The 72,089-nt window shown below is 41.7% G+C and overlaps 3 protein-coding genes across 3 annotated transcripts; 1 reads left to right on the forward strand and 2 right to left on the reverse strand.

Moving 5' to 3' along the window:
- Positions 1–10,197: 10,197 nt before the first annotated feature.
- nog1 (noggin 1) lies at positions 10,198–10,928 on the forward strand. The gene has a single exon (XM_063470873.1). The coding sequence runs from the start codon at positions 10,254–10,256 to the stop codon at positions 10,926–10,928; it is 675 nt and encodes a 224-aa protein (XP_063326943.1). The 5' UTR covers positions 10,198–10,253.
- Positions 10,929–30,497: 19,569 nt separating this feature from the next.
- Positions 30,498–36,217, reverse strand: cbx2 (chromobox homolog 2 (Drosophila Pc class)). The gene is made up of 5 exons (XM_063470874.1): positions 36,122–36,217; positions 35,983–36,026; positions 34,186–34,251; positions 33,935–34,004; positions 30,498–33,845 (listed from the first exon to the last, which is right to left on the reverse strand). Exons 1-5 carry the CDS (start codon positions 36,191–36,193, stop codon positions 32,517–32,519), a joined length of 1,581 nt encoding a protein of 526 aa, XP_063326944.1. The 5' UTR covers positions 36,194–36,217; the 3' UTR covers positions 30,498–32,516.
- A 1,296-nt stretch (positions 36,218–37,513) lies between these two features.
- LOC134626796 (ectonucleotide pyrophosphatase/phosphodiesterase family member 7-like) lies at positions 37,514–44,423 on the reverse strand. The gene is made up of 6 exons (XM_063472719.1): positions 44,189–44,423; positions 43,612–43,757; positions 42,609–43,238; positions 40,014–40,256; positions 37,739–37,854; positions 37,514–37,571 (listed from the first exon to the last, which is right to left on the reverse strand). Exons 1-6 carry the CDS (start codon positions 44,421–44,423, stop codon positions 37,514–37,516), a joined length of 1,428 nt encoding a protein of 475 aa, XP_063328789.1.
- Between the last annotated feature and the right edge of the window lie 27,666 nt (positions 44,424–72,089).

A 72,089-nucleotide genomic window follows, 5' to 3' on the forward strand; every position in this document is an offset into this window, starting at 1 on the left:
TTCTGCAGCACAGCCTCAACGCTCGTAAGCTTTGAGTAATGTTTCGTTAAAATCAAAGAGGTTGTTGGTTCATATTTCATCAATTTTGAGAACATCTCCAACACTGAAATCCAGCCCCAAACCGTGACCGAGCCTCCACCGTGTTTTACAGGTGGCTGCAGTCACTTGCTGCCTCTCCCGACCCTTTCATACATATATAAAAGAAAAATTCAAATCCATCACTCCATCAGACCTGGTCACTGATTTTCAGTCCAGTTCTTGTGTAATTGTGCATAACTTTGGCTTCTTTACACCCATCCATCCACTGAGACCAGTTTTGATGACGCTTCGGTGAACAGATGTTAGTAAATGAAGCTCCAGGTGTGTCTTTCAGGTTCTGTATTAGATCTTTGCTGGATTTTTCCCTGTGGCTCTTAGATATGTGAGATAACTGAGAGTTTTTTGGTTTGTTTGCAGCTCTTTCAGCATCACACTGTTTGTGCAGAAATAGTATTTCATGCTGTCAAACTGTGATATATTTAGCAGTTTTTGTATATTTAACTAATGAAGGGGATTAAATTATGTGTTTTTGCAACAGGCTGCTAGCACCGTGCTTAAAAATACAGTTTAAAATATGTTCTTCAAGCCTTCTGCTATATGTGAATACAACACTGGCTCAGTCTTTGGGTTGGCTGTTTTTTACAGCTCAGTGTTAAATGACAAAAATTCCTCTGAAAATGATCAGGTACAAGGACCGGACTGAGAATGACTGAAAAAGCAGCTGATGTCCGTGGAAAACTGAAAGACCTTCAGGAAACCTAGAGTAGTACTTACACAGTACTGGGAAAACTCTTGAAATTCAGTTAATAACAACAATTTCACGCCTAGGTTTAGTTTTTTTGATGCTAGAATGAAATCATTACAGCCTTCATGACTGACACAAAGTGACACAGAGCAGCTACTGAGATGAAATTGAGCTATGAAGTCATGTGTTTGACGCCCATCGCTCTGCGGCGCTGGACCGCCGGCCAGCGAATGTGACTGCCTGTCTACTCGCCTGCTTTGCCTCTCGGTTGTTTGACACGTTGAAGCCACATGGAGGAACGCTGACGCTCTGGCCCGGATCTGCTGCCGCTGCTGTGCGAGCTGTGGAGGTGAGTTGGGAAGCTCCTGGGTGGCAGGGCAACGCGCGGGGCCTCCCTGGCTGGCGCCTGTAATTTTACCTTCCCATTCATCAGCCAGAGATATTAATAATAACAGCACATCTGGATTCACTTTACTGTCTCATGTTAACCCTTTCTACAGCGCTGCTTCTGGGCTCAGCCCCAAACCCCCCTCTCCAACTAAAGACCCATTGCTCTTGCTGTCAGTCTTCGTTTCTCTGTCTCATCTACAGCTGCAGTTTCCTTTTTCAGCTTCACAGAAAGCCGTCTCCCTCACCTGAAACGCTGTGTGCTCACACCATTTTTTCCCCAGTTTTTCAGAAGAATTTGCATTCGATTTTTACAAAATCTTAGGTACATGCTTTTAGATATAAATGTATAGATACGCATTTTATACTGCACAAAAAAAACACTATAGCTGTGATGATGCTCTGCAGTACTAAGGTACTACAGTATCTTTCTGGCACCGTTGTATTTTTCACTCTGTTGTATATAGCATTTGTATTCTATTTTTATCCTATTGTATATTTATTCTATTTTATTCTACTGTATATAGTATTCTATTTTTATTCTATTCTGTACAGTTGTGTACTGTATTTATTCTTATTTTATTTTATTCTAAGTGTCCTTCATAACTTTTGCACTGTCCACTTCCTGCTGTGACAAAACAAATTTCCCACGTGTGGGACTAATAAAGGTTATCTTATCTTATCTTATCTTATCTTACTAACAATGAACTCTGCTGCAGCCTATTTCCATTAAAACTGGACTCTGCAAGACTTTCCTGTCAAAGAAACCCTCACAAGTCAAAGCATTTGTTTACACAGTTACCATCTTACCCATTTTGCATCGTGTGTTACTTAAGTGACCAACTGTGGTTGGAACCTGAAGTTCCCATAGCTGCAGTTTCTCCGATGGCCTCTAGGGGCTGGTTTCAGAAACGACTCCATTCCCACAGCCTCATCGGTTACAATGTCTAACCTTAGAGCCAAAATAAATATGTTTAGGGCCTGGTGCAAAAGCATTTATTGTTTCATAAAAACTGCAAGGGTGTAAAGAGTTTCATGTTACACACCATTTTTAACTGCACTGTGGCTGAAAGTTTTTAAGGTGTGTGGCATGGCTAGTTTGTCTGACAGGTGTAGATCTGTGGATCATGTTTGTGGTGTTTGGAGCATTTTTAATCCTGCTGCACAGTTAATTATTAGAACAGATTACCCATGAAGAAAATTTAAATTATAATTAGTTTTATGTTTTGTATGTTACTTAGCACTAAGCAGCAGATATCTGTGTTGTGACCGATACGGTCTCTGGATGCCACTTGCTATTGTTACAGTAGCTGATGTCTTGGTATTCCAGCCCTTTTGTCAGAATTTGCTCATTTCTGGCCAAAGAGAAACAAAGATTGCGATGGCCGTCGGACATTTCACAGTCATTGTTACTTGTTCAATGCACTGAACTGAGATTAAGACCCAACTTAGAGTTTTGTAGAGTGAACGATGTCGCCTACATAAGCGGCTCGTGTCGTTGCTGGCATTTTTGCTTGTGCTGGTGATTATGTGTTAATAACCGTGTGGTCTTTTTTTAAAAAAAAAATATGTGGTTACAACAAAAAGGAGCAACAAAAAATACCAGGAATGTTTTCTTTCTTGGCTTCCGGCTTTTTGCTGTGATCAGTTTCATTTTCAGGGATCAACATATTTGTCCCACAAGCTTTTCCTTCACATCCATTCCGGTTCAGCAATGTCCCTCCTGGAATTTGCTGATGTTTGTGAGGATTGTATGTGATACTGTGTTAAGAGGACAATTGTTATATTTTCTCACTGATAAATCCCCCAAAACTGTTGTGGAAAAATGCACAGGAGGGATAAAGGGTACCGACCAGGTCGGTCACCAAAGTTGCGAGCTGTATCAACACATTTCCCGGGGAATCCACGACATAGATTCCCCACTGAAGCGTGAATCCCCAGTAAACTCCAATATAGGATTTTTGTTAAGGGTCAGTTTGATTGTTACAATGTCCAATCATTAAAAAAAGCACAGTAGTTTGTTTCATTTGCACATGAGATAATTTATTTAAAGGTTGCCCGAGCCGTTAGCCGTTGCCCGAGTACTGCTCCTGCTATAACTCTGTATGCACAAGTGTCTATAGACACCTCTGCACGGAGGCCGAGTAAATCACCATGCTGAGCTGTCTATAGGTGGAGCCAGGGTCCTGCGACTGGCCGCCAGGCTTGGCTCCACGCCCGTCGCCTGAGCCTCCCGCTGGTGGCAACAGGTGACAGAGGTCTGCTGTGTGTAGAGCTGACAGCCCCCTCACAACGCATAGAAACACTTGCTTCATTACCAGACCCTCCCCCCTCTCCTAAGTGTAGAGGGAGCGCGACTGGGAGACGGACGAGGGCAGAGTGAGGCTTTACTGCTGTTTCTGTGGCACTAAATACGAGTTTGAGAGGAGGCAAAAAGCTCAGTGTGCATCACTCATCTGCTCATGAGTCAACACTCATGATGTCACACGCTGCCGTGCCAGTCTCACACACAACTATACTGTATTACCAATTTTCGTATAAAAGGCCTTATTTATTAAAAAAAGGGGAGAGTCGGCTCTTTTTCCATGCAGTGGACTGAGCCGTACCTCCCAGAGAGTCCCGACTGTTAAACCATCGTGCCACAAACAACCTGCTAAAAACACTTATTTCTCCCATACAGAAATAAACACTGGCCAATTAGTGTTCTTATTTTTGGACCTGTATTAGCTGCCAGAGGAGTTGAAAATATAACCAACCAGACGTGGCCTGACACGGACGACTGCAGCGCCGCTCGTCCTCCGTCTCCACGCGGACGTCCAGGAGCTGCTTTAGCTATCGGGCCTGTGCGTCGGCCTCGAGGATAGTTTACGTCTCTGAAATGAATCCTCGCGGTGGGAACAATAGCGCCACTATTATCCAGCACAGAGAGGGATGAATTCACTGGAGGACAGGTCATCTTGATTTATGAAGTGTGAATTAGGAGCTGAGAGTTTGAGACCGAGGTGGGGTTGTTGGGGGGCGCAGGGGGGCTGCATGGTACAAACAGCCGTCTGTGTTGTAGAGGCTGGAGACACCACAACCCCTCTTCTCCCCCACCACCACCACCACTACTATTACTACTACTGCTACTGCTACTACAGTCTGACTCTTGGCCTGTTTGCTCTTTCAAAGAAGAAATGGCCTCAGCCTTGGCTTCAAATGATCTGCAGAAATGTGTCCAGATCACCACGTGGAGATCAGCGCACCGACTCCGCCTGGGTGCTGAAATAAACTAAATGTCCTTCTAGCTGCAGAGGACGCCTGCTGTGTCTCTGCGCCTGTCGTCAGGCTTCATTTATATCACACGGCAGGTTGATGGAGTACTGTATCATCCATCAAGAGCGCGAGTATTTACTTTGATTCCAGAAAAATAAAGGCTGATCTAAAACTGCTGGCAGTGGTGCTCCCTTAAAGGGACAGTTCACTCTAAAATCTGCATGGTCTGCATGCTTTTTATCCATCTTGATTCGCTTTGGTGTGACTTCCCCAGTTTTGGCGACACTGTAGTGGAAATGTGTCTCCCTTCTGGTGATGTTTAAAGTGGCTGAAAGAAAAAGCATTCAAAAATGCCAAATGTATGTGCAGAAGGAAGTCTACATGCTCATGGCAAATATTATGGAAGCCCGTTTCACCACTAAAAAAAAAGTATCCATAACTTGAAATTTCAAGTTATTTTCTTGAAATTTCGAGTTATTAACTCGAAATTTCAAGCTAGCTCTGCCAATCAGTAATCTATGTGAATGATGTCATTTTCTTGTTACCCGGAAGGATATAGTGCGGAGGAATGCGCACTCAAAACTGGATCACAACAAACTGGCACTTTCGAGAGTACGTTTGCTGATAGCAACGCCATGTGATTCAGCTAATAACACAAGGATTTCATCATTTGTGAAGCCAGCTGTAGCTTAGCTGTAGCATTTGTAGCTCAGGGCTTCAGCTTCCGGGTAACAAGGAAATGACATCATTCACGTAGATTACTGATTGGCAGCACTAACTCAAAAATTTTGAGTTAATAAGTCAAAATTTCGAGAAAATAACTCTAAATTTCGAGTTATGAATACATTTTTTTGTTTTTGTTATTTAGTGGCGGAAATGGGCTTCCATACATATCAGTGGTATCCTCTTCAACTTTAAAGTTAGCTAGCTGCACGCTTCCTTTGGGTGGCAGATGTAATTTAGTGGAAGGTTATAATAACAGTTCCAGTGAAGCTGTTCACAGTAATTTTTTGTTTTTGAGTGACTTGGTCATGACTGCTCAATGAGGACATCGCTGCTCAGTTTTTCAGATACGTGTTGTTTGGGTGCTTTGAGCATCATTTAATGAGGCAATCAAAGAGGTGCAAGGCTGCAGTTCTTCTCGCATTATTAAATAAACTTGATTTTATGGTCATCCGTCGTCTTCTGACCAGTCCAAGACTGAGGAGATCCGGCTTTTATTGTAAGAGCAGGAACCATTATTTAGGTCTGCATCTGCAGGAAAATGGTTTGACTGCAAGAAAGATTGTTCTCAGAGTTATAAAGTGGAGCAGATGCTTTCCTCCTAGTGCTGCTAAGATGTGGTGATTCCAAAGGAACAGATGCACATGTTTGGATGAAAGTTATCAGACGGCTGCACCAAAGTTTATAACACTCAGCTGTGGAAAATTGTCACAAGAGCCATTATTTTCTGTTTAGTTGCTACAAGCACCAGATAAACTGCACAAATACAGCATTCACATTTACACTAGAGAGGTATTTGTGCTCGCTCACGTGGGACCGACCAGTGCCGCACCACGCTGGACGGCAGCTTGTTGCTTTATGGCACAAGCCGAGCTAATCTTGGCCTGAGAAAACATTTCCTGTTTGTCCTGCGTGCTTATGCGTCATAATGTAGGTTTCTGATATGAAAAGACTATATTTAATATTTAAATTCAGACCCTCGACAAATGTTTCTTTTCCCAAAGGACAATTCAGAATACTGTAAAAATTATAAAAGCTGCAGGGCAAATGGATGTGCAAAGTAAGCCAAAGACTCTGGGGGGAAAAAGTTAAAATAAGCCATAGTTCAAGATTTACGAGCAAAAACGTAAAAATTCTTGTTACAGCGCCACTGGCCGACCCATCAGAGTAATACCTGTCAGCTGTCCCTTTGCTGCTGAGCTGGGTTTTTTTTTTTGTCTTAATGGCGCCGATTAACTCGGCTCTCGGTCCTCCATACGCCCGAATACACAATCAGTCGTCTGAGTAATTACTTAGCGCTTTGTTCAGAGTTTTGTTTTAACGACTTTGTTCGCACGCAGAGTTTTCTGTCTGTGAAAACTTTATTGAGGAATGGAGCGAACACACTCTCACCAGCCTTCAACCTGTGAGAAAAATTAGCTAAATACTAATTGGGTAATTATACCGCTTGTTTAAATCCACAGATGTTTCACAGCATGAGCGCATTCTCCACAACCTGAAGATGATTCATTTGAATAACGTATTGTTTGATTTGGATAATGATATTCTCAGTTGTAGAGTCAATAATTCCACCTCGTGTCAAAGTGTGATTGTCAATAAAATAAGAGAATATTAGTTAATGGGCTAAAATGAAATTTTCACTGTGGATTTTTTAAAGACACTCGGTTAAGCTGAACGTCGCGACAAAAATGTTATCAGTCCACTGAATGGCTGCTATCAGCCACTATCTCTTCCATCAGGCACAAGGCTGAACTGGTCTGAATGTGGGTTTTAACACTGCTGTGAATAGCCGGGTAACTCGAGCTGTAAAATTCTTTAATGGAACATTAATAGTGTGGCATGCAAAAATGCAGTGTGCCATCAGACTGATGATCAGTGGTCTGAAGGAGCAATTAATTTAAATTAAGCTCACAGCAGGAGTGATTATGGCAACTGGGTGCTGTTGGATTGCAGAGGAATGGAAAAAGTGTTAAACAAACAAGCAATTTGCACACCTCCCAAGTGCCAGAGCAAACAGAATAGCACCCACTCCGTGTCTGTGTGTATTCAGCTTGGCAATGCGGCCTCAATCAGCACAAGGTGTGAAACAACGTGCTGAGGGAGATAAAGTGTGTGAAAGGTGCTTTGTGTTGTCTGTGTGACGCTGTAAGCTTTACCTGAAGACAGGACGAGGAGCCTCGAACGCCCGCTTGCCTGGCTGATTTGTTTCCAAAGTAGACTTTTCCAAATATGTCAGATTTTTTTTGTGGTCTGCTTTTGCAGGGATGAAAGCTGAATCTTAATCTTCAAGTCCCTTCTGTTGAGTTTCTACCCGAGCGTGACTTTTCTTGGTAGCACTGCTGAATGTGGCTGCCAGAACACAGAAGTCTGCTTTTCCTCACTAAATGAGAAATCAGCAGGGAACGGTACAGTGACCTGTGATCAGCTCAAACGTGGAGATCCATTTTTAATGTAAATCCTTAAGCGCAGGTTTAAAAGTCAAGGACCAGACCCTGCATTTAAAAAAATACAGGTAATTAGATGGGCCAGTTTATTAGCCGAGGAGGAAAAAGTGTTTGGTTAACTTAGGAATGGAAAAAAAAAAGTCAGTTGAGCAGGCGTCTGTCTCATGTAGGCTGACTTTTTAAGGAGGAATAATTCACTATCAAAATGTCCCTGTGGTAAAACAGTAGGAAGGGATTAGAAGAAACCAAAACAACTCTGCGTTAAATGAGCCTGGCAATCCACATGACACTTAATGAGAACCATATTTGCACTTCACTCGAGCGGCCCCATTACAAACAGAATATTCCAGTGTGTGTCAAATATTATTCCTTAAAAGAATGAACGTGTCAATTCCAATTTAACATTTCCTTAAGTATGTAAAAAAAAGTATTGCGAGTGAGTTTGAATTCATCGTTTTAATTCTCCAAAAGAAAATGTGCAATTGAGCATTTTTATTTTCTATTTTTTATTAGACTGCACATTAAATTCTGCGATTTCTTGATATCTGATGCTTGGTGCTGTTTGCATGCGTGCAGAGTTTAGTCTGCACTGTCCCACATGTGAATGCGCTGGATTGAGCAGATCTGTCAAGTGTGTTTAGGAGCGATGGTTTATGATACGTGCTGGTCAGATGAAAAATATAAGGGGTGACATTTTCCAGACTTTTCACCATCATTTGACCATAAACTAAATGAGTCGTGTGCTCAAGTGCTTGTGTGAATTAGCTCATTCAAATTGAAACAGAGATGCATTTATCTTAAGCGGATGGTTTATGGCTGATGTAGCAGCTGGCTAAGTTCTTCCATTAAATTATTTTTCAAAGAATGATTCTCTGAGCATGAGTTTAGACAGGTTCACAAATTGTGATACTTTCCATGGCTGCCGCTTAGCGAGCGTTGTTTATTTGGGAGCTAATTTGGCTGGCTTTATTGAGAGGCTCGCTGTGGCACTGGTACAGGCAGAAATATTGTCCCACTTGAGCTGGACACATGCAGTAAATACACTGCAAAAAGTGTAGTTAACAGGCCATTTCATCTAATATTCAGGCTGTAAATCACGCTTTTCTTCAAGCAAAAGGTTGTGCTGGATTTGATGATGTGATTTTGTTTGTTTCCTGTGCAGTGTGTTTCACACAATCTGTTCTTTAAAGAAGACAATCTGTCGTTCAACTGAATGTGTGTGTATATTTTTTTTCTGCGTTTTAAGATTGTTAAAATAATCTTTAACCACACAGTCAGTGTGACAGCATTTTGCCAGTCCTTCATCAGATATTTGTACACATCACTATTAAACTTAAGGTGGTCTTTCTTATCCACATGAGTCCATCAGATGGAAATATTCAAGAAATTTTCATAAAATCATCATTTTATTGTTGAATTTGTGTGTTCCAATATGTTTGCACAGCAACAAGTCTCTAATGAATAGCCACAGTGGAGTTGTTGCTTATTGTAAATTTATTAGGAACTGAGAAGTCTAACATTTGGTTTGAGGTTCGGTTCATTTAAGCTGTGCCAGTAAGTGTATCACATGCCCTAAATAAAACAAATCATTCTGACGGCACATAACCAGCTTTTTAAAATTATTGTTATTAATATTGGTTGGCTAAAACTTGCACTAGGTGAAAACAAATCCGAGTTTTGGGATCCTATAATTAAATATGCCTTTCTAATGGTGGAATCTCAATTTTCTTTGTGTGTCCTGAAAATTTACATTGTGAAATATTTTATATTTCTAATCCAGCCAGCAGTGTAAAAAGAATAGTGTTCACATCCTCCAGCTAAATAAATGTTGATGTAGTTTGTTACATTTGACTGATTTTTGATGCATTAACATGTATGTATGCATTACTTGCTGTTACAAATTAAAGTTGATCTAATAAATGACATGTCAAAATGCTTTGTATTATATTTTTCTTTCTTTGTATTACTGCTGTTAATAAGCAATAAAAATATGGCTTTTAACTTCATGGTGTAAATAATAAACATTAATAAAACTGTTTGTGTAATAAAACTTTTTCTGAGGTGTTTAAGTGAAGTTGTCGTTACTAGTTTGTATTTTTGCATGAGGTGTTCTGGGAGCCTGTTGCAGAGGCTCGCAGCAGAAGGATTCACCGGGTGACCAACACCCCTGATGAATGAAAGCCTGGTTTAAGAAAGTCTGGAAAACCGACAGGGGGCGTCTCCTCTCCCTCCGTCCCCCCGCCTCCCCCTCCGGCACCCTCCTCCAGTGTGGTGGAAGAAGGAGGTATTGGGGATCTCCTCCTAGACAACAAACCCACATTCAAAGAGGGGCACACGAATTACATCACGCTCCGTGCGGAGGATATAACGGAGGTCGCGAGTTACGCTCAGCGCTTTTCTGCAGAGGACACAACTGGAGCATCATGCCGAGCAGAGGCGCGCAGAGCTCGAGGACGCATGATCTGATCTTTGCCACGAAGTTTGTCATTAGAAATTGTTCCACGAAGCATTAGTGGAAACGATCTTTTATTTCTATCGCGGATTTTTATCATGGGAATCTGAATATTAAGGGACTCTAGAGGCGCGCGTTTGGATACGGCTCACGCGTAATTGCGCACAAGTGGACAATAAGCAGCTCCGTGTGCGTGAGGATCTCATCGATGAACATGGATCAGTCTCACCAGTGTATTGCCATGTATCTGCTGGTGCTGTCTCTCGGACTTGTGATGGATAGAGGGATTTGTCAGCACTACTACCTTCTCCGTCCCATCCCGAGCGACAGTCTGCCGCTTGTGGAATTAAAAGAGGACCCGGATCCTGTCTTTGACCCCAAGGAGCGAGATCTTAACGAGACTGAATTAAAGAGCATCCTGGGAGACTTTGACACTCGTTTTTTGTCCGTGTTACAGCCCACGGAGGACAAATTCACCGGGAACGATGAGCTCGATGACTTTGAGATCCAAAAGCCGGGGGGAGTACTCCCGAAAGAAATCCGAGCGGTGGATTTTGACATCCAGTTCGGCAAGAAGCACAAGCCTAGCAAGAAACTGAAGCGGCGGCTGCAGCAGTGGCTGTGGGCCTACTCGTTCTGCCCGGTCGTGTACACCTGGACCGACCTGGGGAACAGATTCTGGCCGCGGTTTGTGCGAGTGGGCAGCTGCCTGAGCAAACGGTCTTGTTCTGTTCCGGAGGGGATGGTGTGCAAACCTGCGAACTCTACCCACCTGACGATACTGAGATGGAGATGCGTGCAGAGGAAGGGGGGGCTAAAATGCGCCTGGATACCGGTGCAGTACCCGATCATTACAGACTGCAAATGCTCCTGTTCGAGTTAAAACACAAGACTCTGAAGATAAATTATAAGCTCAGTATTTTTTTTCTCAAATCTCTTTCACGTGCACTACCGAGTGTAGGAATGTATTTTCTGTATATGCGGTGCCACGCAGTCATATATAACTCCCTGTACAAAATCAGTATTATTTGTAACCAGAGTCTACTTTATTTGTGGAGAATATTGGTTATATATTTTGTATTTATGGAGCGATGGCGCATAGAGCCACGTAAGGACTTGCTGTTTTCAAAACGCGGACGCAGCGAATCGACCTCAGAGTTAAACGTGGATTATTGATACAGTTTTGTGTCAGTGACTTGTTTTTATCCTGTAAATTTAAGGAAATGTGCTATTTATTCTTTATATTCGTACAATAAAACGACACTGAAATGATTTAAACATGATTTTCCTTTACTTCTTATCACTTTTATACCCAATCTGAGCGATTACACATTAAGTCACCTGCCACATTACGCACAGCCTGTAGTTCCCACGCTAAAACCATTTTACGCATCGTGTACTTATTACAGTTATGGTGGCTGGCCTTCCCTGTCTTACGGCTTATTTCATAACAGTACATAATTATAGAACCAGACGGAGATTTGGCTATAAAACTGCTCATTATTGGGGGGAAACGTTTCTCATGGTATCATATTGGTCTTATCAGTAGTCAATTATCACTTTCTGATTTATATACAACATGTGGTCACTGACTCTCTTCAGTTAGCCAGAACTATCTTATCAGTGCTAAGGCTGTCAGTCACACATTGGGTCCTTTACAAGCTGATTATAGAAGAAGTCTCACATGTCTCACTTTCTTTCATCTGCACAAGCCCTCCTCCTCATTTTCAGCCCAGCAGGAGATCTGCTGGAGAAGCAGAGGCTGATACTACACGTCTGTTAATAAGCTGACACCATTAAAAGCTGGATAAATTATTTTCTTCATAGTGCAGGTTGTTCATTAAAGGTCTGATCTCTCCTGGGTAAATATTGAGCGTGCAAAAGAGCTAAACATACAAAAAAGCTCAACTTTCTTTACAGTTTGGAAAGAGATTACAGTCAGTAAATATGCACAGAAACAATCTGATTAAAAATTAAGATTAAACACAATGTGATGGGGAATATTTTCCTGTCGATGATGGAAAGCGCTCAATTTGAGCATAATTTTGCAGCCTTGCACATTCAGTTGCAAATATCAAAATGAGTCATTATAAACATGCTAAATTTATTTAAATCAGGGAAGAACGTGACATAAAATATTGCATTGCAGTCTTGTGTTCATAAGCTTTATATTGCATAGGTATATAAGGCAGTAGTGATGACAGGTTATGTGCTTTACTCAAAAATGAAATTACTCTTTAGGCAATAGATGAATGATGTGAAGAATCACGGTATAATTCAAAGATTGCATGTACTTGTCATTACTTCATAACACTTCCAATACATAATTTTAATCTAAGGCTTTACTCGACATCGTGGTACTGCAGTTTTACCGTAAATGACAGAGCTGGGTTTTCTTCCCTTTGCTGTGTAACACACAGTAATGCATCTTCTCACAAACATAATGATTTTATCCCAGTTGTTCTGAATCAGTAAAGGCAATGCATCTGTGTGTGAACTTTTAATTATTTTGAATTTAGTGGGAAAAGACTTATGCAGTTTACAGCTGTATTAAATAATCTGTATATTCTGTAATGGCCTGTCAAAACATAATGGCCCTTTTCAAAGCTACACAGTGTTAGATTTTAACAGCATTGCATTAAAAAGAAATATTGTGGCTGTCTTGTTCATTGTTATTCAAGCTGACATCTTTATATCTTTTTTTTTTTTTTTTTTAACTTTGGCACCGCCGCTAAAATCCAAGGGATGCTCTGTGTGTTTGATCACAGCTGTAGGGTTTATAATATGAATAGTTTTAATGTAGCGTTTCTAATCATTCCAGTTTTGTGGAGCTGCTTCTGTCTCACACTGACTGAGACAACCCCCCCACCCCCTCAGTTGTTCCAGAGCCTCAGTCGGGTAGACAGTGGGGCACCAGAAAGCCTGTGTTTTGTTTTAGTTGTGTTTAGTCCGTAATGATGCTCCTTAGCCTCAGAGCCAGCTCTGCACATATGCATGCAGCAGACAAATCTCTGCACCCGTCACCGGATGCTAACCTAAGGCCAAAAATTTGTACGACGCATCTTCAATAAAGTCGTCGTGTAGCCTTTGATGTATGTGTGTGTATACTGGATCTCAGGCGGTTGCCGCTGATCTGTTATTTCCACTATACTGTTTGTCCTCTTGTATAAAGTTGGCAATAGTCGGGATTCACAGATGACAAGCTCTGTGCATACCCAGCTATTTCAGGTTTTATGCATCATAGTCTGAAGATTTAGATGCGACTGCCTCAGTAAATATAAATCTGATCATTTTTAATATATTTAAACCCATTTTCTCTATTTTTGCTCTTTTGAAACAGGTGCCCAAGTATCTCTGTGTTTTTAGCAAACTGTCGACATTTAAATTCTCTTCTGATTGTTTTTACAAACCTCTCCTTGGAGAACTTTTCCTCATGTTTCTTATCAAATGAGGAACACAAGTTATTTTTTGTTCTTTCCTCTTCTTCAATTTCAACCTCTCTTTCCTTGGGTTTTTCCTGCCGTAGCGCAGGCAAAGTGCTGACGCCGGTCAGATGATTTGTGTGTGGAGTAATACGTGCTGACAGAGCGCTCGGTGCCTGCAAATACCAGCTGCAGACTGGAGGATGCAGGGTTGCTAATGCCCTTCGTCACTTCTGAGCCGGTTCCCAGCTCTTTGCGTCTCTCTCCTCAGCCTCGCAGATCTCTCAAGTATGAGATACTCGGCAACACATTGCTTTTAGCCACCAGCAATCCATTAAGTTAATGATCTCTTTGGGTATAGGCTCTCTTTACTGCTTTTCTACTCCCTCTTCCCCCCTTTTAACCTAATCAACCTTTTTTATTTCTATGCAGATATTCTGAAGCCAAAACCTTGTTGCTGATTAAATTCTCCTACAGGCTTCAGATATTTTCCTGATCAAAGCAAACTTCTCCTTGTTGGTTTTGCCAACAATATCAAACACGACTCATTCATTTTTCATTACAGATGATAAAAATTACTTTTGATAACGCTGACTGGCTCATTAATAGGCCAAAGGTAGCCTCTGTGGCACCATCATTACGAGTACAATAACAAGCCGAATGTGCCAGCTTAGTTTGTAAAAGTCAAGACTGTGGAGCAATGTTTATTCAGTGGGAATGACAAATTTCAAATAATGCCGTTAAACAGTTGAGCACATGAAAGGATGTGCCGTAATGATCAGGTTTGTAAGCTTCGAATACACATTTACTGCTGTACATGGGCCACAACTCTATAATAAAATGATACACAAAGCTTTCTGCTTTGATGAAAGCCAAAAAATACCTTTTGATCTTCTTAATGATAGTAGCTCAGAGAAAGTTTTGACTGGTAACGGAAAGTGCTCTGTTAAAAGGCACATTTGACTTAAGATATGGCCTTTAAACTTTAAGATGTGTTTTATATTTCAAAAGCTTAATTTGGCAAACATAATGAACCGCAGCCCTCGTTAATCCACCCGTTTCAGTGTGTGCGTACTTTTTTAGTTTTGATCTGAAGCCATGACACTCTTATTTTGCATTGCATGCTATAGTAGATCAACTTATAGATAACAGATTAACCCTTAACGGTGCCTAACTCAAATTAAAAGACGTTAACAATTAAAACGCCTGGAGAATTGACAAGTGACGCTTTAGTACTTGTCAAAGATGAAGATAGCCGACATGATGTCACCCACAGGTTTGTGGAACTGACTGGAGCCTGTAGGAAAAACAGGGCGAGCTAATATAGTTAAAGTTACCATGTTTAAGAGACCCACAGCTAGACGCCTAGTCAGATATCACTCATTGATTTGGACTGCATATGTTGAAGATTCAGAATTGGCAATTTGGACAACCCCATGTGGGGTTTTTGAAGCCAAAAGTGAGCATATTCTATCAAGAGGGCAGCGTGCTAAAATGTCAGCTAATGTTAGCTAACTTGGTTAGCACACTACATCCACAAACTGTACTGGTGCATCACACCGATGCTAGTTACAGATGCCTCTGTAAAGCACGCTGTGATTGCTTTAGTGCCTTAAAAATAAGTTAGATAAATAAATGTAACTCCTTTAAAAGCACTTTAGTTTTCTCAGAGATCTTATTTTCTTGAGTATATGGTGCTTGCTCAGGTGCTAAGTTGAGCAAGCACCTGATTCAAGGGTGAAATGAGTCCATCTGTTGATGAACAGCAGTTTAAATCTCTGTATAAAGCTACTAAGTGGGTCTTAGTGTCTAAAAGTTTCAAAATGTAAATGGTTTGCTTAAATTTTTTTAATGGATGGTTTAAAATGTGTCAAATTTGTCTGACATGCTTTCATTTGGAGTTCATTCATAATTCTCTAAGGCCTGTCAGTGAAGACAAGAACATCTTTAGTGACTGTAGGGATTTGTCTGCGTGCGTCTGTCACTATGAGCAAATCTAAAGACATGTAAATGGGTTTCACTGACTCACTGTCCAGATGTCCAGCCGTGGCTGCAGCAGAGCCCTCTGGGAAACGTCGCCGAATGAAGGCAGGTGTTCGCTCCCAGTGGAACAGGGAACATCTGTTTCTGTTGTTCACACACATGTTGCTCAGTTAAAGCCTCATTTTGTTCCCCCATTATTTTGTTAGAAAGCTTTTCCCTCCTGTTGAATATCGGCTGCAAAACCAGCGCTCTTAGTCTGAATAGGAACACGCATAACCAGGGGTGTAATTTCCACCCCCCCCCCCCCCCCCAATAATCAGACCCAACCAATATAACCCCCCCAATAAAATCATGAATTATCTTGCATAAATAGGCTGTTGATTTTCTTTACTCATTTCAGTTATTACCAGCAAAATAGTTTCATGTTTAATCATCTGGGAATTTACCCAGATTTATTTATTTATTTAGACAGAGTTCTTGACCCCCACAATGTTCAGCACAAAGTTACGCCGATGCGCATAAAGCTTAACCCATTAACAATGTACACACTTGTGTAGACTACAGTGTGTCTGTGTGTTTCTGTGCTGTGCTCACAGTGATGAATCTTCTCGTCCTAACTGATAATCAAGCTGTATGGACAGTTTGATTATTTTTAAAATGGTAATTCCATCTTCTCCTGACTCATAAACAAAGTCTGTAAATTTTACCAGTACTGCATTAATACTTTCATAATTCCTAACGCCAGCTCCTGTTATTGGAATTGTTTCAGTTCCAACTTATCTGGGATTTGGGTGGAAAAAGCGGTTTAGGGGTTCTGAAACACCCGTAAACACCAAGCTGAGTCAGCCATTGGGCTTTGTTTGGAGTATTTATTTATGGAGACGGTTTGTTATTTAACTCATTAGCTTATCAGCATGAAACTGTCAAAACTTTATTTATTCCTGCACATTAAACTATTTACTAAGAATTTTTCTCAATTATATCATTGTTTTGGCACTGACGTTTATGGAATTATGTTGTTGGTTGAACATTGATACAATTAATGGAAAATTGTACTCAACAGATGGTTAACTAGTGACTTTTTTGCCTCATAGATACCATCCACTTCCAATCAGATCACTCAAAACGTCAGTTTCATGAGCAAACATTTGGAGCGGGCGCACTTTTGCTGAGCCTGCAGAGCGCAAATCATTAGCAAATGAGCCCGAGTTTACTCCTTTGAACGTCTTTCACCTACAACTGTTCAGTGTCAAAATTTGAGGTTTGGCATTTGGCAGTTTTTATCACTCAAGCTTTAACTTCTTGTAATTTCATTCTCTGCAATAAAGACTAATCACAAAAATCCAGAAATGTTCCTTCGTGGCCTGACGATGAGCCAGGTCTTATGGATTTTTGTTGGTTTCTGGAATAAACTAAATGTCAGTGATTGAGAAAATTATTTCAAGCAGGCTACTTTTGTCTTTTATATTTTGCTAAATGTTACTTCTGAGATGAAATGGCATAAATCAGTGTACAGAGAATATGAGAAACTGGTGTGCTCTGGGCAGACACGGCCTGTCAAAGGTTTGATTTGTCTGGTAAAAGATGCTGTTTGGCTCTCTGCCTGGTTCGCTGCGCTCTCCCACACATCGCATAATTGGAGGCCTTTGAAATCTCCTCGCTGCTGCTGCTGCTGGTCCTCGTCCTGGTCACGATGTTCAAGCTGAGATGCGTACCATGGCCGATGTTAATTTTTCCGGCATTTTTGTCTGCTGTAAATTTCACCAGGTTGATGATTTGTGGGGGCGAGGAGGGGGCGATCCTGCTGTTTGATGTCCAGAGCTCGTTAATCCAAACCTCATCTGGTATGCAAGGTCAGGCCGTACTTTGATGTACACGGGGGCAGTTCTGCCAAGCCCAGAGAGCCGAGAGGGCACTGTTCATTTACAAAAAAAAATAAAAAATCAGGAGCCATAGCAGCCTTGACACATCTTGGCTTTTGTCCATCAACTACTGTGAAGACGAGGTCTAGCTTGATGAAGAGGCCTCTTAAGCCTCCTGCAGCTAGGAGAGCACGCACGAATATTTCCTGAGAAACTGATTCAATACAAGTCGTTTCCCAAACTCACGGGTAATTGGAGGAATGTGTGAAACTTTCATGTTTTCCTCGGGGAGCCACCAGCGCGGTTTAGAAAGAAAGCACCATGACGATGCAGAATACATAAACCCAATATTGGCATGTGCTGTCATACTGCTTCCATGTGTTTCCTTTTAAAGATTCGCCATATATTCCTATTAAAACAGCTTTCACGCCTTTCACCCCTGAGCTGCTTGACAATAAAACAAACAATAATTGGTTTATTTTGGGATTTTGATTTGTAACCGGTTCAAATCCTTTGGCATTTTTGGCTTGCGGTCCTTTGAAACAGAGAAGAATGAGTGGAAACGGTGTGTTTGTTATGTAAAATTAAGCAACAACGGCCCCTACTTTGCACCCAGCGCAGGAATTCACTGCAATTAACTCTTGAGCGTCGCATGTAAATACGAAGGGGTTCGGGGCTCCGCAGGCAGGCCGGCGCTCTTCACACACTGGATCCTGGGCCTTTGTTCTTCCAGGGCTTTGGCCGGCCGCCACACTGCCTCACTTGGCAGCACCTAACTATAATTTTCTCACAATGCCTGGCGTGTGAGCCGTCCATCATTCCTCTCTCCGTGTCTCCCAAAGCTCCCCCGGCCCACTGGCACCTCTTAAGCCTCCAGCATTTTCAGGTTTACCCACTCCTGAGAGCATGCCAAGTCTTTTCTATCATCTCGTCATCTTGCACAACCAAACAAGCTGCCTAAGGATATTTATTAATTCACTCTTCACACTTGGCTATGCTTTGATCAGATGGTAAGTATCTTGCCATCTGATCAAAGTATCACTCCTGTATCGCTCCTGGAGGTGTTTTGATATTCTCAGATGTTCTGTGGGATCACTGCAAATTGTTTCCAGGTCCAGCTCTGTTCAGTTCACCTACAGTAACTTTAGAAAGTAATAACAAGAGTGCTGCTCTGTACATGTTTTCCTCTTGTTCCTTAAATACCTTTTAGATGTTCACTTGATTCTGAGAAGGCAGCATGATATTGGGGTTTAGAAAGAAATCCTCAGGTGCAAAGGAAGTGGCCACAGCATGGACAGAACCAAGCACAGGTTTGGCACTTTAAGCTCAGACTTTAGATTTTGTAATTTGATTACTGTGATATTGCTCCGAGCGTGTGATTTTATCTATTTAATTTCTTATCTGAATTTTGACAACATTCAATATCATCAAGCTAAAGTTGAAGCAATGCATAATATTCACTCTCTCACTTGTACCATCATGACATAAATGCGATGTAAATATATAAATACACAATTTTTTTCTTTTCTTTTTCTTTTTCTAAAGTGCAGTGTTTGAATTAAACCCAACGTCTAAGACTGAAAAATAGAGTTAATGCAGAGTGCCAAAAGTTGCAGTTCCTCTTGTGGCCACTTGAGGCTGGCTCCAAAAACAATTTCTTCCCCATAGACTGCTACATTAAAATGGCGAAATAAACACGTCTGTTGTTTTTAGCCTTACTGGATAGTTTCCTTCTTCATAACTTTTTATAATGGCTGATTTTTTTTGTTTTCTATAGCAGCGGTCCCCAACCCCCGGGCCATGGACCGGTACCGGGCCGCGAGAGTTGAGGCTCGAGTGTGAAATTTATGGTTTTCAGGGTTTTTATCATTAACTCCGTTTCCCTGGGTCTTTTCCCGTGTTGTAGTTGTGTGCGTTACCATAGCGACCAGAGAGCATCAAGGGGCAGAGAGGAGGATGTTACTCTCAATGTTGTTGGCACATTTCAGGAGGACGCTGCTAATAAAGTTACATAATTACACAGTGAATTTGCGTTTGTTATTATATTTACAAAATACCACAGTTTTTGCCTTGGTTGTGTCATTTTATTTTGTTGTATTTATCCTCGACACCTTAAAGGCCGGTCTGTGAAAATATTGTCTGGCATTAAACTGGTCCGTGGCGCAAAAAAAAAAAGCTTATTCAGAGTGTTGCTGTTTTGTTTGGGTGTCCTGACGCAGGACGTTGTAGCTGATTTGTGTCTACTTGGTCTCACCTGGACTAATTGGAGTTGCTGAGTAGTATGACTGTGGTATGAGGAGTAGTTTGGCTGTGTGATACAGATAATCTTCTGAACACTAATTAAACCACCAAATGTTTTTCATTGGTGGTAGTCAAGGCAAAAATGCTGAAAATAATGTTAGTAAGAAAGAAACAGAGTGTTATATATTATAGACTTTTGGAAGGTCAGATATTATTATGAGTTTATTATAAAGAATTCTTTAAAAAGCCACCAAAGATTAAATAATGAGAATGAAGCTGAAAGCTTCCAGTCTTGATGTATTTGTTTTGTAACTAGAATCGCGTCTTTATGTGTTTATCCTTGGTCAGGACTTTCCACAGTACTTCAGGGTCTTGGCAGCCATGCGGGCACTGCAACCATGATGTCTGCTTTGGGAATTTGGGTCTAAGTGTAGCAATCCAGCGATCTGGATTGTGTGGCTTTTCTCTCTTTTCAGTAGGTGTTGAACTCTGCATGGACACACTGAGTGTTCAAAGATGTTCGGCTCAGTTATACGGGAATTTGCAATGATCGGTTTGAGGGATATTGTGAAGCGTCACTGCAGGTAAACAGTCTGTGTGCTGGCAGACACAGATACAAGCAGATTGTGCAAAGGTCTGCCAGGAGTGCCGCTCTGCTAGGATGCATACTGTGCGAGGAAATGAAGTTTGTGAAAGTATTTTCTAAACTTTGGCTTAGCTGCTGAGACTGGAGTAGCAGTTGTGGTGTTTCCCTGTGGGTATAAGCGAGTACTCAGTGTGGCAACCTCCCGGGTTAAATAAACTGCAAATAACTTGCATTTTCTCGAAAAAGAGAAGAAGATAAAAGAAGAATAAAAGCTTGAGTTTGCAGATATTACGATTTTATCAAATGGTGGAACATAAACCTCCACAGAACCTACAGATTTACTTCTGTTTCAGTTCATTACATAATCAACAGAACCTGAAGTTCAGCATTAAAGGTTATTGGGAGCAAAAGCCCTCCAGCACCAGAGACTGAGACCGAGCCAACCGTGGCGTCTCCATCCTCATGATGGAGCACCGCCAATAGCACGCCTGTGGGTTTCTGATATGATTGCATTCTGTCAAGGTGCTGCACAGGCATGTCACATAAATACTCAACATTTCATGGGCATGATGACTTGAGGCGTGAGCTCAGATATTTTAGCAAATGTGTCAGCTGGTAAATATACACATGGTGTACATGGCACTTAATCATACGGAAAACCTCACTGACAAGTATCTCATCACGGTACATAAATTTAGTTTGAAAGGCATTTTAAGTTTTTGTTTTGTTGAAATACTTCCAGCGAGCAACTCCTCCTAAAACCACAAATTGTCATTTTTGCATTTCTGCTCATGGACAAATGAACAAACATGCTGTAACCTGCTAATTTGGGCGAAAACGCAACATGTCCTTGTACTCCAGCGGCAGGAGATTGCCAGTTAGTTCTGTAACAACATGGATTAAAATATAATATCCAGTGTTGGAAGAAGCATCATCTGGACTTTGACTCGGGAGATTGGTGCTCCTCCTACATGCAGGATTATGCAACGGGCACAGGTGTACTGTTGAGAAAACGGGGTCTATTTTACCCAAAATATGACAACAAATTAGGCAGCAATGCAAATGAGCTATCTTAAGAACTAAATGGGCCCATTTAAAAGGTCAGCTGCTTGGAGCGCTGCTTCACAAACCAAGGCCTAGGTCAGAAACAAACCAACCAACAAATGAGAGAGAAGACAAAGGGAGAAAACCACAGGGAGAGTAAGTAAACTCAGTGCTCAGTCCTAAACCCCCACGCTTTCACAGCAGATGGTTTGGTCCACTTGTTAGGTCTGTGAACTTTAACCAGCTCTGCTGTCAGCCTTTTGTTCAGCTACAGGAAGGACTGTAGCAGCAGATGGGTACCTCAAGAGAAAGACAAAACATCATTAATGCAACTTACAAAAAGCATTGACAAACACTGTAAACCAAACATGCCTGCTCTCATTTACAGTGCAATAAAATGTGCTGAAACACACTAACCAAACACAACAAACCCTTCCAGGGGGGACTGTCCTGTGCACTTCCAGTGACAGCAGTAGAAAGGAGCTCAAATGGGATAGAAAGGAGTGCGATTTTGTTTGGTGTACAGTGCACGGATATGACCAAATTGTTACTTTGATTCTTCACAGCTGAATCATTTTATAGTTTTTCAGTTGCTCTTTGGATAAACTCGGGTATCAAAACTTTTTCTCACGACTCTCACCCCATAATTTACATCCTCTTACTCACTTTAATACGTTGTAAAGTGAAGATGATACAGTATCATTCTTGAACTGTTGCCAGCGTGAGGTACCTTTGTTTGCATACTAACTGGCCTCAGTCATCAGGCCTCTCCCCTGCATATTTTGTGGGTAAAGGGTGCTGCTGTTGTCCAAATGGAGAGAGGGAGAGTGAAGGAAGAAGAGAGCTTATGAAAGACAGCAGCATGGGCAGTAGGCGGCATAGAATGGAAGATTTAAGATTTATCACCGAGCCATGGAGTGGAAAGAAGTGCTGCAAGTCTGGAGAGTGGGTTTCCACTTCAGCCTAATTCAGTGTGAAGTGTTTAAGACACACGAGTTTGGTTTGAGGAGATAAATGGGAAAGCCAGGCTATTTTCCGAGGCCGACACCTCTCCGTATTTCAGCTCCATAATTAACTCTCTCGGTAGGTTTTCGCCACAATTCACTGCAGGTTGGCGATTCCGTGTTTGAAGTGTGTTCTTCGATTGAGGTCCACATTTGTTTGACGTGACAGACAGCTGCCCTGTTTTGAACAGTGTGAAGCTGCTCTGAAAGGTATTTCAGAGGATATGTGCCATCTAGTGGTACAGATGTGTGCAGATGTTTCCCACAGCTGCACTGAAAGTGCAAGTCGATGGATACGAGTGCAGTTTGTCTCTGCTGTGGCTCCAGATTAAAAAGCATGAGTGCACAGCATGCTAACAAGGACTAATATTAGCAGATGGTGAGCTCTTAAGACTAACGCTGAAGACTTTATGTGAGGAATGATTGATGCGTTCTTAACACTTCCCAGTTTTTAAATTATGTGTGTGTCTGTGAAGACGGTTCCTTCTCACAAACGTGACCTAAATGACATGTTTGATGACTCGGCCCTCACACTCTGAGGCCATTGGCTCTTTTAATGGCCGTTTTATTACCTTAGCGTGTTAACCTGAAGCGCCGCTTGCCGCCTAAGAAGGAACCGAGGAGCTGCATGAAAATGATTACACCGCAATTATATCAGCCACTTTGTGCGACTCCTCACTGCCCAGCTGTCTGCCGCCTGCTGCCAAGAAATGGATTAGTTTCACTGCTCCTCTAATAAGACTGTTAAACCAGCAGCATGAGCTTGAATAAATGGATGAAAGCTACAGATAGAGGGATGAAAATAGATGAATATTGTCAGGCTGCAGCCAGTCGTAGCTGGAAAACCTGGCCGATGCAAAGAGGGGATTCTCATTATCTCCAGGAACAGTGAACACCCAGCTGGCTCTTCCTACAGTCAACACCTGTCAAAGGTTCTCACGCAGGACACAACAGCGTCAAACAGAGAGAGTTTTGTATACCCGGAGGGCACGAGTACAATCCCGTCAGTAATAAAACTCGGGCAGACCGTGTTGGTCCTGTAAACGTAATCTGCAAAGTGTTAATTACAACCTGGCGCCTCTGTGAAGCTGGAAGTCAGCTGAGTCGTCAGCGGTGTCCCAATCTCCTTCCTAAACAACACAGCTCGAGCCATGGCGACAGACCTTGGAAACGAGATTTTCTCTCTGTTGGGGTTCCTGTTTGAATGGGCTGCTTTAAACAAATTAAGAGGCAGTCAGATGCTGTGTTTGCGTGACCCCCTTCCTCCTCGGGGGTTAGGGTTGGGGTGGGGGTAGTAGGGCGGGGCGCAACCAGAGAGCCCGCGTTGTTTGCTGTCATTCATGTGGAGGGCCGAGGGTTTGTGTGTTTACTGCACGCAAGCGCTCCTCTTAAGTGCCACTCAATGAAAATGCTGCTCAAGGTCCATTGCATGCCACAAAGCCAGGAGACACCACGGCCGTGAAGCTGCATGGATTAATCGATTAGCGAGAAGTCGGCCTGCTGGAAATTTGAGCTCTTGCTCTGCACTTTTTAAAGTAATTCCAGCTTCTCCATGTGGAATCAATCAAGAGGATTTGTTCATATGTAATAATAAAACGGAACCTCTCTTTTTCCTGATTGGTTGAGGGTTTGTGGGTAAATCTGTAAATTTATTAATCGCCACTCGTTATGCTCACTCTGGTTTTCTGGAAACTCTTCCTGTGCCTGCGTCTCTCACTGTAGCCCCAGAGGACAGGGCTCAGTCAATGAGCCCCGCTCTCAGATTTTGTTATTTTGTTATTGTGTAATGGTTTCCAAAGGTTGATGGATGGCTCCTCTACAGGTCTCCCTTGAGGAGCAAACCCGTCTATCTAGACATTAATCTACTGCTGTGAGACAGACACGCTTGTTTAGCTAGCACAAAGCCCAGTAAGCTGTTGTCTCTGAGAAAAACCTGGCCGTCTCCAGAGCCACTGGAGGCAGCGAGGGCTGGAGCCAGAGTAATGACCTGTGAAATTCACCGATAGAGTTGTCGTGTTGCACGCAGGTCCGCCGGCACCGGGCCTTGTTCACAGCCCACTGCTGGTATCAGTGCTGCTCTCCTGATGCCGCTCAGCCAAAAGGACTTAAAACCAAAATGCAGTCTTTGTGAAACTCTTAAAAAAAACAACAACTTTCAAGCTTTGTTTTCCTCTAACGAGTCGACGATAAACTGCCACTGAAATCGACCGGTAACGAGCTGCTCCTTGGCTAGTTTTGTTCTAAATTATTTGGTTAAACTCAATATCTGAGACTAATTTCCACTGTGCTGTATCATAACAGCGCTCTCAAATATTTACTCGGCTTTGTCCTGTGAAACGGTCAATATTACCTCTCCCTCTCAATCAGATTAGGATGTGAAGCTGAAAGTTGAGGAGGGGAGCCTTTGACGGCAGTAATGAAAGTAGTTGTGTCTTCCCGAGAGCAGATTAAAGAAAGATCAGAAGGGCAAACTTCCCGCTGGCCTCTTATGTCTGGTTGATACAGTTTGACTTAGTTACCCCAGTTTCACAGCGGAGGGAGATTTCCTCCTTATTCTTGCCCCGTGGGTGTTAAAGAAACCGCTCTCTGGGAGGAGAACAAGCTTATATGTCAAAAACCGCTTGGGTACATAAACGCCTCTTCCTCTTCATCATCCTGCCTCCTTTATTCTCAGTTACTTTTTAATAATGCTTTACCAAATTGTGTTATAACCTTATCGCTGCATGCATGACGCACGTGAATTGATTTGAGACCAGGAGTCGTCAGCTAAGCTCGTAGCAGTTGAAGGCTGTAAGGTGGAGCTTTGCAGAAAAGATAAATGTCAACTTAATCGCGTTTTGATAACAGGCTTGATTTTGGAAAATGAAACATGCCGTGGCTTATCACGTCAATAAGACGCACACAGGGATAAATGTGTGCTTGTTCTTGTTGTGTACTTTTGCACAGTTGTGGTTCTTCATCTCCATGAGATGAAGAGCACGCAATAAAAAGAAAAGTTCTAGATGAATTTGACTCGTTTGTTGTTGCTATTTTTTAATTTTCATTTTCTGTTTATCGCAATAATGTTTGTCCTCAATAATCAGTCAGAAATGAAATGTTGTGAAAGTTATAGTCTAAGTTTATATTATACATATTGGTATGTTAACAGTTGCTGAGTTACTTTATGTTATTGATATTTGGCTTCTTGTTCTCAGCCAAGGTGATGGACTGCCCAGAGTATCCAGCCACGAGGTTAGGATGAGCAGTCACAGACACTGAAACTGTGCAATCTGTTTGCATAAATAAATATTTTTAGTTTTAAAATGGAACCAATAAGTGTGTAATATTAAAGGTTTTCTTCGCAGTGATGAACCAGGCACATATTCTTCATGTCTAAGGTGAATATAGCTCTCTGTCTGGTTTCTATTCTACTGTTATTGGGTTTATTCAGAAAGTTAAAGTTGATCTCGTATCAGAACTTCACAATCCCAATCCCCAAAATCTTAACAAAATGGATTAAAAAAGCATATGACCTGTGAGTTTCCTTGTATCAGGAGTATGATACATCCCTGGATGTGCCTCAGGGCTCATGTTTAGGACTTTTTATCTTTACAAACTCCCTCCTCGGTGACGAAGCACAGAGGTGGACTCTGTTGCTGCTTTACGTTAACGTTGCTGGAGTCTGCTGGGCTGCATACAATACGTGTTGTCTTTGGAAAAATGTTTCCCTTTGACCTCCCGAAGCATTTAAGCATCAAGAAGCAGAACATTTTAAAAGCCAGATTTCCCAACTGACTTTCTAACCCAGTAGATTTATCTTAAATTCCTTTTTAAAAAAATTAATTAATGCATTTAATTTTAGATTTGCTGCTTTTTTTAATGCTTTAACATGGCTCGACGTTACTTTCTCACATTTTTACAGGTAGCCGAGGTTCAGTTTTAAAAGTGTTTACAGAGCCAGGATGACATCAGATACCATGACTAATCAATAGGAATCCTCTCCGCCTGCTTGCCCTTCAGGTGTCCGTGAATTCGGAGGCAAGGAGGTGGAGTTCATCTGGCGTAATAAAAGTAAGCTGGGAGGAAAATGTGACAGATGTGGAGGCCTGTGCCAACGAGAAAAGCGAGAGTGGGACTGTCAGACATGTCGACTCCGGCGTGGTGATGGATGAAGAGTGAGGTAAGACAGATGACATCGTCTGTCTGAGGCTGTGTTGTCATAGTGGAGGATTGCCGCTTGTCTTAACCTCTCAATATCAGAGAGCAAACTGAAGTTTGTTTACACTGCTCCAGTGGAGTGATTTAGAATGAGGGGCGAAGGAGACTTGGGTGTAGGTATGCTCGCTGGAGGGTTGGATCGGGTTTCTAAACATTCCCTTTGAAATCGAATAGCAACCATCCGAGGCATTTTAAACCCAACCAACCACGTTTGGCTGAAATCCTCAAGGAAGAGAGGAGCCTAAAAACAAATACAAACACAAAATTAAGTATCAATCCCAATAATGGCCTTTACGTCCCAACATTAGCCAACCTGAATGCAGCGATGAAGCAGAAATTCTTGGTTTAAGGCCAGTATGGAGTCATCCTTTAAGAAATAAGATTTTATAAGTGTCATATCTGCATATAGATGTTTTTTATTTCTCATTCTATTAATTTATTTTGATTTTATTGCCCTCAAAATGAAGTAAAATCTTTTCTGCCACCAAGGTGAGCAAAGGTGAGTGAAATAAAAACCCGTAGGAGCCCAGTAGTTTTTTTTTTTTTCCTGCATTCTTTGTATTGACTCTTTAAAAAAAAACTTTCAACAGTGCATCATGGAAAAAGCTCATTTCTATCTTTTAAACAGAGGCCGGGGTTAAGAAGAGAAGCTGATTGATTTACAGCCTCTTGTGTTGCTAAAACAATAAGACGTCCTGGGGAAAAAAAACACAAAACATCCCTGGAGATGAACTTGCTGAACACTCTTCAAAACAACTGGGTTTGGGGTGTGTGTTATTGTGATGGAAGACGGATTAGAGTCTGGCTTATTTTGCCAGGAGTCAGGTGGGGTGGGCGAGGGCTGTCGTGGATCGGAGTCGGTACATCGGTGCCGGGGGCGAGGTGAGGGCTTGGGCTCGCTTCCAAACCCTGCCTGAAGTCACTGCAGGGCTGGGCTGTTTGGTGTGCGTGTCTGTGTGAGCGCACGCGTGCGTGTTGAGTTGGGGGCGTGGGGTGGGGATTACACTGTCACACTGTTCACACTGTTTATGCATACCAGGCCACTGTGAGTGCCTCTTTGTCGCATAAGTGTTTACTTGAATTTATTTTGGGAGAATTCCACATGACTGGGACGGGGATCTCTATAAATTATGGAATAGAGCGCTTTGTGTAATGATAACTTCTGTCAGTTAGTCAGGCTGTGTGACAGTGTTTTTAAGAGCGTGTAAATACAGGGGTGGTGAAAGAGGGAGAGGGGCGTCTGTGTGTTGAAAGGTGCTGCAGACTTTCCTCTTCATTTAGTCTCCTCAGCAGAACAATAGCAGTGCTTTAAAGTGAGCTTCTTATACCACGTCACAACATATTTTACTGCAGAGTTACTCATTTACTGTAATTGGATATAATTACATTTTACCCCGCTGAACACTTAGATTTCACATTTTAGTTGAGAATATACCGTTACGCTAATCCGCCACATTCATTTTTACACAGCAAAAAGGTTGATTTAAAAGTCTGTCATGATTAATTGTGATTAGAAGTGCGCTCACTGGTACATCTCGTTAATACTGGGTTGCGCTAGTGCCTTAATTCTTCATGGCGTACACTGAACAAGGTGTTGGAGCCGTTCCTCAAAGATTTTGGTCATGATGGCGCGTGAGTCTCCCGTCCCACTACATCCCAAAAGTGGTCAACTGGACTGGAGCTCGTCGAGGAGCCAGTTTGGACGATCTGAGCTTTGTGGCACGGGATGTTATCCTGCAGGAAGCAGCTATCAGAAGCAGCCAGGCAACATTTTTCCAATCGTTCATTGTCTAAGTTTGGTGACACCGTGTGAATCATATCCTCAGTTTCCTGTTCCTTACACAGATGGTGCCACGTGATTGGCTGATTACGTTTGTGTTAACGAGAGTGTACGTTTCACGTTTTAGATGAAAGTATACGATTGTGCTAATCCCACTACATTCAATTTAAGTAAATTTAAGAGTTAGTCACAAGTAATTCCTGAAGTTTAGTAAAGCACACGTTGCTTTCAGTGCAGTTGCTTGGTGGAGTTAATGTAAGAAGCCAGTTTAAAGCTCATGGTTGAAATAAAGAGAAAGAAGTGACCTCTTTTTTTTCCCACATTGATTTAAAAGAAAAAATAATGAAAAGGGACTCTCTGCAAAGGAGACTGATCCCAGAGGCTGGTTACTCCTTTAATTTTTTAGTACATCTTATCAGACAGACTATGATGTCATTGATGCATCACTGCATGAGGGAAGAAATGGGTTGCAATAAATTTAGAGATGATTTTAAACAGCTGAAATGGGAGTTAAACCATCCAGCAGCGTTGGATTGTACTGAGCTTTGCAGACATTTTTGTTCTGTCTTTCAGGGGGTACTTGGCTGAAAAAAAATGTCAAAGGAGGCACTGTAAGAGACGGCTGAAGTCAGAAATAAAGGGGGCCTCAAAAAAATTTCAACAGTCCAAGCTTCTTTTTATTTCCCCTTCCTTTATAGTAGTGAATTAGCGCAGCGTGTTTACAGTACGGGTCAGTTTAGCCAGGATCGTAGTATATACATATAAAATCGGAATCTCCAACCTAAATTTAACAACAAACATCTCTGTACTGGGCTGTGCCCTGTTTCAGTTGGGTCTGTGCCAGGACGGCTACTGTAGCTCGCTCCCTTCCATTACCTGACACAGAGGGGCTGCAACTCCCGCCCATAAAGGTAGTAGCTCCTCCCACTGCAAGAAATAACCATTATGTACTAAATTAACTCATAGCAGTGCTTATCCTGTTCTTATATCCTGATCCTATGTAGGATAATTGCAGTAATGAAACAGTGAAATGATTTCTACTTGTATTAAGAGGAGCCAAGCTGATTTAAAACAGCTTAAAATCAACATAACATTCAGACATCTCCCAAATCTCCCCCTCTCCTTCATACCACTCATGGCACTTTCCCCCAGGAACCTGACTATAAAAGGAGTCCAGCGGGGTCTGGACTGGTTTGGCAGTTGCTGGGTCCAAACCAAAGGACAACCGAGTGCAGTCAAGGAGAGGTGAGGAAAAACAAGGTCATCAAATCTGTTAACCCATATTTAAATCAAACTTTCATGGCAACAATACACAAACTGTGTGTTCAGAGGTTACGGACTCTCCGATGGGTCTTTGGTCTAGAGCTCGACTGTTGCCTGTCACAGGTTTGTGGGTTAGAGATGCAGGATTTGTGGACGGCCAAGCAGCACGCGTACTCGATGCCAACACAGACCTGAGGACAATCCCAATGAAATGAGCGTCTGCAACTGAATTACGGAAAGTAAAGTGAACACGCGGGCTTATGAAGAGCACGTACAGTATGTTATCCACGTCATCAGATGAAGTTGCCGTGGAAACAGAAGTCAGGCTTTATTTCTCTTGGCAAGCACGTGAAATTAGGAAGTGCAGTCATAGATGAGAACAAAATAAAAGTCGGTGTTGCCAGAATACTTTCACCGGGGGCCTGATTTTTAAAGAGAATGTCATTTCTGATTTTATGATTAACTTTATAAAAATTTTATTCTTGATGTATTAAGGTAACTGTATTCAAGTGTAAGCGTGTAAACCAACAAACATGTTACAATTATTGCTAATTAAGACACTGATGAACTCTCAGGTGCATGCACCTTCAAATGCAACAGCACCATCTAGTGGTTGTTATAATAGTTGTGCACAGGACTTGTGTGCAGGACCTGCTCCTGCAGTGGAGAGATTTGCAGACTCACATGTGCATTTTTTAAATTGTTATAAACTCTGAATGTCTCCTCAGCATCGAGAGAAAGTGATAGAAAACTGTAAATGCATAGAATTGTTTCTTTTTCTGGCTTATTTCACTGAATTTTTAATTTAGGGCAACACCTAATAAGTCCTCTAACATTGACCTGAGGATTTCACTTTCTTTGTATGGCAAGAAGAAAAGAAAATGGTAGCAAAATAGCAGAATTATTAATTCTAATGTTGGGATTTGTCTGAAACTGCGATGTTAAATTTATATAAATATAAAGCAAAGCAGCCAACGCCACGAAATGTCTCGTCTTCTCCGATAAATTAAAACCCCGAGCCAGACTGAAAAGTTGTACCTTTTTATTAGTCACTCTGACAATTGGTACAATACAAAGATTGATGACACTGTGCTATCCCCAAAAGGCTTTTAATTTGAAATAAATAGTAAGGAAAACATTCAATGGAGACGGTTAGTAATCTAAAAATAATGGCAACATGTATATGAAAAGTTCCTTTATCAATAAAACAAGTAAATATAAAAACATAAGAAGTCATATTAACACCTTGCATTACCCCGTAGTTTGTCATACGGTGCTGATTACACCAGATATCACACCCAGTCTGTGGTGCATTGCTTTACATTGTATACAGTGTGCTGCAGCCACATGAAGAAGACCCTAAACCCACAAATGTACCTATTACACATGCAACAAAAGGTGATGCTGAGTACAGTCTACTTCTGTAAACTGCACCTACACCACTCGTATGGTTCCAATTAGGCCCCAAATATTTTTTCTCTTTACATTTGTAACAGGTCATCCAGCAGGGCTTTTCTTTTCCCTTCCAGTTTCACAAGAATACAGACGAGGAAACAGAAACGGTGTAGTCTCCAGTGGATGCTCAGGAGAACTCCTTTATTGAACAACCTGAAATTCTAGCTATCTTTGGGGTAATGCCTTTGTGTTTAGTCTGAGAGAAAGAAAGGCACAGTCTGCAGAGCAGGATTAGACACAAGAGTTCAGACGAAGTGCTTTGTTGCTGAACTCCTCTCGAGGGAGCAGAAAGTAGCGCACACTGTTGCGGTTTCTTTTCCGTTACATCAGACAGACCCTTTCTTTTTTTTTTCCCCCTCCGGGAGGCCGAGCCTGCAGCTCCTGAACCCATGCACGAGGGGTGAAATGAGAAGACCACAGCTGCAAGTAACAGGAAAAAACGAAAAAGAAAAAAAAAGCCCTTTCAGTACTAGGCACCGGTTTTGAATCACCAGTACACGCTTGATAAAACCTGCTGTTTTGCGGTCATCTGTCGTTAAGCTGTCCATGCCTGACCTTTTCCGGTGTCTGAAAGGCTCGGGTCCTCACGTGCGTGGCCCGCGATCTTTGCAACAAGAGCGCTTTCCTCAAAAATTTCCAGTCACAGAAGACGCAAGTTGCTGGTGAATATCTCGTGGAAGCGGTGCAAAGGAAGAAGAGCGAACCTCAGCCGGGGCCGAGTCTTATCTGAGCGTCGGAGGGGAAACGGAGATACTGTATCTGACTGTGCATGCTTCAGCCCATTTGGAAAACTGCGCTGATAAACCGGCTACATTGTGGAATGAAGCTTCTCTTTGAGGTGATAATGGTGCGCACAGTTCAACAGCATGTGGAGTCAGTTCAGATGTGGTGTTTTCTTTTTTTTTAGTACACAGAAATGAAGCTGTTGCTGGTACTAACACAAGATTAAACAGCATCATAGTCCAATACATTGAGACCTATATAAAAATATATATAAACACAATGATGATATACCCTGGAGGGATTTTTTTTCCCAAAGAAATGAACAAACGAGAGGTAGCTAATTTCAGAAACGTTACAAAAATAAACCCTATCGACTCAACGCTAAGATTTAAACTGGCTGAGCTATTGAACGACATGGATTCACAACATTAAGAGATTATTCAAACCTAAATGAGCTATCCATAAAAGAAGCTAGACCTCCTGCTCACACAGCCTTTCATAATTTCTTCATAAAGACATTCCTTCTATCTGCTGTTATATAACAAAGCAGAGGATACCTCAAACAGAGAAACACACACACACACAAGATCAATGTGGATAAATGTGTGACTGCTAATGTTTTGCACCGATTCAGCCGCCCGTGGGGGGGCCTTGCTATTTTAGCTCAAAGCTAAATGTGATTTTGATGAACCGCTCACAGGGGGAAAAGATTTTTTATCAGGTTTGATTTTTGTTTTTTTACATGAGCAAATAAATAATTACTATCAATAAATGATTTTTTTTAATACCTCACAGTCTATCGTTGACTACAAAAAGATAAAGAACAAATTGACCCACTCATTCATTCATTCACTCCCTGGTGTGTTTCTTCAGTTCTCTCAGAACTTGAATCCACTCCGTTTGCAGTCAAATCAACAGTTGCGAATGCTGAAGAAGCCCACGCTGGTCGGCGACTCCTTGACCGTGACGGTAACCAGATTAGCGGTGACATCCGTTACGAACACGTGTTCGATCAGGCTTCGCGTAGGCTTCCAGTCCTGGCTCTGGACCGCTACCTGTCCGGCGTAGGAAGAATCCTGGTCCGAGTCGGAGCTGCTCTCCTCCTCTCCCGTGCTCATCTCGTTCATTTTGGCTTTTTTGCCGTCTTTGGAGGCCGACCTGTCCTGCTGGCTCTGGGCCTCTGTGGGGGATTTATGCACGCCACTCCTCTCCAGCCTTCCTTGGACTCTGGAGGCCTGGATGTCATTGACCTCTCTGACCTTGTCTGTGCCGGGCTGTGTTTTTCTGGCCTGCAGTCTTCCGGGGGTCGCGGGACTCTTTGGGGGTTTACACTCTTGATTTTGTGTCACAGGTTTCCGTGCTGGGTTTGCAGCATTTCTGGGGCCTGACACTGGTGCCGTGCCGTTTCCAGGAGCATCATTGCTTTGCACCAGTTTGCTCTGCAGGTTGAGGGGCTGAAGGCCCTGATTGGAGGAGACGTTAGATGGCAAGGACGCTGCTGTTTTAGCACCGGGTATCCGCTGCGCTGTCGTCACAGGGGCCGGAGGTTTCTTTTGTCCATTAGGGGAGCTTAGTGTATGCTGAGTGGTTCCTTGAATGGGGTGTTTGGATGTATTCAGATTCAGCGCTGCTACACCTTTTGATTTACTAGGAGCTGCTTTTAAATCCAGGCTTGTCCCGCTGCTCATACCGGAGACGGGAAGTTTACTCTCTGTGACATTTCTGCTTTGGCTGGACTTGTTCAGCGGGAGAGAGGAAGGCTGGACCGACGGCCTGCCAGATCCCACGGAGCTCAAGGAGTTTTTAACAGCACCGACCTGGGCGAGGGAGCTTCTGTTCGGACCACCCACCGTATCCCTGGCCGAGCCCCGGTGGAAACCCATGAAGGTAAAGCTGGCCGGGTGAACCGGCTTCTTGATTGCTCCTGGAATATCCGTATCTTTGGCAGTCTTGCGCGGGCCCTTGTTCTGCTGGAACTCCTTCACTTCGGAGGGCAGAGGTTTCCTGCTCCGTTTCTTGGGAGGCTCCTGTTTCGCCATGACTATCTGCGCCTTCTTCTGAGGGACAGGATTCAGCTCTCTCGTTCTCACGCTTGGGCTGACTTGTTTAACTTGGCCGTCGTCGTCATCGTCATCATCCGAGGACGACGAGGAAGAGGAGCACGAAGATGAGGAATCGGACGAGGATGACGACGAGCCAGACGAGGAGCTGCTCGACTTTGGAGCTTCAGGCATGTTTTCCTACGTTTTTAATAAGAAGGGAATGTTAGATACTCTGTTCGGGACTTAATCCTGCAAAAAGTCTGAATCATCTTTTGAATCAAACTTACAAGGATTTTCCGAGGCCGTCCTCTGGGCCTCTTCCCTCTTTTACGCAGCAGAAGCTCCTTTTCCTGCTCTCTGTAATACGTCAGCAAACATGAAACAAGGAGTCATAAAGACAGCTAAATGACAATTATTTAACATATTTCATATTAATGTCGTGTGTTTTAAATGTCAACAAAGTTACGACTGCAACAACTACAGCATCGTGTAACACGGCAAACTTTAAAGTGCGGTATATCTTAATGTAGACACTTACTTCTTGTTGAATGCAGCCAGCAGTCTCGGGTCGAGGATATTTTCTTGGGGCTCCCAGCTGTTGTGTCTGAAATGAGCAGACATGGCGAAACATTAACACACATTTTAGTGTTAATCCAAATCAAAAACTAAAGGTACTCTACAGTTTGAGGAGTGCTTCCAGATTTAGAAAATGACTTTTCAACAGAGTCCATTCATTGAGCAACACAGGACTCTGTTGTTCTAGCAGCCATAAACTGAGTACAGGCAGTCCCTCACTTTATTTAAAGACCTCTCAGGTGAGCTCAAAACAGGACGAGAACAGAAATCTAATACTCGGGAGATTAAAAACACTACAGCTAGTGACAGCTTGGCTTTATAGAGATAGACCCATGTAACCACAAGGTCATAAAATACCAATTAGTAAACAATATCTTAATATGTAGAGTGAAGACCTGTCTGACTGTACTGCACTCGTGGTTTGAGAATGATTTAAACAGCTACAAAAACTGTGTTTATTAAACAGTAATAAGGACTGAGTGGATGACAGATATGTAATCCATAAAGGGTAAAAGTTAAAAATCTGATCGATTCTATACATCACACCATACGTGAGGCATCAATCAAACTGCTGACTTTAGGTACTACACCGAATCAGTTTTTTTCACTTCCTTTGTTTCCACAACAAGCACAGTTGTGTTTGTTGAGGCAGGAAGTAAGCACATTATTTTGGGTCATGGAGGTTACCAACATGAGTGGGAAGTTGTAAAAATACAGAATGAAGATTTTCTTTTTCTTTTTTCCATCAACACAAATAACTTTGTTTTGCAGAGCTTTGTTGGTGGTGCCTGCACACGATGTCGAGGGCTGGCTGTTGCACTGCTGAGTTATTGAATTTGCTCATTGTGGCGTTGTTCTTGTTTGTTTTTCAATCTTATATCTGAATCTGAAGTTTGAGCGTCTGTTAGCTTGATTCCTGAGTGTGGCTGCATCAGTGGGCCCATTCAGTGACTAATAATTTGATAGTGAGCATAAATTGAGGAGAAAATAACTAAATGGGCTAAGTGCAGAAACAAACTGAAAACAGGCATGTCTAATGACCACTCGCTTTATCAGGAGCTGGTGAATGGCCCATTCTGATCTGCAGTCACCAGTGAAATAATCAACCCCCACCCTTTCGTTGCACACACACACACACACACACACACACACACACACAAAGGATGTGGTTCTAACAGAAAGCCATGGAGCTGGCAGGCAACAGTGTGCATTGATGGTGGATTACAGCAACAATGTGAAGTGAACAGAGAGGGCAAGTGACAAGAAATGAAGGCGTAGTGGAGATTTACAGGCACAAACATGCACGTATAACACACACTTCGAGTGGAACAGCACAGAGAAATACTTATATATACATTTAAATCAAATATCAAGTAACCATCGTGAATTTAGGATGCCCCAGTCCGAGTCAAAGACAAAAAAGATAAACTTAAAAACGATGAATAAAATCAGCCAAACGTCATAACTAAAATGAATAAGTTGATGTATGAAAAGCTGAATTAGCCCTAAAGTATTTTCTTTGGCTATCCGATAACTTCCAAAACGTAAATATCGAACAAAAGGAAGCAAATGTGTATTGTGTAAAACCCTCAGGTGGAAATAACGGAGTTTCATTTTACTGCTGTTGAAATTTGGATTCTTGTGCTTTTATTTATTTTTTTAAAATAAAATAAAAAAGTTTGGGTTTAGCTAAAAGCAACAAGCGACACGCTGTTGTTGTTTTCATTGTTTCGGCCGGAGCAGCACCACTTGTACTTACTTGGATGACCATCCCCTCCACTTGACGAGAAACTCCAACTTTCCCTGAAAGAAAACCCCCAAAAGAGAAACAGACCGTTTGTAAAATAGGAGGCAAAATACGTGGATAAAATCTAACACCGCGGTTTCACAGCGCTGACCTTTCTCATTCGTTTGTTTAAGATGCATTCCGCATCAAAAACCTGCTCTCCCACGGCGCTCAGTTCCTCCATGTCTGCCTTCGCCCTTGCATAAGAATCCTTTATCAAAAGAACAGCGCGGCGCCCGCACGGCGGAATTACGCTGGGACCAAACCGGATGCCCGAGGGCCCGCCTTCAAAATAAAAGAACGCCCGAGCGCCAAAATTCAGCCAGAGGGCTAATTTCAATTTGTTATCCCGCAAGAAAAATTAAAGTGGCATGTGTCATTTTTTTAAAGCATCTAGACTTATATAACGACACAAACTGCGCTTAACATGAATGTAAAAATATCAAGAAAAAAAAACAGAATTAAAAACCTATACAGTCAGAATATATAATATTTGATGCCAGGTCTCTCTTGGAAATGAGATTTTTAATCTCAATGAGATTTTTTTTACCTGGATAAATAAAGGACTAATAAAAAAAATAAAATGCACACAAAAATTGATTTCATAATAGAATAGTTTATTCCGTTAATTTTATGCACAAGATTTATTTTAACATGGTTTACGCAAGAAACAAACTCACGCAAGTAAACCAGTTAAATAACCAGTTCACGTAGTACAAGTTTAAAGGGCAGCATGTTGATTAAAGTATTCTATTTAAATAAGTTCCATACAAGTCTTAAATGTTATGCTAAAAAGAAAAAAAAGAGGGCTCAGCTAATGAGAACTAAACAGCTCTGGCGTACATTTTTAGCCGTGCAAGACAAATTAAAGTCAAAATATATATTTGAACTTTTGATATAGAGATAATATAAAAACCCAGAGGGTTTACATTTATGTTGAAAATTGCAACCGGAAGTGTTGAGCACCCGTGTTTAACTTGACATTTTTATCCGAGGAGAGGCGGCAACTGATGAGTATGTAGTTCCTCAAAATATGTCACTTGGCAGCCACCGTAGACGTGTATTCACTTCTTTAAATGAAAGTAGAGACGCGATGGCCTTAATATGATGATCGCTACTTTGTTCTCAGCACCTTTTATCTTAATTTAATTGCTCACAGCCTCACCCCAACACCTCGTTTTGCTTTATGGCTTTTATGTTTATTTAGTACATAAAAGTAATATAACGTTACGGTAATGGTCTCAGATGTTTATATTCCAGTATCCCAACACAGCACTGCTTATGGATGTTTATTCCCATTTAATTACAGGAGATTTGAAAAAGACCTAAGTGTTCTTCATTCATACATAAACCAGGGCATCTCCAGTTAAACTTGTTCCAATAGCTAAAATAATAATTTACACTCTGCTCTTTGAGTTCTAATGCAATTCGCCATGAAAGAGAATCATCCAGAAGGTCCGTCCACAGGGAGCTGCTTTTAAATCTCTCTTCATTATTGTGATGTTCAAAATGAAGTTTGATGTGCGTCTTCTTTTTCCGGAAGATCTCTCAAACTTCCTGATCTGAAACACAGAGGTGAAGAAATTTTACTGGCCACATTTGTATTGTACACATGAGAATAGATTTAAAGTGGCATCGACACAAATGTATCAACAGATGTTAATAGAAATATAGATGGAACTTTTATTTCTCTGGGATGTTTAACAGTTTTGAATGAATAAGTCATTACCTTTTTGTCTTGCGTTTCTGCTTGAGTAGTCGTTGGACCACTGCTGCTGCAAACACTATGACAAGAAATCCAGCTACCGCAGCCAGTCCAGTGAAGGCGTTTTTCAAGTACTTCCTGTGTGAAATGCTTTCAGCTGAAAGAAGAAAGTAAAACAAAAAATTCACACATTGAAGATTTAATTTTTTATAAAGCCTTTTGCTTTAATATTTCTGTACTGACATAAAAGATGTTAGTGTTATTTAATTGTATCGATTTTTATTTGCTTTCAGAGCTCAAAGACATCCCGTCATGGAGCTTGGAAAAGAAACCGCCTGGACTTCTTTAAGCTTCTTCAGTCATAAGACCAAATGCTGAAGAGACCCAGGTATTTAAGCCCTAGTGGGAGTTCTCTCTTATGGAGGGTCGTTGACCCACTATTGATTATGTGCCTCATCACATGGTGTGAAAAATGCTGTGGGCCAATATCCTTAGATTTCTTCTATAACTTTAGTTTTGGTGACAGTTTGATTCTGTTTGAGCAACAGAAGTACTTGGGTAGAATTAAGAAAGGATCATTGTTTGGGGTAAATTGACAGTATACTGTTATGTTAACCACATATTATAACTTTTGTATTTGTGTGTTTATATCTGCATGTCTTGCTAACTTGATTTGTCTGATTGTGTCTTGTTTGCTCGCTAGTTCAGTGATGACTTTGTGGTTGACAAAAGTGAGAGTTAAATATGGCTCTGTTATATATTTCATAAAAGCCAGCAGGCAAAGGTGTCTAAGAAAAGATCGGTGCATATTAATGGCTGTCCAGCATAACAGTTATCTGTGTGGTGACCAGTCTAGGGGTGTGGCTAAAGGGGGAGGGGACTGCAGTGGTAAGGACTGAAGAAAGTGTTTGTCAAGGAACAACAGTGTCGTCCTCCTCAATCCGTTATTGTAAATATAAAGTCACTGATATAATAAACGCACAGTGAACACTTTCCGTATCAGGTTTTAAAAAACTGACGTCGCCTGTAAATTCAGTGGTTTGGTCCACTGCCTACCTTTGCTGATCACCTTTATTGTGTAAAGGTAAACTTAAAATTAAAAAATGAATTTTTGTTTGTTAATTTTACCGCTCAGTACAAGTCAACACAATTACAGACGTAGCCATACTGCATTTTCTTGGCAGGGGGTGTGTACATAAAATAATACAAGTTGTTGAAATGTAGGCCAAGTTTTAACTGGTCTGAGGTTTATTTTTATAAAAAATTCCTGAGTTTTCATAGACAGCCTGACACGTTTTGGGTCGGCCCAAGTGGTGGGAAAAATCCTATTATGTCAAACGGGTAATATTGTTCTTTATTTTTAATATTAACCTAATTTTTAATAGAAAGAACAATAATAAAAATTGAATAAAAGAAATGGCACAGAGTGCATCCTGACCGGATGACTTCATTATTACATCACACATCAAAGTGAGCGAGCCAATCAGCTTTTAGTGTTTGTGACCACTGAAAAAAATATGTGATCATATCGATAACATTTAGTATCTTACCTTAGTTTGATGATACCAGATAGTAGACACACCAACATGTGAATAATTGAAGAATTATTATTATTATTATTTAGATCAGAGGTGGGTTGTACTAACTAAATAATATCTGGTTTTGATATAAGCATTTCTTCGCCTTGTTACATCAGCGAGATGATACATGTTTGAGATTCACTTTGACTTAACACATCAATGAGTCATCAGTGAGTTGTTCTGGCTGACATATTCATTTATTACTATGTAGTGTATTCTGACTCGCTCCCACATTTGCCATTTTTCCAGTCAGATGCTCAATAAAACACCAAATGTGTATTAAATCAACAAATTAACCAGTTAATTCTTTCCTTCTGAGCCAAATCAAAGGATACATTTGTAACCTGCATTAATGTTTTAGTATTTATCAGTAACCATTGGGCCTTGGGCTGAAAATATCAAATTACTGAAAAGCAGAAAAGCAGTAGTAAGGTGATCATTTCTGCTGTTTTTATGAAGATTATATGATTTTTGTGAACTTTTCTACTTTTCTTTACTTTCATATATGAGCTCTTTAGACTTCATTGGAGGAAAAAAATGTTTCCAAACTTGCCTCGAGAGCACCAGATGTACTTTGTAGTTGTAACCTATAGCAACCCTACATCTGATTTGGACACAACTAAAGTCAGAAATGATGGATGATCGGCCCAGTAATGAAGGAGCAGGTGTTGGAGCGACACACTTTCAGTGCCACGGGGAGAGGCTCATTAGTCTGATATAAACTCACCTCGAGCAGCAGTGCTAGTAACCAGCATGTGTTTGGTGGCGTTGAGATGGCCGTCATTGACCTCCGGCTCGATGCCCAGGATGTGACACATCAAGGGGTAGATGTTCACCGTCTCAAAGGGCCCCACCTTTAGGTTTTTGTGAAACGCTGGACCCACTGCCCTGAAGAAAGGCTTCATGTCCATCACTTGGTTGTCATAGCCATGCTCTCCCTTGTTGAATTGAACTGGGAAATACTGCAAGGACAGGATGGATAACATAACTCTCTTGACCCAGTTTGATAGATTCAATTAGAATCTAACTTTCAAAAGGTAGTCAAATAAAATAAAACCTCAACAGACGTCCACATCTTGGTCTGCTCTCAGTCAGTCAGCAGAGGGAGGTATTGACCAAGCGAAAGCGGATTGTCTACATTGTGCAATGAAAGCCCTTTCACCCTTTGTGACTACTGCCAACCAGTGATAATGCCTAAATGAGAATGTTAATTCAACTCGAAAATGTTCATTTTCATGAAATACTTTAAAGATTTAAAATGGTTTCATAATTAAATGTTATATATAGTAGTTTTCCAACACATTTCCAGATTTCAGAATACACAGTTGTCTTTATGTTATGTAACCATCTCGACATTTTTATCCCTTCTCTTGGATCAAACTAAAATGAGTATATAAAAAAATGGAGGGAACAAAGAGCCAAATTTCCAGTCCCAACATACAGACCTGGGATTTAACACATTTTGTCACTGGATTAAAAAATAAATCTATTTTCCTCTTTTTCAGGGTTTTTAGGACATTCCACAATTGTAAAATTTCCTCTTTTAAATTAAGTTATGATTTAATGGTTCTCAGTACTGATGGACACATTCGCTTGCAAAGTTGCTGCACAGCAGAGTGACTGAGTGAGTGTAGAGCCAAATGAAAATGCTAATTTTGAATTTTGAGGCATGAATAGCTTCATGAAGCATTTGAGAGCGTACTGCATGTCATCAGCAAGGCCTGGATTATCCTGAGGACGTGCAAATGCACTTGATTAAAATTGTAATGTACTAAGATTAGAATTTAACTCCTTGCGTCTGGCTGAAAAGAGCCCAGTTTAAGTATTTTCAATGAGCAGAATTTAAGTAATTTAATTATTTCTGTAGTCAAGAAATGAGGAAATTTGTAGAAAAAAGCCCAGATGGCATGTACAGATAATTAATCTGGCTCTTTATCGCTATAGAAGTGCTTGTCATTTAGAATCCTTATGACCACCTACGTAGGTCATAATCACATAAACTGCCTGGTTGTTAATAAGTTACAACAAGAAATGCGAATGTTTGCCGAAGCTGCACTTTGCAGTTTATTATGTTGCATGAGAACAAATGTCAGCTCTCTATGTTGAGGGTGAATGAAAGGGAGAGGAACTGATAAGACTTTATCGATTCAGATTCCGTTATCGATATCATTTATTGATTTTAATTGCGTCTCATTAGCTTTACTTCGATAGCGTAACAGTAACAGTTATAGCAAAGACATTGCATTTGTGCAAATTAATTTTGTGCTGTTGGAGACACTTCCCCCTTTTTGTTGTGACCGCTGTATGGGTCATTACTCAAAAGTAATTATTACATATATACATTTTTCTTAAAAGTAAGGATGTTACTTAAGTCCTCCAAGGAGACAGTAATTCATTATCCTACTCATTAGATTACTTTCATGTTACTCTGCAAAATAGCTGAAACACACGCTCATAATTACATTTCATAATTTAAACCTACATGCTGCTGTAAAACTATAAAACTAGCTAGAATTGCTACCACACTTTTTGTGGTTGTAAACTTTCTCAAGTCACTGGAATCCTATGAAATGACCATATTGTTGCAGCTTTGTAAAGGCCATTGCTTTTCATGCACCGGCTTAGATAAATAAGTAGGAGTTTATTAGTTCTAGTTTGGTTGTGTTTGCTTTTATTAATATGCATGCTTACTGTTGTAAAGCAGCATGCTGTAACGCCAACCTTGATGATTTCTTGACTCTGAGCAAGTGGTTTTAACGTCTTGACATCCCCGAGGTCACCAGCGACCTCTCTCGGGTTAGGGTTCAGTTTTGTTTTAGCCCCATGTTAAACAAATTATTTCTCATATATTTTGGCATTGCATTTTTTGTTTCTGTTTATCCATTTTGCTGACCTAAACAGGCAGTAATTCTGTATAAAGGGTTAATGTTAACCAAACTGCTAATTTTAACCTCAACCCTGACCCTCATACCTTTGACCCGGGGGATGTTCAGAGTCTCTGAAGCTAACCATCAAAGTGCAAAAGACTAAGGTCTAAACAGAATCAAAACTATCATCTCCTGGCTGATAAACCTGTATCTTTACCCTCCACTTCTCCAACTTCCTAATGTGGACTTTCGAGCTTGTTATCTCTCTGAGGGAAATATTGCTGCGTACAGTTGTACCACACAGCAGCTGCTGACAAAAATGGCACTATGTGATGCCCTGGCATGAGTAAATGTTAGATTTGGCACGTATGATTGCTGCTGAAGATCTTGTCTGACAGCTTGTCAGGTGAGAGTGTGAAAGACACAATTGAGCATCCGTCAACGTACCCCGTTGATTACGTATCCAGGGTCGGCCCATAAAATGATGGGGAGGATGCGATCATTTTTAGTAAAGCGAAGGTGCTCTGGCACGTCCTCCTTCTTGTACACGTGGAGATGTGGATGAGCCCCTTTCAAGGCATTGTAAACCGCCTCCAGCCTGCCTGGCTTGGGCAACAGCATCCCGGAAGGTCCGTAGTCCACCAAGTGGAAGGACAGGTCCCCGAATGAAAAGCCTGGGATCTTTGACAGGGTGATATCCTCCACCAGACCATTACGATACACGGTGGTCATGCCGTGGTCTGACGTGATGATGATGTTAAGGCGGTGAGTCAGCTCGTGTCGCTCAGCTGATTGCCGAATATAGCCCACTGTTCGGTCCACTTGTTTCACCATCTCTCTACGTTCATTAGAGTCCGGACCGTATCTGTGGCCTGTACCGTCAGGCTCGCCAAAGTAGAAGGAAACAAAGTCCATGTCCTGGTCTCTGAACCAGCTCATCACTTTATCTGTGTTTTCTCGCCAAGCGGTCTCGTTCTTGTAGTCGTAAAGCTGCGGCTCCACTTCCTGCACCATAGCAACCTGTCCCTGGTAACTGGAAGCTGTGCCAGGAAAGTGAAGAGAGCCAGCTTTTAGGCCCTGGAAGGTTAGAAAAAAACGAGGCCGCATTAACATAAACATGACATATGCACTTGACACGCTGACAAGTATGTGAAAGCTACATCTGTTCATACTGTGGGTCAACATGCTAGGAAAGCACATCAGTAATAGCCGGATTTTGATTACTTTTCTTAAACCTACAGCTTAACCTTTGAAGCAAACTTAGAGCAGCTGTCATTTGCATGCCGTTAACATCTACGCCTGCAAAATTATTTGCAGTATAACTGCGGTGATCTTCCTGAAATCATTCAGCGAGCCTTCAGAGGTGTTTTGTCAAGAGAAATGGTTTCTATTTCTGTAAACAGCAAAACAGTCTCTCACAGTGATAAGATGGAAATTGTGCTGCGCAGACCTGTCTCTGTGCTGTGATCCAGATAGGCAGAGTGCCATTGTCCCACCACTGATTCACAAACTGACTCTGATAGTAAGACTTCTTCTCTCCGGTGGTTGTGTTGAAAAACATGTTGTGGATTACCCCGTGATTCTCAATGTAGCGGCCTGCAGAAGAGAATCGCTGTCAGTCGGCTTGCTCTCATTATTCATAGCGTGACACATTCACATTAAAAATTCTATCAACTTAACGGGCTGAGTGGCATGACGCTTTTGGACAAGGTCTTACGACCAACTTCGGAGATTAGAGGAATTTAATTTCAAGGAAGTTAAATTTCTTTTAGCGGGCGCTGATGATTCGAGAGTCAAAATAAAAAATAAAAAAAGGAGCAGAGAATTCTTCCCTCAGTCATCCAAGCATAATCATCTTACTCAGCTATAAAAGCCGTTGGACCCTGGGACATTCAATTACAACTAATTCCTTTTTCCCGTGGCTTTTTCAATACTTGCAAAGTAAACTCAGTGCAGTTACTACTCTGTCATGATATGCAGATCCCCTGCCAAGTAGAAGCGCTGCTGTAGAAAATGAAACTCTTTACCTGTCAAGAGGGTGAAGTGTGTCGGACTGGTGATGGTGAGGTAAGGAGGGGTGACATACTGGGCTTTGACGCCGTCCTCGGCCATTTGGTCGAGGTTCGGCGTGTCCACGTCACGGTCGTAATCCCACCGGAAACCATCGAATGAGACCAGCAGCACCTTCTGTCTCTCGTTGTTTACCGGCGCTCCGAGGACCGATGAGGCCCAGAGGACACAGAGACTCGCAGTCCACAGCATGGTGAACGTAGGCGCCGACTCTGTTGCTCAGCTAAAACTCTGATTCACATAAGGAAAGCCACCTCATGAGGTTTGTCAACCCAGTAACTTCTGGGCAAAGTTTCCCCAACTTATCTTATCTCAGTGATTGAAACGACCTAATCTTTTCTGCATGATGTTTATGGGCTGGCTTTATGGCAACGAGTTGTGTTCTCAGAGAAGTTCCCCAGTTTTCCTCTTGAGGAACTGCAGTAAAGCAGATTAATCTCTCCAGGCCTCACGGCTGTTTGTTTTCCTCCTAACTCGCTTGTTGATGCTGTCTTTCTGTTTGTCTGCCTGCCCGTCTGTGTGTCGGAGTTTCTTGTGAATCACTGACAATGGGGGAATGACACTTTGATGGGTTTCACCTTGAGTTGGGATGGTGCATGATTGATCTGACACCAAGAAAATAAAGAGGAGAATGAGAGTATATATATCCTCATCAGATAGCAGTAGACTCAAGGGAAGAAAAGACCCTAATAGACATATTCATTTTAATAACTCTAATGTTTATATAGCTCCAGGATATTGTTATAAGGTCTTTAGAAATCCACATAGATTTCTTTCAGCAATGACCATGAGGGTGGACAAACTATTAAAAAAAATGAACAGGAGCCTCCTCGGCGCTTTAGTTCAGATTATACCTGGTGTCCCCATCCAGACGTTATATCTATAACTGTGATGTAACCTTATCGACGTCCATCAAATTGCTAGACAAGCTAACTCTTCAAATTTGTTCTTTATTGTGTGTGTCCTTGGCAGAGGTTCAAGGGAATAGTCTAATCTTTATGGAGATAAGGGATAACATTCATCAGCTTTCATTTACCTTATTCATATGCATTAGCTTTCTCATATTAACTCTATCTGCTTGCCGTCCGCTGTCAGCAAGATTCGGATGAGTGTTTTGGACTGCTGAGACTGGGGAAAGTCTCAGATCTCTGCTATGAGAACTTTATCAAACACACACACCCTGAACTTGGTGGGCGAGCAAACTTCATCTGACCCTCTCAGTCCTGTATAGAATTACCGTGGGGATCTTCACATTTTCTTGAAGAGAAAAAGTGAGTTTTTTGCCTTTAGCACTCCCTGCTGCCCATACGCAACCATGCAGAACACCTTCCCCAGACACAAGGCAGAATCAAATGCACTCATTGAGTCATAACAAACGCAGTAACAGTACACAGAATAAGACCATGGCATTTCTCAGGGTTGGAGCATGACTTTCTTTTAGCAATGTTCATATGTTCATGTGAATTTTAACTTTTGTTTAACTTTTATATCACTTTCCCATCCTTGGGAAATCTTAGATAATGAAAAGTACATATTACAAATTCCTGAATATGTCACCATAACCCCAACCCCCAAATTCTTAAAAGTCAGCTTGTCTTCGGGTATTAAAACGTGGTTCGTTTTTTTAAGTTTAGGACAACTTAACTGAAGGGAAAATCTCCCACATGGTGTCTCACACTGCTGCTGTATTTTATTGGATGTGTCACTCTGAGCAATTTCACTCTGTACGCAAAAAAAACATCACAGAGCTGTAAATGCAGCGCATAAGGATATATCACCCAATCAGATGGACCTGAATCAAATAAGAAACAAACAAATCATCCCCAAACTATTTTTTGGTGCAGAAGAATGCTTCAACAACATGAAACATTATACATGTTATCACAGACTCAAAATCATTAGACACACTGGGGTAGATGGATTATATTAGATATTGCACCTAATGTGCATTTTTTTGTGTAGCTCAGAAATAATGGTGCCATTGTATAAAATGTCAAGTTGTGTGGTCCCATGACAATAATTTAACTAGAATGCACATGCAGCTAATGCTTGCAGTTGTGTTATTTTTTCATTTCCATGCACAAACGAAACACATTCCCTCAGAGATGTTTAGATCTCTGCATTTTCTTGTAATTGTCAGGTTGAAAAGTCAACAACTCATTTCACAAACAAGATATCTGTTAAAACATTTGAAATTCTCGAAGTGCTACAAAATGTTGACTTTTAAATCAGAATTGCTAATGAAAGTGGAGTGAGCTCCACATATAAAATACATAAACTCAACCAGTGCTCTCTTTTATAAGTGAAAATAAATTCTTAACTGCATCTGTATTCTGCTCACTTTTGGGTTTGAATGGCAAGCTGCTTCTTTCCCTGCTGTGACTGGAAGTAGACCATCAAGTTCATGCCAGCGTGCCGAGATCGATGTGTTTTGAATGGCGAGCAAACAAACTTGTAATGCATGAATGGCTTATTAACAGGTTACGTGAAATTAAGTCCAAGCGTAAAGTTGAAACTGCAGGAAAAAGCCCAGTGGAGGTCCGAGTGTTGTTACGTTTCTCACTCAGCTACAAATACAGCACTTTAATACAACATAACATTAACATTGTTAATTGGAGTGACGATGGAGAATATTAATCAGATTTGTCCTTTTAACTGTTTATTCGGGAACTGAAATGGTTGATAATCTCCGTAGTTCTGATCAAATGAAATCAAAGTTGTCGAAATCCACAAATACAAACATTTCCTGAGCGTGATTAGATCTGCGTTAAAGGATTTGCCTTACAAATGCAAGCCTATGCAACTCAACACATGCTTTTTCCATGTTTACATTTAAACACTTTACCAAGACTTTGTGCATTTGATAGTGGACATTTGCATATTTATATTAAAATGTATTGCTGATTTTACTTGAACCAGTAAAATCAGCAGCAGACATACGAAATGAAACGAGCAGCAACCGGAGCAGTGATGGGAACTGATAAGAATTTAGCTATTCCGATTTATCGATATCACTTGTCGATTCCCGTTGGCTCTGCTTTAAGAGTCACCACCATCTCTAAGCAGCAATAAGGACATTATATTCTTGCAAATTAATTGCATGCTGTGTGGTCAAATGTCAGGGGACAATAGCTGCAGTTACAGAGGAGGGAAAACGACCCCTGGCCCTGACCATTGTGCTAAACCCTTCATGGCCTCGGTCACTTATTGTGGTCCATATCAAATGTATACTATTGGCTAACTGCTTGTGATTGACACCTTGTTTTCACAGTCATATCCAACCCTTGCTTATCTGTAAAATAGCTGCTTTTAGCTCTTATGTACAGTTTAATGCTCCTCCTGCTGCCGAGCGAAGCAAATACACACAGAACATCTTTGAAGGGAAGTGAAACTAAGTGTTAAAAACAATGAAAATGTTCCATTGCAGCTATTGTGCTTTTTCATGTGCGTTTTTGACCTTTGTTTTCTTTTTTCTTCTTCGTCTTCGGTGTATTTGTGGTGAACTGCACTATTTCTTTCTTTCCTGTTTCTTTGTCAACCAATAAGCATTTTATCTATGAAAAGCGCCACAACCGCTGGCTCAGCACTCTTGGTTTTTTTGAAGTACCGCATGCTAGCATGTCTGCTGTGGTTGCAATAATACCACTAATGCTTCCTTCTGCATGGCCAAAGAGCAAATAGATACCAGTCTGGGACCATAAATCCAACATTAAACATGTTGTTTTGACACTTCCATTTTTCTTTGTCATGCACCAGCTACAAAAGGTAAGTGCAAATGTCCACCCAGTGTCCAAATTCCCCAGACCTCAATCAGACCAAACATCCTTTGAAAGCACCTGAACAAGAGCCCAAAGCTGGGGGGCCACCACGAGGACTTATATTAGGTAGGTAGTTTTAATATTGCGGTACACAGTATTAGGCATGTTGTGATGTGTGCTGAAGCATTGCGTATCAGCCCGGCAGCCTCCAGTAGTTTCTCATGGAAACCGCCTTATCAGAGAAACAGGCTAGATTTTAGTAGAGGGACTGGATGTGAAGGGGGGTGGCAGCTCCTGGTGCAGCAGAATAATAACCGTGGTGCTACAAGGAGAGGAATCTTTCACACCTGTCAGGCAGCCATGCTGAAACTGAATAAGGCAGAGCAAGGTGTGTGTTTATATGTGTATTTGTGCGTGTGTGTGTGTGTGTGTGTGTGTGCATATTTTTTTTAATGTAGCTGTGTAATGTTACTGATGCTGTACGGTGTTTTCTCACAAATGGTCAACATGTAATGACAGCAGAGGGCTCAGACCCAGAGGTTCACAGCGAGGTGAAGACGCATTCAATGCTCCTTTAAAAAAAAATCACAATAATAATAAAAATTCAACCATTTTCATTCAAATTCAATATCCTTTTGGTTGCCATTAACTATCTAATGTCCGTGTCAGCGCTTTGTCAAACTGAATTCACGTGTACACGCTGACCTTGAGTGCCCGTATGAATATTTGGACAAAGCGTATGCGAATGCTGCTCCTGTTTTGTGTGATGACATTGATTTGATGAAAGTGAGATTAACATTTAGAGAGGGTGGCAGTCATTTCCGCCTGAATAACACAGTACACATACCATACAGTATGAAAATTGAACAGCAGGAATCTGACAACAAGTATTACTATAATATATTGGTGCTTCCTTCAACAGGCCACTAGCATGTAATTATTATCTCTTCAGTCACCAGTAAGCCAAATCTATCAGCTGTGAATCTACGGCATATCGGCCTTGCTCTTCACTAATAATTCCCCTTTCGCTCTCATGGACAGCCTGATAAGTAAACATGTTCTTTTTCTATTTGTTGCACGCAGAGGTTGTCACCAACAGCTCTTTAGTCGCACATCAGAATGTGCAGGAGTTAGAATGAGGGTGTCTAAACAAATATGTAAATGTAAATGCCAATATTTGAAAAGGAACACAAGCATTTTTCAGTTAGATGAAATAACTCGATGATGAATATCTCGACTTGTTTTCATGCCTTGAAAGTATTTTGAAATTGCAGTTTTGTATATTCCCTTTTATTTGCTGGTATACAAGTATGATCACACTTATTCATATTTTATTTAAATCCAGACAAATTTCACAATTTTAAGGAAATTACTTTTTAAGGCTCAATCTACCTCAGGGTACTTTTGTAATTCTTGCCCATAGAATATCATCAGACATGTATAACCTGAGGAAACCTCGATGCTCCATGGATGTTTACCAAGACTACATAAAGTACACTCTGAAAATCAGAAATATGTAAATGTAGCGTTATGAACAATCCCTACTTCGACCATCGTTGGAACCAACCAGCGGATCTACACCATCGCAACAGTGATCCTTGAGATGCTTAACCAAAAGATGAACAATGGCCACAAAGAACAGTACCCTCCAAACCAGGGAGATTTTTGTCTGTTATTTCTACATAAATGCTTTCTATCTAACATTCACACACATTCAAAGACAGCCTTGGTCAGTCAGTAGAATAAACCAGATGTTCCCCTGTCACAGGGCGGCCCTTAGCGGCTGGAAACACAGTGAGATGGACGAAGGCAAGTGCAGTGGAACAAAGTATTTATTTACGACACATCTCTCCTTACAACAATTCACTTGTCAAGCTTCTTCACAGCAAAAAATCTCCTTCTAATGACAACCGGCAGCCTTAAATATGTTCAGCTGTCACCGACTTAACCATTATTCCACTTTTAGGTAAATTCTTAAATCCCAACCTTCCACCACAGTATATAATATATGAATTAGATACATAAATAAATACATAAATACATTTCACATTTTCATATTAATAAATATTTCACACTTTAATGTTACACCAAACCCAATATTATAAAAACCCAGAAACCCAAGCACAAAAAGATTCACCACACTCTCTTTACCAATGGTCTCTCCCGGAACCTTTAAATGGTGTCTGGACCCCCGGGGAAACATTTGCCCAAACACCTTGAAGAGGACACAGGCAAGAAAGGTGAGTAATCATTATCTTACAAACACTTATTTGCACCACTTTTATTCCTAGATTTCACACACACATTTGCATTAGTTTCCTTACTGGTAAACCTTAATCACAATCTCAATCACCATTCTTCTTTCCTGACAGACAACCACCACATTCCTTGATGAGGAGCAGCTGTGCAGGATTTGAAACAAGGCTACCAACTGATTTTAAAATTCCCAATAAATAATCAATAAATATTTAAACTTCTTGTGTGCAAATGTTTTACTGTGCAAATCCATGCTTAAAGTGCAATGCTCAATAAAGTGCTTGATAAGGTGCTTTTAATAAAGTGAAAGGTGTGCTCTAAAGTGCTATACAGATAATATAATACAAATAAATGTAGTAAGGGAGTCCTCTTCCTTACATCCCCATTGAACCATCCAAGGTGTCCTCTGTGTGGCAGGTAGAGCACACGTTGGCCATCCCCACCAAGGTTGGAGTTGGCGTAATACTGAAAGAGCATATGGGAGAAGAGTGTAACACATAACAGCAATGCTCATTGGCTAGTGGATCTAAGAACAGACCACAACATCCTCCCTGAACAGGATCTAGCAACCCAACAAGAAAGTGTCATACATGAAGAGCTGGACAGTGCCAGGTCCTCATGTGAGTCACGCCTACTGGTTAAAGAAATTAAATGTACTCCATGAGTGCCTGGCAGCAGAACTTAACCAGCTGCTAATGGATGATGCACCTGGAATGACTAACTGATGCCTGCACAGCACAGACCCATATGAATATTTGGACAAAGCGTATGCGAATGCTGCTCCTGTTTTGTGTGGTGACATTGATTTGATTTCAAATCAATGTCATCCTATCCAACTACAGGCCAAAAACCTGCCTTAGCACAACATGGAAGCGACAGAATAGAGCAAAGGTCAACCAGCTCCGCTACATGGATGACATCGAGCTGTATGCCAGGAGTGACTGAAACATTGATTCACTGATATATACCACTAGGATCTACAGCAATGACACTGGAATGTCATTTTGACTGGAGAAGTGTAGTTGGATGGTAACAAAGCGAGGAAAGGTAGTCAGAACTCAGGGTATTGTACTACCAGAAGACAAGATTCAGGAACTGACGATGGCTAAAAGCACTTTGGAATCCCAGATGTGAATGGGAACAATAAGCATGTGACTAGGAAAGCTGCAACCACCTAATTCTATCCAGAGAATAAGGCATGTTCTGAGAAATCAGCTGAATGGGAAGTTCAATATCTGGGCAATTGACACCTAGGGACAGATACCCTGCTGAGATGATGAACTTGCAAAAGGTGGCGATAAAATCCAAGGCATCAGTGCATGGAGGGTTTCATCCCAAGTGCAGAACCCTGAGAAAGACAGAGGTAACATCCTGTGGGACTTGCAGATACATATGGACAACCGGGTGGTGGCGGACAAGCAAAGAAGGCTGTAGTGGTCGATGTAGCTATACTGAATGATAGCAACATCAGGAAAAAGGAGCACAAACAGCTTGAGAAATACCAAGAGCTGAGAGAGGAGAGAGAGAAGATGTGGAGGGTGAAGGTAACAGTGGTCCCTGAGTCAATCAGAGGAGGCAGTAACCCCAGCTGTTGGTACTTTACTGTAGTTAATCAGGAAATTTGTTTACCTAGATTATCCCTTTGAAGTCTGAACCATTTTACAGAAATTCACATTTTTGTAAAATTGAGTTTTTATTTAATCTTCTGACAAAAAATTTTTTTTTAAATATTCATTTACATATGACTTTTACTTCAAATTATAATTGTTATATCAGACCAACAGACCTCAATCAGTCTGACTCGGCCCCCACCTCTCCCTCCCACTGTCATTCGGCATCAGATTCCCACAGGGCTGCATTCTAAGCCCCCTACTGTAGGCCATGTACACACATGCCTCCACACCAACCCACCCAACCACTGTCATCGTCAAGTATGCCGATGACTCCACCGTGGTTAGGCTCATCTCTGATGGAGCTGAGAGCGTACAGGGTGGAGGTAGAGATCTAAAGCTGAGCGTCCTTAAAACCAAAGAACTCATAATGGACTTCACAAGGCGCCCACCACCTGTTTGACCCTTCCACTCAGCGCCTCAGGTCAGTCAGGTCCCAGCCTCCAGACTCACAAATAGCTTCTTCCACTGGGCCATTCGGTCTGTTAACAAACACCATCCCCACACCCCACCCCTGCCCACCCACCTCACCAATCCGAGCCATGGTCTGAGTAACGCCCATCACTCAGGCCACTCACACGCAGACTCTATTCAGATCAAGTCTTTGCACTACTGCCAAGCACTGCAGCTTGTTCTCCAATGTGTGTCTTTCTCTTATTTTTGTATATATTCTGATTTTTACTACTATTTATATTATATTCCGGCACAGTTGGTATGGAGCACCCACAATTACGTCGTACATGTACAATGACAATAAAGGCCTATTCTATTCTATTGTTTTTGCAATTTAATTCCTTAAATATATATTGTTCAATTTATTTTGGTTTTTCAGAGTTAATAAAAGTAACGTGATGATGTAGAAGTCTCAAAAATAAAAAAAACCCTCATGTATCTAATATACGTGACTATACACTTTGGCTTTAAACAGTTCAAATGCAGTGCTGTGTGTCAGCGTTGTTTAGTGTCTTTCCATAATGTTCAAGTAGGCAAAAAGGTTTTTTAAGGAAAACCTTGAATCCAGGAGATGTGTGTTGATAATTAAAACAATAAAATTAGAAGTATTCAATTAATGTCTTTATTTTCAAATCCCACAGAAAGACCAACAGTGATAGTGAACTGACCCTATTAACAAGTGTTGTTTGTGTATCCAAAGCCTGTTAGCTTATTCCTTTGTGACACAGAGCTCCATTGTTTTTCAAAAACTATTAAAACCACATCAGTGAGTCACACAGCTGCACAGGCTGACATGTTCTTTCATTATCATGAACACACACGCTTTAGCTTACTTTGACTCAAACCCACACACACAGGCCTTCTGCTTCAGATTTCCACTAGAGCACCAAATACAATTGGAATTAGTCCCAGTAAATACACTATTCTCACTGTTGGAGTAAACAACAATTACTGAGCCTTTTAAAAAAAATAAACACAGTTTATTTGCAAAAGGTTTAAAGAACTTGGAGAAATGTTGGGATAAAAACTAGCATCTTCTTTGTTTATAATTTAGGAAAAATATGGAATAATACCACTCTTCATCAGGTCAAACAGTAGTGCCACTTTAAGGCCCAAATGAGAAGAGAGAGCATCTCTGAACCTCAAAGCAAATGGTCTACAACAGCAGAAGGCCACACCGGGTCCCATGCCTGTCAGCTAAAAACTGTTGCCTCATCTAATAAATTAAAATTTCTGCTGCAAAATTCAGATGGTAGGTTCAGAATTTGGCACAAACGGCACAAAAGCATGCATCCATCCTGCTTTTTATTAAAAGTTCAGGCTGTTGTTGGTGGTGTAGTGGTGTGGCAATATTTTCTTGGCACTCACTGGGCCCCTTTATACCAACCGGGCATCGTTTCAGTGCCACAGCTAGCCTGAGTATTGTTGCCGACCATGTCCGTCCTTTTATGACCACAGTGCATCCACCGTCTGATGGCTGCCTCTAGCAGGATAACACGCAGTGTCACTGGTGATCGCTGTGCTCAAATGACCTCCGCACTCACCAGATCCCAATCCGGTAGAGCATCCTTTGGGATGCAGTGGAGAAGGAGATTCCCAACAAATCTGCAGCAACCGTTAATGTGGACCAGATTCTCTAAGGAAAGTTTGATAGGTCTTGTTGTCTCGGAGACATGACGAATTAAGGTGATTTTGAAGCAAACCCCATATTAAACAGGTGTAAGTACCAAAGTAGCTCGTGAGCCTATATGTATTTAACAGACTTTCCTAATCCATAAAACACATGCTTTTCATATTCAGAGGGGCCAGCAGCGATGAGCAAACTTAACAGTATGCAGAAGGTAGTAAATGGCCATTATTACACTGAAATATCTCTAACTCTCCATGTGTAGCATGTGTGTGACACAGAGAGAGGGAGAATGAAGGTGAGAGAATGAGTAAGAGCTGGGAGCAGAGTGGAGGAGGCTCAGGCTTGTGGAGGCAGCTAGGCTGATTTGCAGCTTCATTCCAGCGCGTGGGCCCTTTCAGGCTCTGTTGCCTGTAACAGGTTGACGTGATAAACTCTGTAGCTGAGCCAGTCAGATGTGGCACATTGAAGGCACCCTCCTCCTCTCGCCTTTCCCCCTGGCCTGGTGTCTCATTGTGGCGCTGTGGGGCTCCAGTGTGCTGGCGTTACACTTTCACACAGCAGTAATTGATTTCTTTAATTTGCTTCAAGAGAAACTGTTGTCAGCCAACCAAGCAGGCATTTTTCAGGCCACTTTAATTAAATGCCAGGTCTTTAGGTGTGATATGAAATTCGTTTGGCTCCTCTGATCTTCTACTCCTCAGACAATTCATTAACATTTTCGTTTCTGCCTTTATGTTTTACACAAAGCTTCAAAAAAGTAGCTCATCAGTGACATTTCGTTTCTCGTGCTGTACATTCAATCACTTATTTAAGTGCATTTAAACTAGAGATTAAGTGCAGTGTAGCTGTTTCACGTGCGATAATACTGAGTTTGTAGAGCCTCAGTCAGCCAAGAAATTCGAGAGAATAATAAAGCAGGCCTGTGAGTATAGAATTAACTGCATTCAATGCCAAATCAAGATTCGAGTGTGTGTTTGTCTACACTTTCCTTCACTCTGGTGCCTTGCAGCTACACTTATTCCATGTTTGCGGCTTCATCCACACGACCTTTGTCTCTTTCACAAATGTCTAAAGTGTCATTAGGGCTATAATCTGTTTGGAATTGCAGGTTCGATGGTATCAATTCTGCGTTACAGCTCACATGTAATACCTGGTGAAGCAACACTGGGCAGGTGTTATGTTCAGTCTAAAGCAGGAGAACCATTTATTTCAGCTATAATAGCAGGGCAGCAGGCACACCTCCCTAATAATATCCTGATGCCTCCCCACTCGCTCTGACTCAGAGATCTTCTGAAAGGCCCCTCTCCACTCATCCTCTCAGAGTGGCCTTCCTCTCATGGAGATGAACAGCAGCTGCCTCTTCCTACCTCCCACCATACGTCAACACATCAGCACCACTCTGCCTGGCTGCCTTCAAACGCCCAAAAATACGAGGCCCACTAAACCCGAAAGCACAGCCTTGCCGCAGTTCACGTAACAATAGCTGATGTGTGTTGACAAAAATATTTCTGCTATCAAATTGTGTGTGATAGTTGGGGAATTGAGTGGAAAATCCATACGGAATCTATGATATCTGGTTTTCACACTTTTAAATTGCAAGTATGAAAGTTCCATCTATATCAAGATGACTCTGATTTATGTTATATTTAGTATTGTGAAGTCATTGGGTACTCAGAGGGCCAACATCTGTTTTGTTTGTCTGCAGCAGGTTTTATCGAGTTGCTCCTCTGTCCGTGCTCCAAGTTTCATGTGTGCAGGGTAACTGTGCGATACAGCTCCGAGAAAGGCAGGCAAACACACAAATGACAATAAACGAATATCCATGCTGGCCATCGCTCTTGTTTTTCTTGGGGGGCAGACAAGCTGAATAATAAATAATTGAATCGTTATCTTACTTCTTATTGTTGAATTTTAAAAAAAAAAAAGGCACAAAAACATATGTGCTGTAGTCACCATGTGGTACGGGGTAGCTGCAGACACGAACATTGGAAAGATTCCCAGATTTGAACTCACAAGATCAATAACTTATAAGCAAAATGTTGTTAGAATACAAACAATGGCTCCCTCCAACCACGGCAAAGTAGACACAGAGCTAAAATCTAATTTTCATCAACTCAACCATCTACACAGTGCAGCAGTGAAAAGAGATACTGCTGCCACAATAAAAAAAGAAAACAATCTGTAAAGACTTTTGTGTGCAGTTTATTGTCACTGGAATTACTTCACGCATCAGTGGTCTGCTCTTGGGCCTTCTACAACACTTAATTTGGGGGGGAAAAGCTTTTGGCAAGAAGACAAGCATACAGTGTTTCTACAATCATCCTGCTAGAGAAGTTTTCCTGAGATATTATTAATCCGAGGATAACATATTCTTTTTAACGTAAGGTTTTTCTGTTGGATAAGTGAAATGTGAAATATTGTAATGCATAAAACACGTGCTTGTGCATCTTTATTTATTAATCATATAGCCACACTCTGAGCTGTCAGGCTCTTGAAGCACTGAGACTCATTTTCTCTGACAGTTAGCATTTTTTTCTGACTGCCTCTTTCAGTTCATCATCTGTGACTGCTCATCATCTGTACCTGTGACAGCTTTAATTCTTGACTGTTTGGCACATTTTCTCCCTGGTTCATTTCTGCAGTGAAGACATTATTTCATCCGTAGCAGAATAACACGTTGCACAAACCTTCTGCAGGTTAAACTGAGATAACCAAGCAACTTTAGGACCGACTCTTTGAATATTCACATGCTAATCAGTGTGGTATCAGTTCCCACAGTTGTTGGCTTGCCAATGTATAACTGCTTTATCTGACATGCTATTAGGACTGCTGCTAATAAGTAGCTTTTCTAATATTTCATATCGATATAAACGAATGGCTACAAGTCTAAACCCTAACTAATATCAATAGGGACGACATTAATTTGCCATGTTTTTGTGTTTGTTGTCACCAAGTTGACAATGTGTGAACCAAAATTTTCTCTGAATGTCTGATTCCAGGGGGTGAATTTTCCAAGATGGAACTTTGTTTAATTTTTCCTTCATGAAACCACAATGCCACTAAAACACTTATTATAAACAGACTTGAAAATAATGCCTACGCCCTTTAGATGACCGTACTGGATATTGTGAGCAAACAATTATCTAGCTCTTCCTTACCACCGATGTACCCCTGCTGGCTACAGTCTTTATTCTCTTGGCTCTCACGTGTTCTCCCAGTTGCCTTTATCACAGGTGACCAGTACTGATTTAGGCTAGCGCAGTGCTGCAGTGGTTATCACTGTTTTCTCTGTCCATGTCCACCAGGGCTGAGTCCTCTCCGGGTTCTCCCGGGTTGGTTAACTGATGATTCTAAATGTGAGTGTGGATGGCTGTCTATGTGTAAGCTGTGCAGTAGACTGACTGGTCTTTCGCCTAGCCAGCTGGGATGGCTTCTCCTTCACCCTGAATTGGATAAGAGGTTAAGAAAATGAATTGATGGATCTAAAAGGATATAAAAGATGCATGCAACCTCCTAGTCTCAAAGGGGAAGTCTGTGCGGACTTGCACTCTTTTTAATGGCCAGTAGGGGGCGACGACTCCTGTGTGTTCCCATCAGAGTCAAACAGATACAATCTACCATACACTCATCATGTTTCCAAACCATCATGTACTAAAATTTGAACAACTGTAATGTTGAGCTTTATCCTTTCATTAGTCACATCAGTCTATATCAGGGGTCTCAAACTCCAGTCCTCGAGGGCCGGTGTCCAGAAACTTTTCCATGCGTCCCTGCTGCAACACACTTGAATAAAATTAGTAGGTCATTAGTAAGACTCTATAGAACTTGACTGCATGCTGAGGTGGCAATTCAGCCATTTGCTTCATGTTACAGTAGCTCATGAGTGAATGAACATGGTGCAATAAAAGTACTTCCCGTGTTGTTGATATATTAATGACTAACCTCATATTGTGGGTCGGTTATCTCAGTTGTTCTCCTGACTGAAGTTTGGTCCGTTTACAGCATCCTGCCATGCAACTGCATTTGTCTCTAACCATCGGGAACCCTCCCGTTAAATTTTATCGAGTGGAAAAAAGTTGGCGTTCATCCTCCAGCTTCACTGTTTATGTTATGCTAGCATAGCTCTGTCGCTAGCGATCATGTAGCACATCATTATATACCAGCTGGCCCAACTTCAGTAACCCTACAAACATCACTGCTGTTTAGTTTTCTGTCTTCATTTATGTTGGAAGTGATAGCAGAGCTGTACGTTTGAATTTTTCAGAAATCTCTGTCAGAGCTTGCTATATCATGTTTGGGTGGAAACTAGCGAGCTAACTTCCTGCTAACTTTAATAAATTTAATAAATTCTGTTTTCGTAGATGCCTGGATGTTAAACTTAATTGTTACACCTGGTAAACGAGCGACTTAAAGATGAATGAATTTAGACGCCGCAGTGATCGTTTGACTTTGGGACGTGAAGCGGATGGAGTTTTGGACCCAGATTACTCCGAGTTCCCGAGGCTCCTGACTACGGTAGCCGTAATGCTCCGACAATCCATCAAGCCATGTGGCTTCGTAGCTTACCGAAATCGTACTAAAACATTTTTGACAGATTTTTGAGCGCCGTGTACCACAGAAAATAGGTTCAAGGTCAGTAAGCACAACCAGAATTCGTATATAAGGTGCACCGGATTATAAGGCACACTGTCGATTTTTGAGAAAATTAAAGGATTTTAAGTGCGCCTTATAGTGCAGAAAATACAGTTTTCCAAACACATTTAGTTAAATTTACTTGAGTAGGGTTAGGGGGTTAGCACTTCAGTATGCAGTCTAGTTCTATACTCTGGCTAATGACCTACTAATATTATTCAGGTCTGTAGCAACAGGGACACACAGAAAAGTTTCAGGACACCAGCCCTCGAGGACTGGAGTTTGAGACCCCTAGTCTATACAGTCTTTAGTACTTTACTGAAAACTGTGTTAAGATCATAGACGCAGTGACACTGCATGGCCCTAGAGGTCTGTTTTCTCTTATTTTTCATAGTTAAGAGAAGTTTGAACTTTTGTCCATATGACTTCTTTAAATAAAATATGACGACTACAACACGAGGAACTCTTTGTTGTATTTGCTTTGGGTAGGGGAGCTTATTAACTTAAGGTTGTGGCATACAGTACCAGCAAAGAGTGCAAAACTAGCATCTAGTGTGGTGCAGACGGCCAGTCCGTCTTAAGAAGTGTAACTGTGGATGTTGCTGTATCGCTGTCTGTTGGAAGTATGACCTCGGGGCATCATTAGGCAGCAAATGCTAACTGTTGTGAGCTGCTGCTGGATTACATTTTTTGTGGTTTACAAACATACTGAACTCAAGTTTGCAGAACAGTTGTTACTGTGTTTTCACAAACTTTGACTTCACCCATTTTAATTACCTTAAGCATAATCTGCCATTTACACTTTGGCATTCTTTCAGTTCTTCCTGCGAGTATTTAATCTTGCAGAAGGAAAATGATCGTTCTTTAAAGACTTTGGAAAAGTCAGACAAACTGAAAAATATGTGTCTCTGTGTACAGGGAAGACAAGCTAACATCCATCATTAAGTGTAACAAACATAAGCATTTAAGTAGATTAACTTGTGCATTGCACACAACTGCTACAGCGAGTAGAGCTAAAGATTCAAGTGTCAAAAAGCCTTGCACATTAAGATATTGGGCCTTCAAAAATGAAGAATCTGGGTGTGTGCAATGTCAGGACTTTATCCAAAATGCATTTAAAGAAAGGGTTTTCATCTGGAAATAGAGGGGCAGGCATTGTAAATGGGACATTAAAAGGAATCCCACATCAATTTCCCATACCAAATGCTGCAGAACAGGAGTCATTTTGACAAAGTAGCCATGTGATTATTTTTTATTTCCATTTGAAAGCAATTAGCTGAAAGGTCCTTCCCTTGAGTTTCTGTGGCAGAATGTGTGGAATGACTCAGGATAATTGCTGTGAAATGAACAGAGTGCCAAGTTGAGAGAAGCACGAAAACCGCAAGGGTTCCCTCTCCATGGAAACGCCCTCTGCCTTTGTCAGTGCACCAGGAAATTAGGCAGCAAGCGATAACGGGGCTTGAATGAGTAACAAATGCAGGGGGGCGAGTGATATTTACTCCATTTCAAGCCATTACAGAAATTGAGTGTTTCCCCACGTCTCATGCTGTGCCTACTGAGTGCTGGATACAGGAGGAGGAGGGTCATTAAACATGGCAGCCGCCAGCGACGTGCTGGAGAAAGCCGCTTGAACAACACAGTGTTTGCACCACCAATGGGCAGGACAGATATAATGAAGCCCAGCACTGTCAGTATATGGCACCAACTGATGATACTGATGCCTGAAAGGAGGACAAGGTGTTAGACGAAAGATGAGGCTGAGACGGTGTTTGCGGCTCATCTCGTGTCTTTGCCACAAGCTGCCTCCTCAGCTCCTGCCCTAATTGCTGCCTTGCTTGGAGGCAGCTCTCCCTCTGTATCCCTTTCATGCTTCCCTTAATTACGTCAGCCAGAAAGGAATGTGATTGTTATTGTCATTACTCTCGTTAGTAATTAAGCAGCTATTGACTCCTTCCCTACATTCGGTCTGTTTGATTAGGCCTCAGGTCTGGAGGTATGGATTAAGCTCTCCCGATGTTGCAGCTGCAGAACGCCGCAGCCTTTTGTTGGCTGGCAGACAGGCGCCCGTACGGATGCAGACTGATGAAGTGGAAAACATCTTTACTTTTTGTGTCACTTAAGCAGACAACCTTCAGCCTGTGCTTACAACGGAGGTGTTGGAACACCTTTTCCCTTCATGATATGTCCTTGTTGGTAACACCTGAATCTCACCTGTGTTGGAGGATGAGGAAATCACCAATGCGGATGTGTCAAGAACGTGTTCCGCAAATACAGTGGTGGCTTGGCAGGAGAAGAGGCTTAATTTTACATACTGTTCATCCAAAGTTCAGGGTGGCTTCCAAGTTTCCAAGTTTGGTTGAAATCAGTCGAGATAAACAGATATTTGCACATTTGTTTGCAGAGCCTGCAGGCGAGGGACAAGATGGTACCAGAAGCTTTCTGGGTCCTGTTGATCAGTCACATGTGAGCAGGCTTTGTTGTGGACAACAGCTGTCATGTGACAATACTTGTGATGGGCTTGGCAGTTTCAACAAGGGTTACGTTAGAATAACCGAAGAAAAAGAAGCTGGAATAAACAGATGAGCAGTTGACGTTAGCGTGAGCAGTGACAGTCTGCGTGGCTCACACGAAGTTCTGTAGCAACATCAGGAAATAGGGGGTGAAAAAATATTTTCTTGAGATAAGTTTTAAAGCTGTGTTGGCTGTTTTTAGGAGTTTTTTTTATTAACATTTATTTAGTAGTATTTTATGGAAATACAAGTACTGAGAATAATGTATATTAAATACATTTTATGCACATTTGTGTACATGGGTTTGTTCATTTTGGATCCGACCCACTGTTGAAATGGTGCACAAAGCTTTCTACAGGAGACTGCACAGGTACAATAATCTGTACACTGGTGACAAACAGTGATGCTGGAGTAGGCCTAGGCTGCTGGGGGCTTCCCATGATGCACTTACTGTCTTTATACATCACTCTGCATCATTAGTTATTATAATCTCTGTCTGTTAATATCTCTCTGTTCTTCTCAGGTTTCTTCCTGGTGAAAAGGAGTTTTCCCTTCCTGCTGTCTCCAAGTGCTTGCTCATAGAGGGTCGTCTTTTTGTTGGGGTTTTCTGTATTAATGTAGGGTTTTTATATTACAGTGTAAAGGACCTTGAGGCGAATGCTGTTGTGATTTGGTGCTATATAACTATATTGAATTAAATATTTATTAAAACATTCAGGCACTCCAAATGGATTCCCATTAACCTGGCTAACCAGTCGCTACTTCATAACTCTTTGGGGCACTTGTATATTGATTTGGAGTAAAGTGAACAGAAATGAGCTAATTTGATGCAAAGAAGCTCACAGTGGGACAGCAGTCGAGGGGAAGGGAATGTGAATCAAAGAGCTAATTCACCAACATCACAATGCAGTGAAAAAATAAATCCTCTTCTTTCAGCTGCTCACTCTAGGGGTTGCCACAGCCACATCTGCCTCCATCTCTTCCCAGCATTCACTTCTTTTACACCAACCCTCTGGATGTCCTCCTTCGTTACATCCCTGAACCTTCTCTGTGCTCTTCCTCTTTTCCTCCTGCCTGGCAGCTCCTGCTTCAGCATCCTCTGTCCAATATATCCACATGTCCTCCTCTGCACATGCCCGAACCATCTCAGCTTTGCCTCTTTAACTTCACCTCCAAACCGCTCAACCCCTCAGATGTACTCATTCATTTTCCTGTCCATCCTGGTCACTCCCACTGAAAATCTCAACATCTCCAGCTCCATCACCTCCAGGTCCACCTCCTGTCTTTTTGTCGGTGCCGTCACCACTCAGTCGTACATTTTAGCAGGTCCAACTACCATTGCTACCCTTCTGTCACATCATCCCGGACACTGGGCTACAACCTCTTCTCTTTACACGCAATTCCTGCTTTTTACCATTTTAAAAAGACTTTTTGTTTTCCAGTTTAATCACGTACCACAGTAATTGTACTGCAGTGAGTCTTAAGTAAACGCCAGTATATCATATTTTTGCATCAGCTCTGCTCACATACCGATTATAACACTTGCTGGAGAAAGTGTGTTACAGGTAAAATGTGATATCTAGGAAAACTTGCTTCTCTTTTTGACCATGGCTGCTCATTAATTTGTGTAGTGTCATGCTGCTGCCAGTGTTGGCATTCTTTCTATTTCAGGGTCTGTTTAGGTCCGCTGCATTTTGGATTGGGCCTAATTATCTTTAGATATATTTCATACACCTCTATTTAGTCTGTACCAGTAGTGCAGTCCTGGATTTGTTAATCAGTTTGCAAAAGGCACAGAGCTATATATGCATGAATAAAAGGAAAAAATCTTAAGATGAGTGTTTTATAATGATTCTTAGAGACGGCTGCAGATAAATTTAATTGGTTTATGGAAAAGCAGAAATCACTGCTGTGACAACGTATCACTAAAGGTGACACCAAAATCAAAGAAACTCTGATCCTGTGGGTTGCCATGTTTAAAACTCCAGGGATTCCCTCCCTTTAGGAAAGTGCAAAACAAAGACGAGAATAATAGTCTGCGTATAGAAGAGGGAGTTCAGTAATCATGCAGGAGTGACAAGGACCCAAAAGCAATTCCTGACTGAGCACTAATCCCCACTTTTTTGTGGAACGCACAGAGAGTGAGATAAGCCTGGAGGTTAATGCAGAGGCGTCTCTCCTCTGTCCTCGGCAGTGACAGCCTCTGACAGGCGGACCCCAGCAGCACGCCTTGTTTATGTTAATGTAGATGGCCTGGGCCAGCTCCCACACTGAGCAGCACAGATAGAGATGTCAAAGGCTCATCAGAGTGGCACTCGCAACCTCTCACCGGGCTACCCGGGATCTCTGCGTTCACATTTAGGAGGGGAGTACCTACGGTGAGGGAGATGGGTGAGAGGAGCCACCATGCTGTGCGCCCCACCCACTCATCCACCTCATCATATTTCTTCACACTTTGATTGAACCACATGTAACATCTTGGAGAGACGGCGCGATGCAGAGGGGTCAGCTTTTAAAGTATGCATCTTTGACAATGTGCATTTTTATACCAACTACTTCTTTATTCCGTTTTATTTTGATAGGGTCAGACTCTGACAGTTTGAATCACAACTAGCTACGCACCACTAGTTTTTGCATTTATTTTCTTTTTGCGTTATTCATAAAACTGGGCTAAGTCGTGCCTCAAACAGGAAAATGAAGGAAATATCACTTATAATGAATAAGGTGTAGAATAAAAGTACAGAATTAGGGGAAAAAACAGCCTCAACAATAATAAAAAAAAACCCTCTTTTTTGCATTGATAAAATATTTATCAGGTGTAGCAAGCGGACGAGAGACTGGTAGAATATCTTTATTATCACGACTGTTTCCTTCTTCTAAAGAATATGAAAACATGTTGAGCAATCCACCTTCCAATCTTTTTTCCATGGAGACTTTTAAAATTCATATCCAAACCATCCACTATCTAAAGAACACGTGGCGCCTCTCGGTGAAGCTTATCAGCAAACATACTCCACTTTCCAGTTGGTGTTGTCCCACTGTTTATCTGTTTAGCACTCTGAGGTATCATTCCCATCGTACGCCTTGTCTCTCACTGATGAATGGTTGCGCCCGGTGACCTGCCTCCCCCCTCGCCGGTGACGGCACGATGTAGGGTCGACCCACGGAGGTGGGAAGCAAGGTGGGGACATTGAGACAGATGAAGGGTCAGACGTGTGCGCCGAGATGCGTCTCCTCTGGGTCTCCTTCACCTCGTGCGCTCGACCCACACCAGCCTTTCATTCTAATCTGATGATAATGATATTTGCTCAGGACGACCTCTGCTTGCACAGTGTAATTACCCCCCCAGCTTTCTATGATCTCACCTATTGGAAATCGATGGGCCATAAGAGGGCCCCATCAGGGCTTATTATTATCACTGCTCGCTTTTCGTTACAGCGCGATCAGATTTAATATGTTGTCGAGTTTTTTACTGCATGTTTTCCCCCTTTTTAAGTGTGGTGAACTAGCTAGTTTCATCTAACTAAATCTCATGCAGAAATGCATGTTTTACACTATAAATTAATTTCTCAAAGGTCCAGCGTCCTACTTTGAAATTATATAAAGTAAAAATAAAGGTATCTGCATTTTTAAGGATGTTTTTATTCCTTTTTCACTTCACTCGTCGCGCATACCAAAACAGCTTTGGCGGATATTGTTGAGTGTTATTTTTGTCCCCTTAATAGCACCTTTGGCTTCGTCGTACTCAGCACTTCCACACTTATCCGTGCATTTGTGAGTGGACGCCTATTTAAATCAGTTAGGTGAATCTGCTCTCAATGACTCCCTCCATTAGCTACTCATCCAGGGTTAAGTACCCTCTGGAACATGTGGCGGTGGCCATCAGGTGACCCTGCCTCTGCACTGCTTTGATTGAGACACTTCAGTTGAGGCCTTTCCGCCGTGACCTTCTGAAAGCCTGCTGCAAATAGACCTTTCTTGTATTGCCAAGGGTATGCGTGCGGTCCGCTGATCTGAACATTATTGCTACTACTTCAGCCTTATGAAACCCAAACTTGTTATTTCAAGAGCGAAGCAGTGTCTTTGTAGTGACCTTTGAGCTTGTTATTGTCAGTCTTGTCAAAGAGATAAGAGGATCACAGGTGAGATTTCATCAATGAAGTTAAGCGAGAGCAAAGTTAAGGCACGCTTTTTGGACTGAGGGCCGAGCTCTGTTATAGAATTAAACAATGACAATTTGCTTTGTTTCTGATCAATTCTAGGTGAGAGGTCTGTGAAGGTGTGTGTTGTTTGTTTGCTGTTAAGATCGGGTCACAGTTTGAGTTGCTTCTCTTAAGTCTCACTCTGAGCTTCCTTGAGCAGCAATTTCCTTTTATTGACCCCTGCAGTGCCTACAGAGGTCAGCGCCTGACTCTGTAAACATCTAGGAGCTGTCATGGTTTTATGAGCTAAAGGAACCTAATAACATAGCAATCAGCATTTAAGACAGCGCATTTAAGCACCGCTGCACTTTGAAGCAGAACGAAAATGCACGGCAGAGCCTCTGAATCACGCTATTTTAAGTTGTAAGGTCAGAAGAGGGATTCTGACGAAACAAAGATGTGTACATTTTTTATAAAGAGGCATTAAAGCGAAACGATGAGGGTCGACGGATGAAGCCGAAAGGCTTCCAGGTGGTCGTTAACGACATGAATTGGTTGTGAAAATATATTTTTAGCACAGGACAGAAAAGGTGACAAAGGAGGAGGGGTGGAAGTGATCGATATGTTTGTGCAAAGGGCAGAGGACTGCCGAGACACAACAGTGGAAGTCATGAGTGAAGCAGTCCCTCAAGGGGACGGCAGGCTCAGCCAATGTGGAGACACAACAAATGAGGAAATGGTAACAGAGACATGGCTGATGAGCAGGGTGTGCGCTGGGAGTGTGGGGGTGTTGCAAAGTGACAAAAAATATTTGTTATGAACAAACTGAACTTCAGAGCAGGTTTACAGTACAAACACTGAAAACGGACGCAATGCAAAGACGTGCAGTGCTGTGCAAAAGTCTGGAGACGCTCCTCATATTTTAAGGGGAAAATGTGAGCTAGATGCAGCGATTTGTTGAAATGTGCAAATATAAATGTAAAACATGTGGCAAAACCAGAGCTTATACAGTTTTAACAGGTTGAAAGAGGGTTTTCATTTTTCTTTAACACAGTCTGAGCCAGGGGTGTCAAACTCCAGGCCTCGAGGGCCGGTGTCCTGCAGGTTTTAGATGTGTCCTTGATCCAACACAGCTGATTTAAATGGCTAAATGACCTCCTCAACATGTCTCGAAGTTTCTCCAGAGGCCTGGTAATGAACTAATCATTTGATTCAGGTGTGTTGACCCAGGGTGAGATCTAAAACCTGCAGGACACCGGCCCTCGAGCCCTGGAGTTCGACACCCCTGGTCTGAACTCTCTTGGGCAGATGGAATTCTTGAGGAATTGCTCTCCAGGGTTCAAGAACCTAACGCCCTTCGGTGTGGCTGTTCCTCAGGACTAATAGGAAGGTGGCATGGCAGAGTATCACTGTGCAACATACTGAATCCAAAGTTGTCCAAAAGCATAGAAAAAAGTGCTTTGGTGAATGAGGCAAGTTGTAGAACCAGTCTAGTTACTATTTACTCTTCTTCGGATGTTGGCTGCCTTTTCTTTGTCTCTTTATGATCCCACACTGCTTCATTATTGTTGCGGTCTGGGCTCTAGAGGCCAGTCCATGTACCATTGTGTGTTTTATATCCAGGTATGCTTCTGCTGAATTGGGATCATTGTCATGCTGAAAAATGAAGCAGATCTGATGGTTCAAACCATAGCAGAGCCTCCACTGTGTTTTTAGGTGGCTGTAGACACTCACTGTTGTACCTCATGACCTCTTAAGACATAAAAAAAATTTTCTTTATGTCTTCAGCCCAGTAAAATAAAGCCATTTTATTACATTTATTACATTTATTACATTGAGCAATCCTGATATTCCCTTATTCCTTTTTTTTTTTTTTTGGCAATACTTCTATTTAAAATTTGCCAATCTGACACATTACCAACTTTAAAATATTAGTGGAGCTTTTACTCTAAAAATATCAGTAATAGTAAGCTCAGTTTCAGTTTCACTGTCTCTGCAGAAATGAGATTTTGATGGTGTTTCACTGATGAGCCACATTCCTCATTTTTGCATAATTCATAGTGACCCAGCTCTCAGTGTTTGTAGACAAACCAATTTCTAACAACTGATTTCTCACACAGTTCCTGTTTCAAAGCAACCCGTATACCGGCAACCTTTGGTATTTACTGTATTATTCTCCGACGCTAAGCGCGAGAGCGTCCATGCATGTGTGTATTTCGCTCAGCTGTGACTGGTTAAGTGATTTCTTGAAGGGCTATAGAGCGACCATTTCATTTTGGCACCTAATAACAGTCAGGTCACACTGTGCCCCAGCTGATCCTTTTTGATATGGTCCGTGCACTTGCCCAAGCCCTCTTTCACAGGTGCCAATCATTATAATCAAGACTCTGCTCCCCCCGCCTCCACCTCCAGCCCCAGCACCCATCTCTACCCCAACCTCTGTGGGTGCACGGTGGCTTCACAGCAGTTGCACTGAGGAAGAGGAGAGTTTAATCTGGGCCCTGTTTGGGCAATAGGCCACATTCTCTGACCCTTGCTGGCACTATTTGGTAGCTTTATTTACCATTTACTTTTTTTGACATATATTTCTAAATGAAGAAACCTAACCCTATCACTCAAAATTTCTGATGTGAACTCAAAGCTTTGCTTCTTCATCCATGTCTTCAGAGAGCTACGAATACATCCTCCCACACCAAGGCAGTTGCTGTGCCGTAGGGCTCTGTGACAGCAAGAACTAATGGTTTTGAAAGCTGGAGCTTTCCCCATATAAATATATATATAATATACTCTAGACACATTTGAGCTGTTGTGGGGATTCAAAGGGGTCACCTAGCAAAGGGTACTGTTTTCAAAAAGGCCAAAGGTGAAAGGCGAGCCTAGTTTCCAGATCCCATGAATCAGTGGTTGCACATTATATTTAGCGAATGGCTGCGTTCGACTTTGCCCTTTTCTGAGATGAATTACTAACTTCATTGCCCTCCCCAATGGACTGGTCAGTGTTAAACCAGTGACAGCAAGACAGAAATCAAATTGAACTCGAGATCAAATCATGGCAGCAAGTGCCAGAAGCTGCCAGAGGCTGCCTCACCTTTCAGGAAACCTTGGAGACCAACTGTGTGCTACTTTTTTCTCCCATTCGTTTGATGCTGTTACACGACTGAGGAAACGGTGAAACTGGCTAAATAAGCTCGGTGGTAATAAAGTCATAATGTATCATCACTGAACTTTTATTTGTCTGTATCACCACATTTTCGTTGCAGGGCATCACATATTGCCTGTGTAGGATGCCACTGGTGTTACAAATATATCTGGAAATACTCACAGCTCTGCTTTGGTGTGAGTAATGTAAATTTTATCCATTTGCCAACCAGTTTGTTGTGACCAGCACTACAAACAGGCTCTATGCAAAACAGCCACTCTCCAAATTGTCCTCAGCCATCGACAAGTAAATATAATCCCAGCATTAGGAGGTAGGAGGGATGTGATGGGATATGCTAAAAGCCATTTGAAAGCTTTGTGTTTTGCACCTTTGCTTACTTGCGCTTTCCTCTCCGGTTAGGTTTAAACACTGAAAACTGCTTGGTTAGTTTAGAAAAAGATTGTAGTTTGGGTTAAAATACACCCACTCACATTGTGAACCTCTAAATGTTGAAAAATGACGCTTACATAGTGCAATTAAATGTAAGGCCAGTGGGTCTTTTCTAAGTGTTCCTTTGTGACTAGTTGTGGAGTGACAGATCTGTCTCACTATAACCTGAAACACTGTGGCACAGACTCCTTGTGTGCATCTGTGTGATGTCACCGGGCCGGTGTTTACATTTTCATTATTAAAAACAAAACAAAAACTTGTTTCTTTAAACGGGCCAAACCGTGTGTCATCTATCCTTCACCACACAGAAGGCTCAAACAGTGGTTTCTTTCTCATTGTGAGCCATAAGCTGATAACAGTTAATCAGTGAAGTTATTTACAAAGCGTAATTAAAGAAACCCTGCTAACCTTTGCAAATATATGCCTTCTTTCTTCTACACTTTCTTCTTTTTTGGACAATATTCCTAGCTGTTGTAGTTTACTCACCTTTAACCTTTAAATATAAATAAGTAATGCATCTGCAGGTTTTCAGCATCAACTGTTTTATTATCATCCAAGTCTGAACACACTGTAAAAACATGCATCCATCCATTTAATGCTGCGTGTCTGGGTCCAGGCCTCAGGGACAGCAGTCTCTGCAGAGAGGCCCAGATCTTTCGTTCTCTACTGAGGTGTTCCCAAGCCACTCGAGAGATAGTCTCTCCGGTGCGTCTGCCTCAGGATCTCCTCCTCCTTATTGGACAAACCTGAAGCTCCTCACCTAGGAGGCATCCAGCAGGCATAGCAGTCGGATGCCTAAACCACCACAGAGTACTGGTGACTTGCCATTGCCAAACTCTAAAGCACAAATATATCTCCAGAGTAGAAGAAAGTGTTGGATGAGCCCCAGGTTTGCCAAAGCTGTAATCCCACGAGTTTAGTGAGTTTGGTATCTGTTCTGTTTTCTCATAGTTGTCAGAGACTTCAAATGTACTACAACACAGAGAGAGAGAGATGCACTCGGTGCTGATAGATGTTATGTGATCTTGTTTGGACAGGACTTGAATGTAATGGAAATTTTATTTTTAAGCAAGTACTGCACTCCAGCTTTAAATGCTAAAGGTCTGAATAGTTATGTAGAAAACCAAAGCACTACACTGAAATCTTTGAAATTGAGGTCCCAAAGTGTTAATTTACACATATGATATGTTCTTGAGGTCTGCAAGTTGTGTCAAAACCAAAGGTAGAATACCGAAAGTGCCGTGTTTGTGCGAGTACACAAGAGTGTGGTCAAAGGATGCTTTTTCAATTAACATTTAACTCTGGTGCTAAAGCCTAATGAAAGTGCCCTAAACTTTCCTGAAAAAGCCTTTTCTTCACAAAGGTTGTAATGTTTAGTTATTGTTGACATATGAAATAACAGAAGCCCTGCCTTGTAACATGCAGTGCTGTTCAAATATACTGTAGCCTCCAAAATTACACCGGAGCTGAAAGAAAACCTCTAAAACAAACAGGATATACTGGAGGGTGGTTTTATTAGCCTGCATTTGTGTGAGTGTATACCACTTAAAGAGGAGACTCAGCTACTCAAATATTAATCATCCACAACACAAAAAGAGCAGTTTCTCTATTTTACACCAGCAAGTCCTGAGCAAACAAACCAAGACCAGCTATTTCTTTTCTTGTATTAAAACCTGAATTTACAATGTATCACCTCAAAGGGCTACTTATTCATTTATTTATTCATGTATTCAGTCCTGCCAAGGTCCAACCTTCATATGCTTTATGTTTACACTCTTCATGTAACATATGGAAGGGATCCATGTACTGTCATTTTCCTCCAAATTAATATTTTCTAGTAAAAATAATCAAATATAATAATAAAGAGAAACAATTTAATTTAAAAAAAAGTGTTCTTTTGAGATTAGGTGTCAAAAATATTTGACTTTGATGTACGGATATATGTAGTTACTCAAACAACTGTTGCATCTCTGCTTTGCCGATATTTTAGTTTTTCTTCCATTGTTAAATCCTGATTGATCAGTTAGTTTAATTAACAAACTTACACATAACTGCAAATCTCTGTCATGAATTTCTTGTCATGAACAGTTCAGGCTGCAGCTTTCAACAGTAATATACTTTAATGACTAATATCCTGTTCAATAGTTTGGCAGCAAATTTGCGGTATGATCTAACCAAACTAATATACAACTATCGCTTGTTGCTAGCATTGCATGAAATCAGCAGATTAGGAACTGTAGAAGCAACCACTCTGGACAATCTGCATTGCCTCAGACTGCTACAGCAGCTACACCCAGCAGCCTGTGAAGCGTTGTACCAGCATTGTCTGCTACTGGAGTAGGATGAGGCGGTGCAATAGAAAGCAGAACAACAGCAAATTTAAAGGCTAACTCATGCAGGACACCGCTTCCTGCCATCCTGCTTATAATTATCTGCTCTTTGGAGAACCAAAATAGACTACCTGTAGTTACATGAAGCCAGGCTTAACTACCAAATGGGAGATGAGAGGTTGCAGCATAATCATCATAATCCTTATGGGAACCTGGCTAAATCCAACCATTCCAGATGATGCAGTTAGCACCGAGGGGCTAACAAGATTCCAGTCAGCCCTCAGTTTTCCTCTTAGTGGTAAATCCTGGGGTGGCAATGTGTACATTTACACTAATGACAACTGGTGCAAAAAAGCTGAACCAGTCTCAAGTCACTGTTCAGAGGCTCTTCTACCTGGCCAGGGAATTTGCTGTTATCATCACAGCTGTGTGCATTCCCATCAGTGAAATTTTATGGAAGCCCCAATTCTCTGCACCGTTCCATCAGTGACTTGCAAAATACTCATCCAGAGGGTGTTTTCATTGTAGAAGGGGACTTTAATCAGGCCGGCATGAAAACAGTTCTCCCTCATTTCCATCAGTATGTAGACTTTGCAACTAGGGAAAAGAACACACTGGACCCATCCTATTCAAACATAAAGGAAGCATTTAAGGCAGCACCCCACCCCCACTGCGGCTCCTCAAACATCTTTCTGTGATGCTAATTCCTGCATACAGGCCCCAGCTAATCAGAGGAAAAACCCACTGTGAAGGAAGTGGATCTGGCCTGCAGGAGCCATGGATGTATTACAAGTCTGGGACATGTTCAAGGCCGCTGCAACCGACAGTCGACATATAAATGTGGATGAGTATGCCAAATTTGTATCTGCATACATTCAGAAGTGCATG

This window comes from Pelmatolapia mariae, linkage group LG4, assembly GCF_036321145.2.
Source record: "Pelmatolapia mariae isolate MD_Pm_ZW linkage group LG4, Pm_UMD_F_2, whole genome shotgun sequence".
NCBI lineage: Eukaryota > Metazoa > Chordata > Actinopteri > Cichliformes > Cichlidae > Pelmatolapia > Pelmatolapia mariae.

Bases quoted from the DNA above. Each gene is read 5' to 3' on its own strand.
- nog1 (XM_063470873.1), top strand. From the start codon at position 10,254: ATGAACATGGATCAGTCTCACCAGTGTATTGCCATGTATCTGCTGGTG.
- cbx2 (XM_063470874.1), bottom strand. From the start codon at position 36,193: ATGGAGGAACTGAGCGCCGTGGGAGAGCAGGTTTTTGATGCGGAATGC. The intron at 36,027-36,121 runs GTCAGCGCTGTG...GTTTTCTTTCAG, and splicing joins TAAACAAACGAATGAGAAAG to GGAAAGTTGGAGTTTCTCGT. The intron at 33,846-33,934 runs GTAAGTTTGATT...TTAAAAACGTAG, and splicing joins GACGGCCTCGGAAAATCCTT to GAAAACATGCCTGAAGCTCC.
- LOC134626796 (XM_063472719.1), bottom strand. From the start codon at position 44,423: ATGCTGTGGACTGCGAGTCTCTGTGTCCTCTGGGCCTCATCGGTCCTC. The intron at 43,758-44,188 runs GTAAAGAGTTTC...TCTCTTCTGCAG, and splicing joins ACACTTCACCCTCTTGACAG to GCCGCTACATTGAGAATCAC. The intron at 37,572-37,738 runs GTAATGACTTAT...TCTGTGTTTCAG, and splicing joins CAGAAACGCAAGACAAAAAG to ATCAGGAAGTTTGAGAGATC.